This window comes from Adiantum capillus-veneris, chromosome 7 (genome assembly GCF_014529385.1).
Source record: "Adiantum capillus-veneris isolate H3 chromosome 7, ASM1452938v2, whole genome shotgun sequence".
NCBI classification, from domain to species: Eukaryota; Viridiplantae; Streptophyta; class Polypodiopsida; order Polypodiales; family Pteridaceae; genus Adiantum; species Adiantum capillus-veneris.
The window spans coordinates 105936022-106008110 of NC_140937.1; the positions used below are offsets into that span (position 1 = coordinate 105936022).

A 72089-nucleotide genomic window follows, 5' to 3' on the forward strand; every position below is an offset into this window, starting at 1 on the left:
GAAAAGCCAGGCAAATAGCCATAATGAGAAAGTATTTCCATTCCTCTTTTTGACATATGTCCCAACCTACGATGCCACAGTGACACACTTGGCTGCTCAATCACATTAATTACATGGTTTTTAACCTCTGAAACATGTAAAGTGTACAGAGTTCCTGACTTGCTGCCATGTGCTACAGTCATCGAACCTTTGGAGATCTTCCAAGCGCTGTTCCCAAAAACTGTCACATAACCCGCATCATCCAACTTCCCTGTACTAATCAAGCACTTTCGGATTGCTGGAACATGTCTGACATTCTTGAGCCATAAAGAAGAGCCATTCTGAAACTTCAACTGCACATCTCCCACTCCAAGTATGTCACAAACCTGCTCATTGCCAAGTCTGACATAATCTTTAGTAGCCACATATGATGTAAACCACTCTTTGTGCGGAGAAACATGTAAAGATGCCCCTGAGTCGATAATCCAATCACTCATAGCATGTCCATCCTCTGCAGTCAAGAAAACAGAATCAAGATTGCTTGTAAGGAAGATGTCACCAGCTGCTATACCAGAATCACTGTCTGAACCAGATCCTGTGACATTCACCTCTTCAATCTTCACTGAACTCTTCTTTTCATCTTGCTCAGAACTCTTTGTTTTTCCTTTTTCTTGTTTCCATTTCGTACAGTCTCGCTTCATGTGACCCTTCTTGCCACAATGGTAGCATTCTATGTCATCCTTTGACTTCGAATCACGAAACTTACTTCGGTTTTGTGCCTTCTTACCCTTCTTCTCTTTAAACTGTTGTCTCCCTCGAACGACCAAAGCACTATTGCCTTTGCCTTTGTCAATGTTCTTCCTGTTCACTTCCTCTGTGAGCAAGCTGCCTTCTACATTGGCACTTGTAAGACCTTCTGGCGCGACAGAATTACTTAACGCTGTACGAAAGTATCCCAACTGTCTGGCAAAGGATTAAGAGAAACATAGCCTTCACTGAATCTGGAAAGACTATCTCCTGTGCTGTTAACTGGCTGAAAATTGTGTGAAATTCATTCAGATGATTTGACATGGCTGTCCCTTCCTTCATCTTCAAATCCACCAATTTCTTGAGCTAGTAAATCTGAGAAGTAGCACTTTGTTTCTCGTACATACCACATAGCTTTTGCCATACGCCATACGCTGTAGTCTCTTCTGCTACGTTGAAGTAAACATTTTCTACCAGTGTCAGCATGATTGTGGAACAAGCTAACTCGTCAAGCTCTTCCCACTCATCTTCAGCCATACCTTCTGGTCTCTCCCCTTTGAGCTTCAGTGGCTTCACTTGTTTTTTCTGCACCAAAACCTGCCAAATCTGCTTCTTCCAGAATGGAAAGTTTGTGCCATCCAGCTTCTTCAGTTGTAAAGAGTCTCACTTTGAGAAGATGCCATATCTGCCAAACTGATTACTCCTGAGAAAAATCCGGCAGAGTTTCCCCTGTAAACTGGCCTCTGTACACAGTAAACAAGCTGTAATCAACAAGCTGAACACCTCTCCTCAGGAACTGTCAGTATTTTGAAAATTTTTGACAGAGTCTCCCCTGTAAACTGAGCTCTGGGAACCAAAAGATAGCTCAAAAAACAATCATAAATAGCTGACCAGTGACAAATCTAAAAAATCTCTGTAATATGCTGTCCTGTAAGCATACACTGTCTCCTCTCTGGGCGATGACAGAACCTGTATCTGTCTCAAGACTGAACCGTGAACAATGCCTCAACGGCCTGACGCATAAGATGCAATCCAGTGTCTACACAAAGTCATACATCCTAAGGGATAAAAGTCGCCGAAGAGGATGCGTGTAGAGGGGAACTCCAACAACCTAATCCACCTCACACTGGGTAACCCAGCCCCCAGTGCTTGGCTTCAAAAAACCTCACACACGACCCTCTCAGATGGCTCAGCAAACTGCCCAGAACTAGCATACATCCTATAATAGACCAATCACTGTCCTATGACCGCTGCGGCAGTCTGTCTGCTAGAGTGACTCACAACTAGCAGACCCACAATCACAGTACATCAATCTGCAATACATGCCAGTGGTGTCAAGCCGTCGTATGGCCACACCTCCCCTGGAACCTGGCAAACACAAGAAGTAACAATGCAGACTGCAATATATATATCTGATGATATATATGTGTACCTGGTCTATAGATGATGCTCTGAAGACTAATGAGTGATGTATGTCGATGCCGATATTGATGTCGGCCACCTCCTGCTTGCCAATCTACACAAGACGGATTTCTTTGCGGCTGAAATCTATCTTCTGCTGTAGTGCTCAGAACGAAATTCTGAGGGCATAAACGGCTTCGAAAGGGGGGTAAAACCCCAAATCGCCTGGTGGAAACGCTCCCGGAACGCCGAGTGTGAATTTTCGAACTCCGGATCCAGAATCTGCCGGAAAAGTGCGCGCGCGCGATTGTGCAAATCCGCACTGAACCAAGGCTCTGATACCAATTGAAGTCGCGGAGCGGAGCGTGGGTCGACTCTCTCTCTCACACACACACACACACACAGTGAGCTTACACAGTACAGTACGCAGAGAACTGTTAGAAGGGTTATCTCCCAATACCTTAGTATTCACAAAGTATATGTGAGTATATACAAAGAGTTAGAGGTAAGTGAGTTAGGCGGGCGGCCAGCCATATCCGCATAAGAGGCCACTTGGGCTTTAATCCCAACAAATAATTTAAGAATCTAAGGAATATTCTTTCTCTTGGAAAGATAAAAATGCCACCTGTGTGGGGCACTAGTGTTTGAAATCACGACCTTGAGGTTGTTAGACTAATGCCTTTCCATTAAGCTATTCCACTCGACTTAAGAGGTGACATTTTAAACAAATCTTGGGTTTTGACATTTCCACGGATCACACAGAGATCATGTCGTATAGCGCACATGACGATCACATTGGGATTGTAGCAAGATCACATGTAAGAGTGTTCAAGAAAAATCTATTTCACAAACATACAAAATTCTTTTTAAGGAAGTTTCAAAGAGGAACTTTTTCAAAATAACTGGCATTTTTTGCAATTTAACTCTATTTTCCAAAAAAATTTCAAGCGAATTTTCTCCCTTCCCCCCTCCCATCAATCAGTTGTTTTGATTTTTCAACCGGCCCAAGGCTAACCTGAGGCTTACTTTTCCCGAACATTGAGGTCCACATCAAAAGACGTTGACATTGTGAACACAAACGTGCACATTCGCGATCTAACGGTGCAAATAAACACCATCCACACCTTTTGAGAGGGACCATTGAGCGCCATTGGGTCCGCGGAGGTCTATGTCAATTAGTTTGTTTTTTTCTCCCTTATAATAATCTCACTTAATGGTGAAATTTATTTGCAAAGACTATATATGGTCACGCGAGGCTTAGTTTTCCGTAAGCTAGGCCGACAAAATCTGACGCTGCACAGCTTTTTGCAGTAGGCCACCGGCTTCGTACGCTTACTATTCTATTTTCAACATAGTTGAGAAAAACTATGCCTGTTGCTTGCTGGTGTGCCGCTTGTTTCTCTCTCCTCGCTGCGCCTCAACCTCTCTCTCACTACTTCCGCTTCCCTGTCACCTTTTGAGTTGTCGTACTTGCCATCGTCAAGCCTGTCGAGGCTTATAGATAACTAAGCCTCGCGTGACCATGCCCAAAATCGTTGAGACATATCTACTCTAGTTTCTGAATATTATTCCATCATTTTGAAAGTTGATTCGTGGATGCATTTTGTTGTTGTGCCGAGCTTTTCAGAGCTCATTTTCAATGCCGTCGATGACCGGGTCTTCAACGCAGCAGTGAGTTTGAATGTTACGTTGGAAGGCAAACTCAAAAGTCTTGGCAAAAAGAAGGCGGGCGCCGGGCGGGGTCAGAATTTATAGAATATGACTTATGGGATAATGGATTTCCTTCTTTTCAAACTGTTTTGCTCTGCAAAAAGTTCTGTAGATAGATGCGTACAAAAGGAAGAAAGCGCGCAATATATATGCTTGCGCTCCACTGTGCAATGCCAGTGACTCAAAAAGAGAGAGAGAGAGAGTCGTAAAGTCAAGAGACCAGAGTCATCAGTCATGTCCAGGACCAAGGTAGCGGTACACCTCCGCTCTGACGCAGAGAGAGAGAGAGAGAGAGAGAGAGAGAGAGTCCCTACGTCCCTGCCTTTCTGCGTGTATGGCTTGTATCGTCGATTCGTCATGCCGTAGCTTTACTCCTCCTCATGTTCACAGCAATCTGGCCCAAGATGTAACTGCGTCTAATCGATTCATCTTTGATCCATAACAGCGGCAGTAATCATATTACTGCAGCATTACATGCAAAATATGCTCATTACACTCCTCATCCTCTGCTTGCCAAATATCTTCTCCGCAAACTCCCAGCTTGCCACCTCTCCTGCTTCTCCCCCCTCAGACATAAGCACCATTGATGGATCTAGCAGCTACATATGGATAGTGCAAGGGAACTCCACAGGTAAACAAGCCCCCAATTGCTCTGATCTGTGCGTCACCGAGTTCAACAACGAGTCGAATTTCTTAGTTGTTTTGCAGCCTTGCGAAGGCCTCACTGCAAGCGAACAGTGGCTTTATGACTCCCAATCTCTGTCTATCTATAGTAGAATTGGGGTATATAGCAATGTCAAGCTTTGCATAGATGCAAGTGACCCTTCCCAATTACAACTAGTTTCTTGCAATGGATCATCACCTAGCCAAATGTGGACTTATGATAGCCAAACTATGCGATTTCAAGGCGGAAATTCATCAGCAGATGGCCCCTCTTTGTACTTAATGGGCCAAATTAGGCACCCATCAGATTGGGGGAGTGGTAAAAACAACTACAGCCTCCTACTTGCTGCAGAAAACGAAGAATTTACGTCTGTGTTTACCATTCTTCCCTTAATCAATCCTTTACTAATAAAGCCTACGTCACTGTATACAAGTGGATCAGTTGGCCAAAATCTAGTGCAAAATGGCGGTTTCGAAGAATGCAATGACGATCCAGGAAAGGGTTTTGTCACCATAGACAATACACAGCCACTATACTTGTGCTCATGGTATGTGGTGAGCAATGAGGTCGAATACTCAGGCACAAATCTTTGGCAACCTGTGGAAGGCACACATAGCCTTCACTTAAACTCTGCTAAAATTGCAAAGCCAGCCTCTGTAGCTCAAACATTGCCCACAAAAATGGGCTCCAATTACACATTGGGCTTCTATATGGCCGGTAATCCGGACATTAATTGCGGGGATACAAACAAAACAATGACAGTGCAGGCAATTCCATCATCATTAGCGGAGCAGAAGCTTTGGTTTGATGTATCACACGCAGGATCAGCAGGAAAAATGGATTACATGTATGTGTACCCAATGGGGTTTACTGCACTTGCAGATTATGTAAACCTCACGTTTACGAGCCTCTCTGTGGGCAGCTGCGGACCTGTGATTGATAACATATCTGTGCAAGAGATAAAAGGCCCCCTTCCGCCACTAATCGACCCACATGGATCGCTGCTAATCTCGATTAGTGGTGCATCATCCGGGATGCCCGTATATGGTAAGGTCCTTCTAGGCCTTACAGTAGCAGTGCTTGTCGCCGCCATCGCCAGCCTGTTCATCATCAGCATTAAAAAGAAGAAGGCGGTCATTAAGAAACGTGCCATCAGTCTGGGAAGTAGGAGACATAACAATAGTAGTAAGACGGCGCATGCAAGGTGGTGGTCATCTTTCAATTTAGAAGAGGAGATTCGCGGTTTTGGCGAAACCACTAGCGGTATTATGGAGCTCTCGTGGAAGCAGATAGAAAAGGCAACCAAAAACTTTACCACAATTGTGGGTGAGGGCGGGTTTAGCACGGTGTACCGAGCAGAAATGGCAGACGGCCGAGTGGGTGCCGTTAAAATGGAGAAAACAAGGGACCGTTCTCGCCAAATGTTCAAACAAGAGCTCTCGATTCTCTGCCGTCTCCATCACGCCAACCTTGTTAATCTCATCGGCTTTTGTAATGAACGAGGTACGTGTGCATCCCTCTCTCTTGAACACATGTTTTGAGGTTTTGAGATTTGAGTTTTTTTCTTTTTGGGGAGAGAGAGAGAGAGAGGGAAGAGAGGGCAGGGGGCACCAGTAAGTGATAGAGAACACCTTAGCGCTATGTGGGCAATACTCCCAAGGGACCAATTTGATTATATGAGAGAGAGAGAGAGAGAGAGAGAGAGAGAGAGAGATTGAGAGAGGTAAGGCCTTTGTCCTAGTTGTAGCTCACCTAGTCTTTATGTTGTGAGCATTTGTCTAGATTAGTAATAACTAGTTAGGCCGCTCTCCCACCCTTTCTTCTGGTCATCGATTCTACCTCCTTTTCAATTCGTATCTCAATTTCGTATTCATTCTAAGAAGCTTCTCCATTGGTTAGGATTTGATCTCCTTCTGATAGTGATTGACCAACACCGTTTTGGGTTTGACCATTCTAATGCTTGGACTCTGTGTCAGCACTATCTGGTCTCAAGTTTTGATTTACAAAATACAATGGATTATAAATGCTAAGCATTGATTGCTAACAAGAGATCTAAGAGCAACTGATCAAGGGATTCAACTTTCAAGAGAGCTAGAACGGATTTAACATGTCCTATTTATAGTTGTCGGCATTGGGTTTTGACTACGATGTATAGTAGTACGATATGGAGCTATTCCTCTATGCTCCACATGGCACCTGCCGTTGTGGTAACTTTGAAGGGCCTCAACTTGGAGTCTTCGGGGAGGACCAGTGAGATGCATCTCTCTAAAGGACGGTTCCCCCCTTCTATATTATTCTTCAGAGAAGACTGGTGGGAGGCATCTTTGTAAGGAACGGTTCCAACTTTCTACAAGCCACATGAACTCAAACATACTTTTGATGCCAAGATTTATGCACTCGTCATCATGTGCATTACGAAGCATTAGTAAAGTGGAAAGATAGACCTAAAGAAGGTGCCAATTGGGAAAACATTAGTCTTGTAAGAAGAAAATATTTCACTTTTGTTTTTGACACCAAAAACACTTCTCCAAGGGGGTGGTAATGTGAGACCAAGGCTAGTGGAAAACCGGCATGAGGGCCTGCCTATAAGTATAGGCAGAGATGGTTGAGTGGAGCATGGGTTTCTTGTCCCTTGAACCTTTTATTTGTGGTGTTGTTTTTTGGGTGTTTTGTTCCCTTGTTCTCGTTTGTTGGAGATTATAAGATAGTTTAGAGTAGTGTTGTGGGACATGTACAATATTAAGCACACCCACTTCGTGCAGTTGGGATCCAATCATGAAACTGGGGACTCTAGATATGTCCAAATAACTCCTTGCGTAGCGTAGAATCATGAAGCTCTATATTTCGACGCATGTCTCCATTCCATAACTCGACAAATTATTTGGCAAGGGAAAAGTGAGAAAAAAATCTCCCCTCATGTATAACTCAAATGAGTTACATGGCGTCATCGTGTAACTCACCTAGGACTTCTCCTCTTGCCAACGTGGACACTTTGCCCCAACATTCCAATATGGTTTGCAAGTGGCAATTGCCATAGCTTTGGATTGATTCTAAAGATACTCGAGGAATCTACTTAAAACTATCATATAGTAACATGTGAGTATAATGGAGGGAGGCTTGTCCAAGGGAGAAGAGGTACAATTTATAAAGAATGGTACCATTTATATATATATATATATATATATATATATATATATATATAGAGAGAGAGAGAGAGAGAGAGAGAGAGAGAGAGAGAGAGAGAGATAGCTATAAGTACCTATAATGTGTCAGCACTCTCAATACTTGTTGCAACTGAGGTTAGTATTATCCCACCTTGAAGCATTTTTATGTCATTTTCTTTGAGTATACTTGTTCAATTTTAGAGAAACTCTCAATACTTGTTGCAATTGAGGTTAGTATTATCCCACCTTGAGTATACTTGTTCAATTTTAAAGAAAATCAGGCTTGAGGGAAATCAGTAAGGATGCTTCATGAGAGTGTTGCCAAGTGGATGTACACATGCGTTTCCCTCTTTCTCACTCAAAATAGAAGCGGCTCTCTTTGGCCACACGTCAAGGCCTCTCTCTGTGTGTGTGTGTGTGTGTGTGTGTGTGTGTGTGTGTGTGTGTGTGTGTGTAGGTCGTGAGGCAACATGTGCAACAAAGGCTTCTTCTTCTTCTGTTCTCTTTCTATGCCACTATCTATGCCTAGGTTCTGGAGGTCGCTAGGCAGCATGTGCAGCAAAGGCTGCTGCTTCTTCTTCTTCTCGGTCTCTCAATGTCAATGTTTGTGCCTAGGTAGGCAATTAGACAATCTTGTGTGCCGATAGAGCTACCGAAAGAGGAGGGGGGAAGATGAGAGGCATGTGTGACAGGAGCAACGGTGGAATGGAGGTAGGGAAAACGAAGGGAGGCAGGTTGGGGAAAGGCCATAGGTGCATCATCATGTCTTTTCCTTTTTGGGAGTGGGGAGGGGTGTATATTTCTGCCTATTGATTTTCTTTTAAGATGAGCCAATATGTGATTAGTATGATGTTCTTTGAGAAAAGTGATTGGTTTTGCAAGGATTTTAAATATCATTTCAAATTGTAAGTGATGAACATTGTCATAAGGCAACCTCCCCTCCCCCAAAACCAAAAACAAAAGCCCAAGATATGAGCAAACTAAAATTGGCAACTGTATCAGAATATAGTGGCTTGAACTTTAACAGTTCGAGAATCTACACACCCAAGCACTACACTAACCACATGACAACAATGATCATTGCAAAAACACCAATACAAAACTAATGTTCATCAATGTGTGTGTGTGTGGAGGCAGATCCTCAAGACTAAGTAACACCTATATTTAAGAGGGGGAGGCAATGGGATCAAAGGCGAAGAAGCCCACGTGCGAAAGCCGAGAAGATCACAACCCCAAAAATCAAATAAAAAACTAAACATGGACACGCCCTAAATCTGGACAACCTGAGAAATGCATTTTATTTTATAATATAATATTGTAAAAAGGGGTGTAAGTACACAATGCGTGCGCGGGTGAAGTGGTTAGCCTATGTGACCCTTAACTCGGACAGCTAGGTCTTGGGTTCAAATCGCTCCGTCGCGCTTCGTTTTTTCCACTGGCCATGTTTAATGCACCTCGCCTTTTTGATGGCACACCTCGTTTTTCTCGTTGGCCGAGTTTAGTGCATCTCGAGATTCCGCCCAACAATCCCGACCATCGATCCCATTACTCCATCGTGCATTTAATATGGGTGTCATTTAGTCCCAAGGGAGGCCGATGGGTTTCAATTATGAAACCTTGTAAACTCCTTTGAGGCAAAGAGTTTTGACTACACAAATCTACTTGTACTTTGGGGTGAAAGCATGTATTAGTGGTATTTTTTGACACTTTTTGATAGTACCGTTCACAAAAAGTATTAGTGGTATTTTTTGACACTTTTTTGATAGTACCCTTCACAAAAAGTGGAGACCAATGAAATTTCTACTAGCAATTTCAAACCAGTAGACCTTGTACTTTAGATTCTAGTTCAAAAAAGTTGTCCATTGAATATAACCAATATATAACATGCTAGTCATTTTTTTTTTTCTTGAGAGGGGGGTTTGTAAAGTGCCACCAAAAGACTACCAAAGGACTCTCTTATAAGCCATCACTTTTTGGTACACCAAAACGTGCTTTTAAACCAGTAGGCCTTGTACTTTAGATTCTAGTTAAAAGAAATTTACATTGAATATAACCAATATATACCATGCTTGTCTTTTTCTTTTTCTTAATTAGATATAAATTATGAAAAGGGGGTTTGTAAAATGCCATCAAAAGACTATCAAAGGACTCTATAAGTCATCACTTTTTGGTACCACCAAAACATGTTTTGAAGTTTGGCCCTTTTGATAGTGCTTATCAATGTCATTGCCACCAAATAAAACAACTACACTATCCTACATTATTTTGTTAGTTTAAAAAGAATCTTGATTTTTTAAACTAACAATATATATATATATATATATATATATATATATATATATATTATCACATCTAGAATATGGATCTACATGTGAACAATTTATTTATTTTTGCTGACATCAACATTATTTTACAAATATGTCACCATTGTGTGCTTTGTTTTTGGCTTGTATAAGGCCATAGTGTTGTGGTGGAAAAATGGTGTAGTTTTTTGACCGTTGATGGCGAGGTTGTCGATCGTGGACGCATGTCTTTTGTTGAAAATAAAGATTTTATAAACATTATACCTTTCTCCAAAAAAATTAGAGTCGATCCCATCGTCCCTTTTGGGATGGAAATGGAGGCTGAAATCTGTGGCGGTCTTTGCTCGAGAATCAGGTGGGGTGTGGCAGACTATGACTCCGGTCCAGCCCTACTTTGTATAGGCTTGGCTCCCCTCAACAGCTTGGGTATTCTTACGATGGGGCATGGCTCCCCTTCCCAAAGCCTGGTTCGTTGGGTGGTGGCGTCCTGTTGGTGATGAAGCTCTCTTTTAGACATTTGGTGGCTTTGCTCGATTGGACCAGGATCATACTTGTAAATTTTTTGAGTTTCTATTTAATTTAACATTCACTGTCTGTGAGTTTTGCCAATAATATAATCTTTCTTTTATAATGTAAACGGGTCTTTTTATCATTATATTTTGGTCCCTTCTTTTAATGCTCACTTGGCTTCCTTGGGTTACATCCCAGCTTAGTTACAAGTACCTAGTAGCTTACTATTGCAAACAATCCAATCCTCTACAAAGCAGGGCTAGAGCAGATGGCGAGGTCCTAAGCTAATCATCCGAGCTATGCCTTTTACTTACTACATATATCATCGCCTTGCTTTCTTGAACAATCTCTAGGAAGCTAGCCACAGAGAGGTCTCTTTCAAAGACACGATAGTTCTTGGCCTTCCAGATATTATTGAAGAAATAGTATTTAACAATTTGAGTACAAATTAGAAGTGGAGAGTTTCAAACCTTTTTTACTTTCTTTTCAACTTTTTGATTGAAAAGATACTTTTTTATTGTAATTTTTTTTCATTTAGAGATAATTTATAACAAAAAAATTGGTAAATTGTCCTTAAAAGAAAAAATTTCTTCATAACTAAGATTTTTTTTTCAACTTTTGGTTTTATATGCAAATGTCACAATGTTACTTTAGTGCAACATGTATTATTATTAGCGATGAGGCTTGGACATTCCCAACATTAATAAAATACATTTCAAAGAAAAAGTAACACTCAATCAAGAGAATGTTCCAAATAGAAAAATGCAATTAATTAGTGTCACTTTTATTAAATATTATCATAATTATCAATTTAATTTTTCACACAAAATTACTTAGGTAATTCCTCATTTCTCAGAAGTGTTTCTATGTTATTTGATCATACTTCAATGTTATTTAATGTCGATATTAACTCTAAAATCCTACCTATATTGAAATAATCACATTGGTTTAACATTTATTTAAAAAAGAAACAAACTAAACTTCCAAATTCGGCTAAATTTGATTAACGACTAACTTCTCTATGTTTACCACTAAAATAACTTTTCTTTTTAGTCACCTTTTTCCATATATCTATAACTCCCTTTTATGATATACCCTCTCTACAACCTTGCAAAATGTTTATTGTAAAAAGAAAAAAATTCTACAAACACAATCCTTGTCTACTTTTGCATTACCGTAACTCTTCACCTTGTTTAAATTTGCAATTTATGTTTTTTAATTCTACATATTTTATCATTCGTCGTATTATTTTGTGTGTGTGTGTGTGTGTGTGTGTGTGTGTGAGAGAGAGAGAGAGAGAGAGAGAGAGAGAGAGAGAGAGAGAGAAAACAACATTCACTTAGGATAATACACAACTAGTAACAAGGTGAAAAGTCATAATGGCATACATGGGAGGCTGATGAGAAATAAATAGTGTGTGTGACCTAGTCAAAAGCGTACGTCCTAGAATGAAAAAAGCCCGCAAGGAGCATACAAAGTATCTTGAAGATGAAGTGGCTCTCCTGATTAAAAAAAAACGAAAGGTTCGGCTTCTGAAGAGGAGCACAAGAGGTGGTCGAAAGCTAAAGCTAACCTGGTAAATCATCAGCTGGAGGAGGTCAGGAGGGCTAGAGTGCTTTTTAGAGAAACCTTCCTTCAGCCTGAGGCCTCCAACAAAGCACACTTTTTTCGGGCCATGGAAATCAAGAGGAGTAGGGACCGTATCCATTTTCTCTTGGATGGGAATGGGAATGCTATACAAGACCAATATAAAATGTCGAAGATGATGCTTGAGCATTTAAGCCAAGTTATTGGCCGACCTAAGGCCCACTCTCAAGAAGTGGATGAAGCCAGAGCCGCTTTGCTTTGCTTGCAAGTGTCGACAAGACGATATCCCATCTGAAGCCAATATTTTGGAGTCTAGAAGACTGCTTGATTGCATTGTATGCTATATGCAAGGAGAAGTCTTCTAGTTGGGAGAAATTAACTACTGAGTTCTTTAGAGAATTTTGGGATGATCTCAAGCTCCCTATCAGGAGAATGGCTAACCAAGCCTTGGTCAAAGGGACTTTGGACTCTAGCATGAAGAAAGGGCTCATAAAACCTATCCCAAATCTATTATGCTGTTCTCAATTGAAGCACTGGTGTCCCATGTCCATGATGTTTATGGCATATAAAATCATTGCCAGGGCTATTGCCCTTAGAATCTCCCCACTGCTCGATAAAGCCATCTCCCCCCCATCAACAAGGACTTATAAAAGAAAGGTCAATATATGCCAATGTTTTGGCATCAATGGTTGGCATTGAATATGCATCCCTCACTAAGCAAGAGTGCATTCTATTGCAGCTTGAATTTATGACAAGATTATGTGGTCATTCATAGAAGATATCATGAAATCATTGGGCTTTGAGTCTCGGATATGTAGTATGGTTCATACTCTAGGAGCTGGTAGTCACTTTGAGCTTTTGTTCAATGATAGGATTGTGGGCTCTTTCAAATTCAAAAGATCAATCAAATAGTCTTGTGCCCTTTCTGTTTGCCATCCGTTCACATCCTCTAGTTACTATGCTCGAAGCTTGTGCTACGAGAGGGAAGATCCAAGGGTTGGCGTTGCTTGGAAACAACTAGCTCCTGGTGAATTTATTTGCGGATGACTCACTCCTCTTCTTGAAAGCTTACCCCTACGTCTAGAAGGCTCTGGAGATTGTGTAAACTTTTTTGTTGCCTCAGGACTGAAGTGCAATATTGAAAAATCAAGGCTGATCTCTCTCTCTGAGCATGACTCATTCGACCCATCTTTTTGGACAGGAAAGATTGTCACAAAAGATAAGATTTTTGTCATCTAGGAGCTCCCTTTGGGGTGGACATAACATATAGGCAAAGATTCCAATGGATCTCAGAAAAGGTCAGGAGAAAAATGAGAAAGTGGGAGCATGTGCTGCTACCCTTCCCTAGCCGGGTTAAAGTGATGGACTCCTTTATGGTCCCATACATTTCCTTCACTAGCCTGCTCCTCAAAATAGCCAAATGTAACTAGAAAGAGTTCTTGAAACTAATAAAAATGTTTTTATGGAAAAATAACACCAAAGCCTTAATTAACGCCTTGGTAGTGCGTGAAATGGGATGTAGTCGCTAGACTAGTGGAACAAGGTGGGGTAGGGATCCTCAACCCTATTGTTTATGCTCAGGCCCTCAGTGCCAAGTTTGTGGTCTCGATTGCGCAACAAGATCATGCGTGGGCTATTATGAGTCATGACCTACGATAAGATGGACTAGGCAAAGCTCTACTCTGAAGGTGGGTGATGGAAAGGGATTGATTTCATGACAAATTGCTAGCCCCTCAGCGGACCCACATGAGAATGGGTGTCACAATGGGTGAGCTAATGGCAAGTGCAAACAGAGAAATGGAGGCTTTGAAGTGGGGGGAGTTAACCAAATACTTCGAGAACTCCATTAAATTCTAGTCCCTAAGATTTCCAGAAAGGTGAATAAAAAAGGACTCCATCGTTTGACCGACATGTGGGACGTCAATAGCCTAAACTGGAAACAGGCTGACCTAGTGGCTTCCGAGTTTCACCTTAATGGCACTGAAAGACTGTTGATTAATAGAGCTATGGAAAGGCTAGGTGAAAGGAGGGGAGTAATGTCGTGTGCTAGAGTCAGACAAGGGGAACTAGAACCTAGGAGTCCACCTCCCAACCACCCACTATATAGAATAGCCCCTGGCCCTTTTCCCTAGTTGGACTCCCTTTCCACACTGCCTAGCCCGGCCTTGCCCTTGTCTAGTCCGGCCTTGCCGGTGTCCTGACATTACTCCCCCCTTAAATAAGAGTTTTTGTCCTCGAAAATAAAAGTGGGGAACTTCTTCTTAAGAACACTAATGTTTTCCCAAGTGGCATCCTTCATGGATCCAGCTGTTTGGTTGACCGGAACACGGTTCCGTAGGAGGTTCAATGAAACCAAGAGTAACATCTTGATTTTCCACATTTTTGTCCATTTGCAACCAGATTGTGTTATCGATTCCTATCCTATCATTGTGTGTAGATTCCATTTAGAACACACATGAGTATTCAAAACGAGTTATCACACAAAGATGTACCCTAAAGAGTACCCTAAAGAGTACCTCTTTTCACTTCCATGAAAGTAACTTGCTAACACAATTAATTTGGCAAGTTTAAGTCCTTGACTTGTTTTCCAATTCCAGCAATAAACAACCCCAACATAACTAGTGTTCAAGGTTGAGAACTTGATTTATACATGAAGAGACTACACCTAGTCGCCAACATGCTTTAAGTTATGGTAAGCAAAATCCAAGTAGAGCAATAAATGCTTACTGATTGGGTTGCTTGGTGCTAACGTACGCACTTTGCATATCCATCAGCATAAGATTACACTTTGTAATCTGCCTATCCCCTTGGATAATTGACAGTACTGAGGTGTGTTCCCAGATGGTTGGTAAATGGGACTCACAATATCGTGTAACACTGTTGAGGAATCAACAATGTCCGGAATAACCATCGTGGTTAACTTGAAAAATCCACAAACACCCAAACCGAGCCATGACCTCTATTGGTGATTAGTAGACCCAAAAGTGATCTCATAGAGATACTGCACATAAGAGTGCAAAATGCTTCATAAGCAACAACTTGAGGAATATGCATGCCATTCCAAATCAGCCTTTGCTAAACACTAGGGTCCATAACACCTAGTGTGCATGCATTTAGCAAAAAACAGATCCGAACCTGTATATCCATGGTGATCCTTGCCAATATTTATGGCAAATGTGATGCGCCTAGCACACACTAAAAAGGAATGTAAATAGTTCTTAAAAGAAACTAAATACTTTCAGTTGCAATCTTTTGCAAGTCTTGCTGAAACGTCTGAACCATAATAGAAGGTGAAACTTTGATCACTTCTAGGTACAAACAATGATTTTTTTTTTCGTTAACAACTTAGAGCCTTGCTATATGCAAAAACAACCATTTGTAATGTTGTTTAGCAAGACTTATACCTGAACAATTCATTCTAAGTATCGGACAATTTTTGGCCATGAAATTGCTCCTAGTACGTCGTGCTAAAAATGGTCTAGAAAACAGATGTGACGAGCACCTAGGGACTTTGTCGTGACACATATTTGAAATAGTGGGTACCAGTGTCAGTCCTAGAGACTTATATTCGCCACATGTGGAATATGTCTCAACTAAGGATGTCTGAAAAAAGAACATCCTACAAGTACAAGATGTACTTGTGTGTGGAGGTAACTCTAAACACTCTGCGACAAGAGTGAGAGGGTCCCTCATTCATTGCTCCACACTGGCTAAACCGAACTCCTTGAGTGCCTAGACCATGTTGTATCCCATGTGACAACATGTGCCAAATTGAATCCTACAAGTGGATTCATAACAACATAATGGCATTGGACATTACGACCCAAAATACTTGTTTTGACATGCCCTTGGCAGCGGCCCTGGGGATTGAACTGAAAGTTCAGTTACCTGTATTCAAATTCACAGGAGCATGTCTCCCACCTATGAAAAAAAAACAAGCAACATTGCACTGGAAATCCTGGGTGTTGCCCTCGCAATCCAAACCCGTTGGGTAGAATCTACATAGTGAATTCCTTGGTAAGACCCTTTGTAGAAACTGCTCAACTAGCAGGTAACGGTAACCAACATAGTTTACCATGTACAGAATGATTGGAATCAACTTAAAAAGTTGAATTGGTCCGCTACCCCATGGTAGATTACTGGCTTTCTTCCTTGAAAGTAGAACTGGGATAGATCAAACTATGATCCTCTATGCCTATGGGGAGATGTAGCAATCACCCGCGCCGGGTCTTACCCCAAAACAGTATGTCCATAGACAATCCGTAGTGCTATAGAGGGAGCCGGAGATACAAGTGAAATGCCTAGATCTTATGGACAGCCATGCTGTCTCAACCTATTGCTGCATCTATAATCGGTGGTAGAGATCAGTTGATGGGAGTTTAAGGTTATCAAAAACTCAACTCAAGCGTCGCACTGAAAACATGTAGTGCAAAATGACACTCTAAACATCCGTAATGACAAGACTCTTGCTTGTCAATTAACGTCAATGTGTACTCCACTAGGTAGGATTGTTCGATCTTGAGAACAATCATCCAAGGAATACCCACAACTGGGTCTTACCCTAGATTTAACAATGGCTCTTAGCCAGCATGTGTGGCTCATAGCCCTCATGGCAATTAGTGTTCAATCGTCGAACCGATGAAGACTAATGTGGATGGCATCTTGCCCAATTTCTAGCTGAGAGTTAGAGCACCTTGGCTCAGGAGGACTCACCAGCAAAAACATGCAGCAAAAGCTTCGTAGAAAGTGTGGATTATTCTTGGAGAGAAATAAGAAAGAGAGAGAAAGAGAGCATGCTGGGCTGAGGAACTTTCCTTAAGTGACGAGTTTGTATATGTTGTGCCCAATCTGTGTGCTCTGCCACATCTGATGCCTGACTTGCAACTTATCTTGTAAGCATGCATCAATTTACCTGTATAACTCTCTCATCAAGAGAGGGAACAGAAAACACAAGCCACAACTTGACCCACTTACCATGTATGGGGTCGTGACTTGACAAAAATGACTTAATATGGCACTTTGCCTATGAAATAAGTCCTAGATTTTGGTTCCATTTAGTGGTAGTGTGTGTTGATAGCAACCATAAATTTAAACAATCCAGAATTTACTTTGTCTGTGACAGAGTGTCTGGTGTGATAGCGGAAGCGTAATCTCTGAAGCGGTGGAATTCATGCCACCTGGTGAGCATGCTTTGCATACCAATTTTTAAGCCCTTGGCGAGAGTGATGGCCTCAAACATGAGAGCCCAAACCATTAGTGCCTTGCACAGTCTAAACTGTAGGGATTTTGTGAGGTGATATTCCCTATTTTACCAGTTTTTCAAACGTGTGTGGGTAGTACCTTGGCACAAGGGAGAAGCCTTGCTTCATGTAAAATTGTCTAAGAACTTTGCTTTGTAGAAAAGCATTAGTTTCCAATGTAAATGTATAAACATGAAAAAATAAACAATACTGAACATGGTCTAACCTAGTCATCCCACTTTAACTAGTTGTCTTGAGATGTCGGAAGAAAACTCGCTCAAATGTAGATCATATTCATATCATATTCATATCTGTTGCGATCAAATTTGGCCTGAAATATCCTGCAGGTATATGGAGAAATTCCCCAAAAGCGTGTGCTCATAGCATACCCCAAACGGGAAACATCTCAATTTAAGAGTCGTAGATTGAAGCCTTGCTTAACATAAATATCTTTGTTCTGAAACCAGTGCTGTGTGGTAAGCATCCTCCGTCAGCGTGTAAAAACCGTGACAAAGAGTCGGCCATGCCGAGGAACTTGCTTCCTTCTTCAAGTCTAGTAAGAGGCCATGCATGTCTCCTTGGGATATTTAAAAAAATAAGCCCTTTCCATTAATGTATGCAACAAAATTTGACTGCTTATGTGATGTCAGAGGCCGTGCCTATGCTTGGAATGGAGAAAAGTGCATTACCTTTGATACATGTTAGATATATGCAATAGAGGTGATGCATGTTCCATCTAGGTCAAATGCTTCATAATCAATTGACAGCCCTGCTGTTGTTACATCAGTTCGTGGTTGATGATCAAAAGATTTATGGTAAGTGCATCACGCCATTCTCATAGATTACCTTATGTAGAGATACGACCAGAATTGTGTAACCAGTTATGCAGATGACAATAAACCCAAAATCAACTGAGTACCTCATTAAGCACTCCTACCGACCAATCTTGTCGACCCTAAAATCGAATGTGTTACCGAGGGGAAACTGCAAATAGTACGAAAGTAGTAACCCAACATTGTACTACACCGGCCGTGCTCATTAGCACCCTTGCATGGAGTCTTGCTCATGGCAATACCAATCATAGCCTTATTGAACATTGCCACCCTGCATAAACCATGAGGGTGATCAACTTGATTAAAAGAAAATTGAAAGAGGTTACCTTGTTTTTGTTCTTGTATTTGAATACGGTGTATTCAAAGCCGTGTGTCGCCAATCATGTGCTGATGTTGTATTCGAATACGGTGTATTCAAAGCTGTGTGTCGCCAATCATGTGCTGATGCTAATTCATACCGAGGGCCCTGGATGGCTTTCAATTGTCGGATAAACCGAGGTGTAAGCCCCTCAAAACCTTTGAAGTTCTGTCGTACTGCAACGTCGATAAACCGAGGACATAATGTATTGACCATGGTCATAGTTGAGCTATAGGTAAGATCTCTTATATGATCCTAGTCGTTGCTGTAGGTATAAGGGTCGCAAAAGCATCCTCTATGCCTACCATGCCATGCATAGCGCTAACATGTGGTTGATGCTCAATTTCTTATCATACCATTGTCGAGACGGTCCTTTTGTACCACGAGTGTGTGCGGGCCTAAAGACCGTCACCATCCGTGTTTGACTTCGTGCATGAGTCGAGACGTAAATTAAAAGTGTATGCACATTCTACGTAAGAACTGCATGCAAAAGGTAATGCTCGTCTGTAGATGATGAAGATGAAGTCCCATGATGAAGCTGGAGCAATATGATGCTTCGTATGCCCACAACCGGTTGCTCCCAGCACTCCGCATGGAGCTTGCCTCTTAGCATGGAGTGGATACCCTAAAAAAAAATAACGAAATAATTTCTTATTGTGAGCGATGGAAAAAAATGATGCGCCGTCTACATGGAGGAGGGAATCGCGCCCCCTGTAATACTCGCCCAGTCCCGGTCCTGTGTCGAAAGTTCACTGGGATGGCGGCGTGCACCTGTCAAGCACGCCCTCATGTGGTTGATGCCAGGATCAAATTCTTCCCCCCCTCGCTGCAAGTGGCTGTGCACACAGGCTGGGTCTCGGTTTTGACCTCCTTGCCTCTTAAGGAGCCATGCCCACGGCAATCAAGATCTCTTGCTTAGGGCACCTGCCCACTGCAGCCCGCATCTCCCTTGTCAGAGGGTTTGTCCACGACCCCAGAGAGAGAGAGAGAGAGTGAGAGAGATATAGCACATGCAACGTCATGCAAAGCCTTCCTCCATCTCCTGCTTAGGGCACCTGCCCACGGCAGTCCATATCTCCCTTGTCAAAGGGTTTGTCCACGACCCCAGAGAAAGAGAGAGAGTGAGAGAGATATAGCACATGCAACGTCATGCAAAGCATTCCTCCCTCCTCCATAGCTCTTTCCTCCCCTGAGCTCTGATACCAGTGTCAGACAAGGGGAACTAGAACCTAGGAGTCCACCTCCCAACCACCCACTATATAGCATGTCCCCTGGCCCTTTGCCCTAGTTGGACTCCCTTTCCACACTGCCTAGCCCGGCCTTGCCCTTGTCTAGTCTGGCCTTGTTGGTGTCCTGACAGCTAGTCTCCACCCAACCATGTTATCTTATAGCCTCCCACTAGCATACACATTGTCCGGGCGTGCTAGTGGCCTTACCCATAGGACCCGTGTCCTTACATTACTCCCCTCTTGGAGAATTTCTTTTCGTCCTCGAAAGAAAACGTAGGAAAATGTTTCTTAAGTGCAGTAACATTCTCCCATGTAGAACCTTCTTCAAGTCTATCTAGCCATTTTACCAACACTTGTCGTTTGACATGATGTCTAATGCGAAGCTCAGGAGAATCCAAAATATTTTTGGGTCAACTAACACACATGTCTCAATGACATTATCATTCTATCCTAGCTGTTTTTGTAGACGGCTAACATGAAAAACAGGATGAACTCGTGAGTGCTTGGGAAGAGCTAAGTTATATGCCACTTGACCTATATCTTTGAGAACGGTAAATGGTCCACAATATTGTGGTGAAATTTTAACAAATTTTCTCGTCTTCAGACTCTCTGAATGCTCCGGAACCTTCAGGAAAACATTGTCTCCTTGGAAAGTAGCAAGACGGCGATGTTAATATGCGTACTTCTTATATCGATCTTAAGCTTGCTTAACATTCTTTTGAGAAACTCGAAGTAGATCAAAATGGTCTTGGATCCTTCACATTTTGTATCTTCTTCGTAGCCAACCCCACCGTAACGGGTGATTTAGGTTGAAAACCATATAAAAGCGTAAATGGACTAAACCTTGTAGTCACATGCTTTGAACTATTATAAGCAAATTCCAATATATGCAAGTAGTCTTCCCAATTGGTTTGCTTCTTGCTAACGTACACTCGTAGCATATTCTCTAGCACTTGATTAACCCTTTCGGTTTGACCATCTGTTTGTGGATGATGAGCCGTACTAAGATTAAGTGTAGTTTCCAACTTTTGGAACACAGCTCTCCAAAAGTGATTATCGAACTTTCGATCTCTGCCGAAAATGATACTAACTGGAAGACCATAGAGTCTATATATATGCTCTATAGATAGCCGTGCTAATTTCTGTAACATAATCTTAGTGGGAATGAATTGACACATCTTTGTTAGACAGTCTACAATTACCGAGATCGCATCATGGCCACGATTTGTATTAGGTAGTCCTACTACAACATCCATAGAGATACTCTCCCACTTACTTTGTGGAATATCTAAAGGATGTAAAAGGCCACCTACTTGAGGCGCTCTACCTTATTAACTTGGCAATGTTGGCAGTTTAGCACGTACTCTTGAACATCATGATGTAAGCTTGGCCAATAAAATTGCCGTCAAACTAAGACATACGTCTTACGAATACTTGGATGATGAGCACTTGGACTATCATGACACTCAAAGCATATTTGGTGCCTAGTGTTTGAGTCCTTTGCCACACATACTCTACCCTTGTGGAGTAACTAGCCATCGTTAATGGAAAAATTCTTCCATCGGTTAAGCTCGTCCTAAGTAGGGGTGGAGCTCTGTGTGTTGGAGTTTTTATCTATGTGTGCAGAGACATGTGAGTGTGAGGGATCCCTTCTTAAAACTGCACTCCACACTTTAGCATATGATTGATCTTGTGCACACTTGCCACGTAATGACTCCAAAAATTCACTCTTTATTTCCGTGAAAGCAAGTGAATTAATTTGAGGCATCCGACTTAGTGCATCCACCGCTACTACATTATATCGCCCCTTGCGATATCATAGCTTACAATCATAATCTTGAAGGATCTCCGCCCATCTAGCTTTTCAACCCTTCAAGTCTGTTTGAGTAGTAAACCATTTTATACTCTCATGGTAAAAAACCACTTCAAACTCAACACCATGTCGCCACTTTTGGCATAGAGCTCTTTCTCAAAGATAGAATAATTTTGTTGAGCTCTATCCAACCTTTTACTTTCAAAGGCTATAGGTCTTCCCTCCTTGAGAAGTACCACACCAATTGCTTTATCACTAGCATCAGCCTCTACCACAAACGGCTTAAGTGGGTCAATGATTGCTAGGATGGGAGCAGTGGCTACATCTACCTTGAGTTGTTCAAAATTGGGTTGTTGGATTTATTCCCTAAGAAAAGGTATTACCTTTTTCTTTAAGTTGATTCGTCAGAGGAATATCAATTTTGGCATAATCACGGATATATTGTCAATAATGTCCAGCCATGCCTAAGAAGATTTGAAGCTCCTCAATTGTGTTGGGATGTGTCCATCAAAGAATGACAGTGACCTTGCCAGTGTCCATCTTGATGCCAGAATAAGAGATCATATGACCGATGTAATGTATCTCTGTTTTAAAGAAATCACACTCCCTTGGCTTAGCATACAAGACGTGTCTTTGTAGCTGATCGAACACTAATGGTAAATGTTCTATGTGTTCATCTTCAATCTTACTATAAATGAGAATGTCAACAAGGAAACCAACAACACATTTTCCAAGATAGGGACGTAAGACACTATCCATGAGTGTCATAAATGTAGCTGGAGCATTGGTTAAACCAAAAGGCATAACCAAAAACTCATAATGTCCAAACCGTGGGCTAAAGGAAATCTTAGAGATATCTTTCAAAAGGATACGCACCTGGTGGTATCGTGAACGAAGATCTATCTTTGTATAGTATCTTGCCCCATGGAGTTGATCAAACAACTCATACACTCAAGGAAAAGGATACTGGTTCTTGATGGTTATTGCGTTTAATCCGTGATAATCTACACACATGCGCATAGTACCATCTTTCTTTTTTACCAATAGAATAGGCGATGCCCAAGGTGAAGTGCTAGGTTTGATGAAACCACGGGCGGGGTAGTCATCCACCAATTGATGCTCAACCTCCTTGGCCTCACTAGCACTCATATGATGAGGTGGTTTACTCACCAGTTTGGTGCTCGACAGGATAGCTGTGCCATGCTACACATCACATGTAGGGGGTAAATTCGGCGATAAATCACTTGAGAATACGTCATTATACTCCGTGAGCAAGTGAGTCAGCTTTTGCCGTGCAAAAGGAGAAAGTAAACTAGAGCTATGCTGGGATGGAGAATCTTGTAATTCCTTTAATATTTGTTTTACAACAATTGCATGTTGCTCAATATAATTAGAATTGAGAGCAATTTGCTCTTTAAAATTATCAGCACTTTGCTTTTTATTAAAATTCATTGCACTTTTCATACTATAATTAGAATCCACAACACTTTGCTCTTTAAAATTCACAAGACTTGGAGACAAGCAGTAACACAAAAAGAATTCATCTATTAAATCTGGTTTCGATAAAATAGAAAGCTCTGTTGTACATATAAGAGGTATAGATGGTATATTTTTCTCACCAAGCAAGAGAACATGTTTATCATTGGCCATAAATGATAAAGAGTTGTGTTCGTAACCAGTGTGCAATGTGTTTCCTAAACCATGCAGCCACTCCCGTCCTAAAACTACATCAACACGGTCCATGTTGACAACTTGAAAGTCAAGGGTCATCGTATGATCTTGAACAATAAGTTCAACCCCTTGAACTACTGTGTCCCATACTTATTTATCATTTCCAGACATTTGTTCTACCACATACTTGTGGGAGCAGGGAGTCTGTGTAAGCTTCTATTTCTTGACTAGCTTATAGTTCAAGAAGTTACGAGCTACACCATCATCCACTAATATACGAACATGTTGATCCTTAATAGTGACATGCATGCGAATCAACTCATGAGGGCCAAAGGTGGGCTACTAGATTGAAGCAGGCACACAACACTTTGTGATTTTCTTCCATATGAAGAACCTCTACATCACAATATTTAGGAGATGAAGGTGTTGCACCGTGTGCATGGCCTTTTCTTTGCGTTGCAAAAGAGGACAATCCTTCTTGTTATGCTGGTCCAAAAGACATTTGAAACACAAATTGTGTTTCTTTGCACGCTCAAAATTGGTAATGCTCAGAGACTCACGTGGAGTATCTTGTGATTGCTTAGGCTTCTTAGCCTTTTGAGGGTGTGGAGAGGTAGATTGTCTCTTGTTCCTCTTGAAATGTGTGGGAGATCTACCTCACCATTGGCTCTTAGCCGAATTTCTCTTAGCAAAAGGGTGGAGTGTACGATGAGGAAGGAGAGTTGATGGACTGCCACGCTACAAGTGTGCTACAAGAAGAAGCCAAAGGGTAAGAGGAAGAGGACATGCTGCCTGAAGGAGAAATATCTTTTACCAAGGGAAATGTAGCTGTCATGAGAGCAATCGGAGGATGGGGAGCTACAAGGAGAATCATGCGACAATTTGTTAGATAGCTTAGCCAGAGGAAGGGGGGGTGGGGGGAGATTGATTAATAACACTATTTGTGCGTGATGGTGGGAGAGAAAGCAAGACACGACAACAATGTAATAATGGATATCATCTAGGTTCTTAATGGAGTGTTGGTTGTACACTGCAAACAGTAAGGGCATAGATCTCCCCATGTCGCCACTTGGGCCGAGGCTGCCAATTGGGGGTCATTGTCATGGTGCAAATTTCGGTGCCTACACTTGCAGCTTGAAGGCTTGTGGCAGTTCAATCAAAAATCAAAGCTCATGGGTACTTTTCTCTTTTGTGTAATCTGGAGTTAGGTTCTTAGGGTTGTTTCAACAATTGCAAAGTGAGAATTCAGTCTCTAGGTGCAATTACCCATGCTTGCAACTTGAAGGCATGTTGCATTATGCAAGATAGTGATAGTGGTGAACATTTACATAGTGTAATGTTGTTTGTCATGAGCTCTTTGCAATGCTTTGGTCGAGATGTACGTCAAATGGGGTGTTCTTTAAAAGGTTTATGATGAGCTATTTGTAGGTCTCTTTGAATGTATTGATTGCAAGGCATGCACAACATATATATAGCAATTCAAGCAACATTGTGTTGCTTTTAGTAGATGCATAGTGAGGATTTCTCCCCAAATGTTGTTGTAACATTTAATGCACTAGTAACTTGTTTGTAGCAGAAATTGATATACTTTCTCACATAGTGAGTTAGTAATGCATAGTCTATTGCCATAGAGAAGATAACCATTTTGTAGGGTAAGTGGTTCTTCCTTCTTCCCTAGTGCAAGGGCTGAAATCACATCTCTAAAATTGGGACCGATATCGTACTCATCTATCATAGAAGATAGATCATTGTGAGTTACTATGGATACCGCATTCACTCTCAGTCATCTTGAGAGTGCATCAACCACTTGATTATTCTTACCATCAATGTGAGCAATATGAAAATGAAATTGCGAAAGAAAATTTTCCCACCTCATTTGTTTGTCGGAGAGCTTGGTCTGTGTTATGTAGTACTTAAGACTTTGGTGATCCGTTCGCAGAATGAAAGGAGTCCCCAATAAATAGTGTTTCCATGACTCTAGAGCATGTAGAACTGCTAACAGTTCTTTTTCATATATGTCTAGATCTTTCTCAACAGGGTCGAGCCTTCGAATTTCATAGGCTATGGTGTGCCCTTCTTGGAGCAAAACAACTCCAAGGAAATCACCACAAGCGTAGCACTGGACCTCAAATGGCTTTGAGAGATCCGGTAATGTAAGCACAGGTTGAGAGATAAGCTTCTCTTTAAGCTTTTCGAAAGCATTTTTCTCCTTGGTGGACCATATATGGTCCCACGATTTGTGCGAAATTTTCTATGAAGCATCTATAGTATGCACACATACCTAAAAAGCTTCTTAGCTCGTGCAGATTCCTTGGATTAGGCCATCCTTTTATTACCTCTAGCTTTGATGGATCCATTTGGATGCCATCTTGAAGGATAATGTGACCTAAATACTGAATCTCTTGTAAGAAAAATTCTTTTTTATTTTGATTAATATATAGCTTATTCTCTCATAAAACTTGAAATATTACCTGGAGGTGTTGCTTGTGTTCGTCTAATGAATTAGAGTAGATGATTATATCATCAAAGAACACTTCAGTAAAGGTTCGATGAGGCATGAATAGCTTCTCCATCAAGCGGTTAAATGTGGCTGGTGCATTGGTCAAGCCAAAAGGCATGACAATGTCTTTACAATGTCTTGATCAACTATCCTTATTTGATGGTAGCCACTTTTTAGGTCAATTACAATCCTGATGAACTAGGTCAACCTCTGTAGCTTATCGAATAGGTCTTCTACCCGTGGAACGGGAAACGTATTTTTGATAGTGATCCTATTTAGTGTTCTATAGTCGACACACATACGATATGTGCCGTCTTTCTTTTGCACCAAACAATGGTGAATAAAACGGAGATGAGCTAGGCCTAACCATGCCTTTGTCAACTAACTCGGGAAATTGCCACATAATCTCCTCTTGTTGAGCTTGGGAAACTCTATAAGGAGGTTTATTAGGCGGTGAGCTTCCTGGAAGAAGCTCAATTGCATGGTTGTCATCCCCTCGTTTGGGAGGTAGATCACAAGTGTAACATTTAGTGGCCTAGTAACTTGTGTGTAGTGGAAAATAGCATGAACATAGTGAGCATTTCATTAGAATAGATTCGTAATGAGATTAACAAGAGTGCTTGGGTGGAGAGAGCAACAAAAAGCATAACACCTCGTTAGATAGCATGAACAATACTTCAAAAGAGAGAAAAATTAAGCAATTGACAACAGTTGAGGACCAGATTTGCATGGAGCCGGGCCGCCCTCCAAAAGCCTTTGTATTATGTTTTCTCCCATCAAGAGAGACATTTTACAATACAATTTCTTGTGTTCATCCAATACTAGCTAGTGCAATGAAGATGGAAACTTCATGCACTATGCAAAACACTTATCCAAACACAACATCAATTCCCTCACGGTCTCAGATCCAAGACCTCACACACCTTCAAAGATGGTGAGATCTAGCGGGGTATGAGAGTAGATTGAGAGGAAGAAGGAGTATTCTTACGAGAAAGATGTACATCTCCTCACATAATCACTCATATTAGCATAGCTTATCTTAGTAATTAGCATGGTAGAGGAGATGAGCATGCATTGAAGCTTAGCTCTTGGTTGGATTTGCATCACAAAGCCAAGAGTTGTTGGTGTAGGCTTTCCTTCTCACAAGATTGGAGTAGGTGATAAGCTTTCCATTAGAGCTTGAGAAGGAGAGAGAGTCTTCTTTACTTCACACATGAGATTGTGTGAGTGTGTGTGTGATAATGCCTTGCAATAATCAGCCCCCTCTCTCTCTTGGTCGACCCCTCTTGCTATTTGCTCTTGCTAGCATCCTATTGGACCTCCCCAAGCTTAGCCAATGGTAATTAAGCAGCATAAGTGATAGCCTTCTGACATGTGTCCCCATTTCCCCTTTTGTGAGAGCTTTAGGTAATTATTTAATTCAACTAAACTCTCATTGGACCCCTTTGCCTCCTGGCCAATAGGATCAGGTAAGCCTTTGGGCTGTTGATAGCTCATTGGTCCCCTTGGGAGACTGTCCAATAGTCTTCTAGAGAGCTGAATTCTTATTGGTTCTTTTATTAAGTGTTTTTAAATTAATTAAACTAGATTTACTCTAGCCTAATTCTTATTGGTCCACCTCCAAGGCTATCCAATAGGAATCGGGTACACCTTGTGGGCACTTGGGCTAGGGAGCTCACATGTGTCTCTCATTCCATTTGTGTAAAGGGAGCTTGTGTGTGTGTGTGTGTGAGTTTCTCTCTCATCCCCTACTTGCAAGGCTCGCCCCCTCCTATGTAGGGATTGTTAAAGGCTTTTGGGACACACACAAAGCATCCAATTCCCCCAATGTTTGACCTTTGGACACAACCTTTGAATTTTGGAACCTTAGCATTTTGGAAGTCTTAATGGGCTGAACCTTAGGGTCTTTTAAGCCCATTGTTGCACATGTCTCTTTTACAAATGCCCCCCTTTGGATCTCTATTTTCCCTCCTTTGGATCCCTACTATGGCCGGTCTGCTAGCTTAACCAATATTCTAGCTTTTTCTCCCTTGGCACTTCCCCATATTAAATGATCAGTTTAACATGAGAAAATCATTTAGGAGAATTAGAGATTGATTATTATGACAACAAGGGACTTAGCCAATAAAAACATCTTGAAATCCCTTGAGGAACTTGGATAACTCTAATTCCTTTTGATTAGTTACATCTTCTTTTGCTAAAAAATTAGGTTCATTTTGAGAATATGTTAAAAAAAAATTCATGTACACAGAAATAGAGCTCTTTATTGACTTATTGAAAGCTTGCTTATGTACAAGGGGTATATGGTACTACCCAACTCCTTAGCCTCTATGTACATATCTTTTTTTTCCTTGAACCTAAAGTATATTTTCCTTTTAGGGAATTTAACATTGGCAGCCATGCAATCAAACCATGGTGCCCTAGGATTACATCCTCATGCTTGAGAGGAGAGATAAAGTAATCCTCCTTGTCCACATAACTTTGGACATGGAGTCTCAATTTCCCAATTAAGGGAGTGAATGAGTCTTCTCGCCCCTTGAAAGCACCATCGGCAGGTCGGACATCTCCCATCTCATAGGCTTGGATGCCTAGCTTGGTGACCAACTCCGTGGATATGAAATTGTGACTAGAACTAGGGTCAAAGAGAATGAAAGCATCATGTTCTCTTACCTTTCCCCAAGCATGGCATAGAGGAGATCCTTTGTGATGAGCACCTTTTCTTGAGTTTGAACCAAGGTAGCTCTAGGAGACTCATTACGTGTATTTTTGTGGGGACAAGCACGATAGGCATGCCCTTGCTCCCCACACTTGAAACAACGGTAATCCTTTCGATAACGCTCTAGCTCTTCAGGAGAGAGTTTATTTTTGTGTTTATAAACTCCCTTCTCCTTAGCTTTGTTGTTGTTGGCGTTGCCTTTGGGAGACATTTGGACGTTGTCCTTCCCCTTAGGCTCGTTATAATCCTTGTTTTGCGTGGGCTTAAGATTTCTCTTAGCCCCTTGTTGGAAGTTGATTCTGGAAGCCACCATGGTATGGTGTATGCCCGCAGATATGGTGCGTGGCCTTTGGGAGTTAACATACTCCGCCATATCCTCAATTAAACCCGCACAAAATTGTTGTTTTTGCTCTCCAAAATCCATCTTTTTGAAGACAGTGGTTTTGAGAGGTATCCCAAAACTTGTCTACATATTTGTGAATAGATTCATAGGGAGAGAGCTTTAAGCTTCGCCATTTGGTGAGTACTTTGTCTTTGGCATCGGTAGCCAAAAACTGCTTCATGATGGAAGCTCTTAAAATCCATGTTCGTGGAGCTTCACCGTTTGCTCGTAGGCGAGACCAAATCGGCCCTACCTCCCCCGCTCTCCCTTCCACACTATGATGCTCCTCCTCTCCCCTCCCACTGACGCTTCCCTGCCCCTCCTCCCTGTCTCTCTCTCCATCCTTTCAATGGGCGGATCCACACATGGGCATTCAAAAAACATGCCACCATTCTTCCCTTCGTAATTTCTCCATAGAGATAGAGAGAGAGAGAGAGAGAGAGAGAGAGAGAGAGAGAGAGAGAGTACGGGGGCAAAAGTAAACACGGACCAAAAAAATAAACAAGGAAAAATTGAACGGCATTCGTGCTTCACAAGAAATGTGCTTCACTTCAACGCCCTAGATCCCACCGCTTATACTTCATTCAATACCCCCTGCTAGATAGTGTTGACGGGAGTATATAGGGGTATCCACGCAAAACAAACCTTTAGTGCATTTTTCAACGCCTAAAATCTCAAAATTCTACAAAGGTGTCAAGTTGTTTTGAGAAAAATGTAAACTTATTTTTATATTTTTTGTGTGCAAACTCGAAAATCCTTTGTATGTTAACCAAAAAATTTGATTTCTTTCTTATGTAAACTTATTTTTAAATGTTTCGTGAGCAAAATGGCAAATCCTTTGTACGTTTGATTTTATTTGATTTTTGGGTGAAAAAAGCACTTGGAAACATCTATTATGTGTGTATGCAAAATAACACTTGAACTTGAAGTACAATTTTTGCTACAGAGTGAGAAAATGGTGTTCTGATGCACAAGAAGTTTTGGACAAATTCTCAGAATAATTCCCACATTGTGACTTACCTCAACATCATGAGTTTCTGTGAGGGAGGCACCGCATACCTAGCTAGGTACGATTGGGGGCAGGGGCCGGTTGGGGGGGGGGGGCGGCGGTCCCCTGCCCCCAATTGTACCTAGCTAGGTATGTGGTGCTTCTCGAGCATAAGCTTATGATGTTATGCATTGTATGAAAAACTCTGAAAAAGACTCCGCTTTCCTACATGAGAAAATTTCTAAATCTTCTTGTGATCGGGATGTGGGGGGATGGCTATGCATGCACCAATAGAGGAGGGCATATTGGTATTTGAGTACATGGCCCATGGCAGCCTTCATCACAGGTTGCATCCACCGGCCCATCAAATGTACATGGCCCTGGGATGGAAGAAGCGAGTAGAGGTGGCACTCCAAGTGGCACATGGCTTGCAATATTTGCATGACGCGGCAAGGCCAGCAGTGGTGCATGGGGACATCAAGTCAGCAAATGTGCTTTTGGATGAGGATGACAATGCCAAGCTCTGCGACTTTGGATTTTCCACAAAAGCAGGCAAGTTTAACTAATTTGAGAACCCTTGCAAAATACATTTTTAAGCTTCTTTCTCGAGATACTGACCTGTGAGGTTCTTTTAAAAAATAAAAATAAAAATGAAACCAGGGCCTAATAGTAGTATTTTCCACTCCACTGTGGCTTCTGTGAAAGGGTCCTTGGGATACCTGGACCCTCAATACCTCAAAAATGGACGCCTCTCTAGCAAAAGTGATGTGTATAGCTTTGGTGTGCTCCTCATCGAGATCGTGACGGGACTCCATGCCTTCGACATGCATCGAGCTGAAGCCTTGACCTCCTTCACGGCTCCTTATGTGCAAGTACAACTTTCACTTTGTGTGTGTGTGTGTGTGTGTGTGTGTGTGTGAGAGAGAGAGAGAGAGAGAGAGAGAGAGAGAGAGAGAGAGAGGATCAAGAGACTTGAGAGAGGCTAGAGGCTAGACTCAACCAAAGCCATTTCCTTAAATAGAACCCCCTTGCCTTTGGACTTTGGACTTCACCCTTGCCTCCAAAAATCCCCACACTTTGACCCCTAAACTCCCACCTCTTCATTGCTGCCTTGGCCACCAAGCTAAGCATTGTTGTCCCAGTGTTAGGAAAAAACCGGGGTCTACCGTATTTTAACCGGCTGAAATTATAAAATCCCGGTTAGTTTTTGAGCTTGCCTTTAAGAAAAGCGACAAATTTACACAAGTTTTAGTGTAATTACCGGCAAAAGCTTCAAATTTTGACCTTAAAACCGGGAGAATTTCAAATTTCCCCTTATTTGTTCAGTTAGGCACTTTCAAACATAGAGACATTTTCTAGTATTATGAGACAAAATCCCCCCTTTTGGCTATCCTTTGAGAACACTCCTACAGGCAAGACACACTGTTTAATGCTTCGTTGAGACTATAAAATCATGCCGCTAATCCAAAATAAATTCCATATTCATTGTTGAGGGCAACACCATTTTTTTAAATACTCATAGGCCATGAATGCACCTTTCTATCATCTTTGTAATGCTTGTTCCAATGACTCAGCTTCTTAGTCTGTCTCTAGAATGGCCAATCTAGTGGGAGGTCAGGTTAAGTAGACCAAGAATTAGAATTGGTGATGTAAGCTCCTCTTGCTACTATCATTGTTTTGAGAATTTTGCCCAAATTGTGAGTTAAGATACTCCTCCTAATGACTCATTCCTAACATAAGATTCAAGGGGACAATGCCATATCTTTGAAATGGATACTTCCAAACATAGAGAAAACACTAGAATGTGATCCGTGCTCTAATGTATCTAATAAGTACTTTTTAGGTGCACCCTTTTCTGGAATATTCTTGTTCGGATATAACTGGCCAACTACCGATATATAAATAGAGCAGCCCCTATCTATCATAGTTTATGAAGAATATGAGCAAGGGAAAAAAATTACAACACTTTTTAAGTAAATACTTTGTATCTAGACTTACAGCATTATTTCCTTACTCTTCTTGTCGATTGCCTCTTAAACAAAAGTGATTTAGGGTTAAGTTTTGATATTGAGGATCTTAATACAACAGAAAGTAGATATTCATGTCACAAGCTAAGCCACTCTGCAAGTTGAAGTCCAAGGCAAGTTGATCAATCATGTTGCTTTGTAATTATTCAAAGATACATCTTTGATTCAATCTTGTAAATTGTATTAAGCGAGAGTTTGTGCTTCTTTTAATTTTTGAATATATTTTTCATTGTATATTATGTGCATGTGTGAGTTTTACACAAACAACTATGGTCATTTTCATAGCTAAGATGCATTTTTCCTATCTATATGTTAGGACATGGATATGATGGAGTTGATTGTCGATGCTCGGCTTTCTGGAGAGTTTGATAGAGGTGAACTTAAAGTAATGTGCAATGTAGCACGTTTGTGTGTGCAAGAAGACAGTGCCTCAAGACCCACAATGTCCGAAGTGGTGTTCCAATTGTCATCTTCAAGCACGGGGCTCTCATCTACAACAACTACAACTGATTATGCACATGATGAAGACAACACTGCGTCATCATCAATTAGCGAGAACTTAGAGCAATGTTTGTACAACTCCTTGGATAGTGATGTTGTCAGTATGAGCATGCAGAGCTCAAGGGCCACTTAATGATTCATAAATTTGCAAGGGCAATACTCAAATGAGGTGTTGTCTTTCTTCTCAGTTTTTGGCTCTTTCTATTAGTGGACTATGCTGAATATGGATAGAAGAACCTGTACCTTTGAACCAATCACTACAAATCCTAGGGCCCTTGATATACCTTATTGCTTAAACATCTCATTCAATCCAAATTGTAAAGTAATTCAAGACTTCTTCAAAGAAAAAGTTGCACTGTTCTATACTAACCACTTTACCTCAGGCAACATTAGTCTCCATTGTTTGTTAAGTGGTGAGAATCGATTTGCTTTCTAACTAAGCTTGAAGTATCTTCTCTTTGTTTTGTGGTAAAGAAAAATTCATGTTTTAGCGCCATTGCCAGACTTCCCTACCAAATTATGGCTCACAAATAGGCGACAAAACATTACTCAGACCTTCAAACAATCTGTTGACTTGTAGTCTTTCATTCCCATTGAGGTCGTAGCCAACTGATCACCTTCTTTCTGTTTTGGTTGCTTCTATCCTAGAGTTGAGTTATATGTATTAATCCTTTGTTGCTGATGTTTTCTTTTTTGCTATTTTGCTCCAAAATGGCCTTAGTGAATCACCTCCACTCTTAATGAGCTAGGGATGATGTAGTTCATGAAGTATCTGGATGTCTCCTCCTATTCTAGTACTTTTGATGCTTTGGCTTACACGCTAGCTTGCTTGTGTTTCCGCCTAGCTTTACATTTGCCCAGGGTGGTGCTAGTAGTTGTCATGAACTCTTACCTCTCTCTGTCCCCCCCCCCCCACCCATTGAGGAGTCGAAATCAAGTTCTAGTTCCAGTTCATCAAACAACGACTCAAATGAGTAGGGTAAAGGAAAAACATAATGGTCTTGGACAAGAAAGATTGAGCAAATGTCAAAGAAAATAGCCAAAATGTCGAAGATTAGACCTCAATTGGAGACCTGGTGTTCAAAGATTTGATCTAAGATCATAGGTCTGATGAATGTAGTCAATGTAGATATTGCAAGGCATTTGGCTATGTCTGGAACAATTGCAAGATCAAAATCCATCACTTCAAGAAGGGAAAAGATATGTCTATGATTGCATTAACAAATTCAGAGGTGAAGAAAACGGAGCATCTGGCTCCAAGGAGAATGAGGCCAGTATAAGTTCTAGACTTGGCATAGGTAGATGTCAAGGGGGCAATGGTCGAGGGCAAGACAAGGCTAATTTTGGGAAGAGAAACTTGAGTTGCTATACTTGCAAGAATATTGGTCATTTTGCAGCCTAGTGCCTTGATAATGTGAAACCAAAAGGAGATGAACCAAAGCCAGAAGAACTAGTCCCAGTTTGTGTCATCATTGAAACTCGGGGGGTCACTATATAGAACCCCCTATTCTACAATTTTTTAAGGTATATGGAGACCCTTATGTGCTACTTTTCTCAATAAAAAGACCCCTTATGTACCAAAAAAATCAATTTTTAAATTTAAAACGCCCTTATGTATATTTTTTCTAAGTTACAAAATAGATTAACCCCTTCTGTTTGAACTCACATGATATTCTACATGTTTTTGAGTGATCCCCCCAAGCACCAAAAGTAGAGAAGTGATGATTGGAAACGAGTTTGAGAAGGAAGTGAAGCAAATCAAAGAAGCAAAGATATGGGAATAGTGCAGAGCTACCTAGAAGGTAAAGGTGGTCAATGAATGGCACGAGTAAAGGACTCTGGCATCAAAGATTACAGAAAATTTTGGCAAAGAAGATGCCAAAGGAGCCTAAGGGCTCAGAGGCTAGGACCATCCCGAGATTTCCACCGCATTCTTCAGTAGCTCAGGAGGATAAGCTCATCATAGTGACTAGTGAGGAAGGGATGGGTGAGACGGTAGCAAGAATTGTAGAGAATCTGGTTGCAAAAGTGAGACAAGCTAGAATAGACTTAGTTGGAGCTAGGAACACTGACCTCTAGACAAAAAATATTGAGTTCAATTTGAATCCTCATCCAAGGGTCAACCACCCACTAGACATGGAATACCAGTGGAGTGGCATTGCAAAGGTAGCCAAATGGAAGAACAGTTTCAAATTGCAGTTCTTGTAATGAGCAAGACAAAATTTATGTTAAGGTGTGTGAGCGGATTTGGAAGCTCGCAATTGAATTGGATGATATCAGAAGAACTTTACCAAAATCTGTGACGTTCATTAAGAAGAAGAGAAAACAAGTAGTAGAAGCCATGGCAATGAATCTATTAACCATCAAAGATGACGGGCTACCTATTTTTCAAGTTGATTATAAGATCAAAAAGCAATGGAAACCCTTGTCATGAGCAATACTAGATGGTGGGGCAAGAGTGAATATCTTGGGAGAGCATCTTCAATGATAGAAACTAGGTATCCAAGATCTCAAACTCTTACCTTTCAAAATACGAATGGCTGATCACAGAGATGTGTAGGCTACTGGTCTAATAGAGAATATGCACATTAGAGTGGAAAAAGAAAAGTTTCAAACCAACTTTCTAGTATTGGATGTACAAGCCGCACATGGGATGCTATTGGGCAGACCTTGGCTCATAGCAATTGGAGCTATACACGATTATGCAAGTCAAACACTAACTATCCAAGGGCCCATTAGGCTTATTCAGGTAAAGAGTGATAATAATAGAAGTTGGAAAAAGGCCATGCAACCATAAGAACTCTACAAAAAATATGGAACGAAGAAGATCAAGAGTAGGCTCGCATCTATGAATATCTTTCCTATTGCAAAGATCCATTTGAATGTTGTTTTTATGAATAAAGAGTAGACTAAGAGATAAAGATGGAAATACCTTGACCACTTTATTGAATCCAAATCTGGTGAGAGGATAGTTCAGCTTGATGGGAGATCACCAAAATAGTGAGACCAAGATAAGGAAGAGTACAAATCAAAAGCAGGTCACGACTAGAATACTGCAAAGAATCCAAACTGAGCTGCTAAGCAAGTAAAGATAGAACCAAGACCTGCTGAGTTAGGAAACCCATTGAATGAATGTGCGGCTATTATTTAGAATAACGAGTCACTGGCCAAGAAAAAAGGAGGTGGTCCAAATTGGCTACTTTTGAAAGCATAACCATAACCAAAAAAATGATCCACGAGCCACACTGGCCTCCATAATCATAATAACAACCATAATCCATGAGGAATTTCATCCCTTTACCATAAACCATATTCCTTTTTGAACCAGCTCCCACACTTGGCGTTTTGACTATACACACTACAACCAAACCAAGACAACACACATGGCCCTTTAAGAGTAAACTTTTTACGTGTAAATTAAGTTTGACTAGCAACTAAACATAACTTCAAAATCCCATTTTCATAATGTTTAACCATGCCTAATTGGTATACTATGATCGAACCTCACCCTCCTTTACCATAGAGCTAGCTTTGTCCTAGAAGGGTGGAAATACACACATGCACATGAGAATGGTTTTGGGGTGTTATGTCCTAGTTTGTATCAATCACCCACTAGATCTATGGTTTTCGGCTCGATCATGTATTTTAATAGCAAATTATTTATAGTTTTGCACTTAGCAATGTTTGTTGTAGTTGTTGGCACGATTTCCTCCTACTTTTGTGTTGAGGTACATGGATCATGATCCATGTATCATAACCCTTTCCAAACTTTGATCATACTAGCATGTAGGTGCTTTCATTGTGAGCATAATGTGGTATTCTTTTGTAGGTTGGATTACCCAAATTCCTTTATGAAATAGATACAAACAGTGGGATTTTTCCATCATTCACTTGATTTGTGTGCACACTACTACAACTCTAGGTCACAAAGGCTCGCTCCCCCCCCCCCCCCCCCCCCCCCCCTCTCTCTCTCTCTCTCTCTCTCTCTCCTCTCTCTCTCTCTCTCTCTCTCTCTCTCTCTCTCTCTCTCGCATGCGCTCACCAAAGGCTAAACGTGCAAATGAGCTACCTTGTGCCTATTTTTTCTATATGTTGTTGACTTATCTAGTTGGTGATTTGTGTTGTCTATTTTACTAGCTTCATTACCCTGCTCACATTACTTGCAGGTGAGACAACTCGTGATTTTGTTTATTGACGGCTAGATACCATGATTTTGACTTTGTGCCAAATTAAGCTAGGCCCAAAATTTGACGTCTCCCAAATTTTTATGTATTTGACATGCTTGAAGTACTCATTTTAAAGATTCATCTTTTGCTTCTAGAATGGAATTCCAACCTTCTTGGTAATATTTGTTAATTTTTACTAATTTTCATTATTATTAGCTAAAATTTTAGAAAATTAAGATAAAAACTATTATTTTTGGCCCAAAAATTAGCCAAAGTTATTCTTTGACACGTAAATACTTAAGTTATCATTAGGTCTCGTGATGATTGAGATCTTGCTTGTTCGGCTCATTATTATGCAAAATTAAGAGAAAATTTGCAAAAAGCTCATTAAAAACACATATCTTACTACATATTACATGTTTAATCACTCATTCCTCTCTCATATGTGTTGGAATTAGGGTTGCAGAGAAACACACACAACTTGGAGAAGACGAAGGAAGCTCAAGGCACACAATAGAGAGTGTATAACTTAGTGTGCAATGGAAAGATAGGTAGCCCTAGAGTGATGGGCGTATATACAATGCTCGGGGGAAAAAACCTCCTAAAGAGGGAAAAAATGCCCCGGCGGTCCTAGTGTGTTCACACACATCACTACCACATGTATATGGTAACAAATCCCCCCTGGAGTGATGCAGTGAACGAGAGCTGGCACATGAGTAAAGGGAAATGCCATGCCCTAAGGACATGATCAGTCCACAAAGGGGAGTAAGCCCAAAGCTTTGCAGAAAGCTTCAAGCTTCTCACGAGACAATGCCTTTGTGAAAAGATCTGCAAGGTTTTCCTGTGTTGGCACATAAGCCAAGCTGATCTCTCCTGCTGAGAGCCTCTCTCTGACATAGTGGTAATGCACCTCAATGTGCTTTGTGCGAGCATGAAAAACTAGGTTCCTCACAACTGCCGATGTGCTCTGACGGTCAGTGTAGATAGTGTTGGCAGTGTCCTGTCCAACATCCAAATCAGCCATAAGGCGTCTGAGCCATACACACTCAACCGTAGCTGTGAAGACTGCCCTGTACTCAACCTCACAACTCGAAGTGGCCACAGTAGGTTGCTTCTTGCTCAACCATGATATACATGAATTGCCAAGCATGAAACAAAAACCACTTGTGGACACTCGCGTGTCAAAACCACCAGCCCAATCTGAGTCCGAAAAAGCATGTAAGTCTGGCGGCAATGATCCCCCCTTGGGATAAAACAAGCCAAGATTTAAAGTGCCACTAAGGTAGCAGAAAATCCTCTTGACAGCCTACCAATGCTTGGACCCTGGGCTATGCATAAATCTGCTGACGTGTGAGACTGCAAACTGAATATCCGGCCTGGTGTTGCATACATAAATGAGGCAGCCAATAGCAGTTTGATAAAGAGTGACATCAGTAGGATTGCCAACATCATGTAGACTCAACTTCAAACCTGTTTCCATAGGAGTGGCAATAGGTTTGCAATCCTCAAGTCCAAACTTATATAGCAATGTCTCTATGTAACTTTTCTGACACAAGGCAATACCACCATCACACTGTTTAAACTGTATACCCAAGTAATGATGCAACAGCCCCAAATCTTTCATCTTGAAAGTAGCATTCAAATCAGCCTTAAATTCAACAATATGTCTCTCATTTGGTCCAACGATCAGCAAATCATCAACATAAAGAACCACAATGAGAAGTACATCACCCTCATGCTTTACATACAATGTGCTTTCTGTTGGACTGTTACGAAAGCCTTGTTTGACCAAATGAGTGTCAGCTTTCTCATACCAAGCACGAGTGGATTGCTTCAACCCATACAAAGCCTTGTTACATTTGCACACTTTGTCCTCTTGTCCTTTTATGACAAAACCGCGAGGCTGCGTTACATAAACTTCCTCAAATATGTCACCATTCAAGAAAGCAGTAACAATGTCTGATTGACGTACATCCCAACCAAAATGAGCTGCCAATGCACATAGAAAACGCACAGTAGTCATACGACAAGTGGGAGCAAAAGTATCTTCATAATCTATGCCTTTTTGCTGTGCATAACCCTTTGCAACAAGTCGAGCCTTATGGCGATCAATCTCACCATCTGGCTTGCGTTTCAACTTGTAAACCCACTTCGTACCAATGGCCTTTTTGCAAGGAGGCAAATCACATAAAGTCCATGTGTCATTTTCTATAAGTGCATCATATTCTGATTGCATGGCAGCCATCCAATTTTCTCAATTCTGTGCTTCATCAAAAGACAGAGGCTCCTCAACATCATGTAAGCTAGACACAGCCAAAGCATAACAATCTGATGCATAAGATGCATGGCAAGAGCATGAACGAGTACGACTAGACAAAGGTGCATCCAATTTACTGTCTTGCAAAGTGTGCACCAGTCATTTTGGCATACCTCTAGCCTGCTCATTTTCAGCCCTTTCCTCATCAAGTACATCATGTACATCTGCATTAGTAATATGCTAATCTGTTACATTTTCAAAAACCCCTATAGGCTATACATTTGCCTCATTGGAAATTACATTCGTATTTCCACCACTGAAAAGAGGCAACAAAGTGTCATAAATGTCTTGTGAGCTTAAATTACTGTCTCTAGTACATGACAGCAAGGGCTGAACAGAATCTTCCACAAACACTACATCCCGTGAAACCAGAATACGTTTTGTTTGCGGATGATACAACCTGTAACCTTTGCTTTCGCCACTATAACCAACAAAAATACATTTGACAGCCTTATCATCCAATTTTCTTTGCTGCACTTGTGGCACCAAAGCATATGCCAAACAACCAAAAACACGCATGTGCTCAATAGAAGGCTTTCTATCATGCCATGATTCATATGGAGTAATAGACTGCAAAGATTTCGTAGGACACCTGTTAAGTACATAAATGGCACACATGATGGCCTCAAGCCAAAAAGAATGCGGCAAAGCTTGACTTTTGACCATACATCGTGCCATTTCCTCTCAGCAACACCATTTTGCTGAGGTGTATAAGGCACTGTACATTGGTGTTTTATCCCACAACTATCCAGAAATGCAGTAAATTCATGAGACATATACTCCCCCCCTCGATCGGAACAGAGGGTGCCCATAGTACATTTCGAGACATTTTCAGCCATAGCCAGAAATTGTTTCAAGCACATAAAACCTTTGGACTTCGCTTTAAGCGGGAATACCCATGCATGCATGGAGTAATCATCGATGAAAGTCACGAAGTATAGGTAATTGCTCAAGGACGGAGTTTGCATGGGCCCACAAACATCACTATGCACAAGCTGCAACCTGCATGTGGCCCGAACTGAACCATCCTTTGGAAACTTAGAACGCTGCATCTTACCCAACATACGGCCTTCACAAACATGTTTGACAGGTGCTTCAAGAGGCGGCAAAGAAGCAACCATATAAGATTTCTGCAACACAGCAATCTGGCAAAATTCAGATGACCAAAACGTGCATGCCAAAGTTTTGCATTTGAAATAGCCCTTGAATCTGCAGTAGCATTTGCAAAATGTTGTCCACACTTGTCATACAAAGTGAGCTTATACAACCCACGGCACAAAAGGCAAGATGCAACAATTTCATCACCAAAACTGAAATCATGAACTGTACATCTGTTAGCCACAAATTTGACTACAAGTCCAAGTCTAGCAAGTGCGGATACAGACAAGAGATTCTTCTTGATCCCAGGTACATAAAGTGCATTAACAAGTGTGAAAGAACTACCATTAGCATTAGTAAGCACAATCTTTCCAACTCCCTGAACTGGATAAGAGGCATTGTTGGCACAAGTGTTTGAATTCCCATGAGGGACAGACTCGAGAGAGGTAAACAATTCACGATGTGAGGTAATGTAGCACCACTGTCAAAATACCACACATGTGAATCTGCTGCAAAAACTGACAAGCATGCATCATGGACAACAGGATTGTAAGTGCACTCTGCACTAAAAGCCCATTCTGCATCAACATCAACATTACAATCTCCTTTTACAGAAGACTCAACAATGGCTGCATTTGTAGTGGAACCAGCATTTGTAGTGGAACCACCCACTTTCTTCTTAGCCTCTTTTGCCTTCAACTTAGGACACTGCTTGATCAAGTGATCATTAGCTTTACAATAATGGCAACGCATCTTCTTTTTGCCCTTATCACCAGAATTGCCAGACGAAGTGTTGCCAGCAGAACCATTAGGAATAGTATTTTTGCCGCTCGCAGCAGAACGATAAGAAGTGGCTGCATTGCTGTTACCACCCTTTCTTTGAGAAGCAATAAAAGCCTGTTCAACTGCACGCTGCCTAGTCCAGTTTTTTCTCGAAAGTGACTCTTGCAACAGCAATGTGCATAATGCATCAAACTCGACAACTTCAGGATTTCCTTGGGTCATAAGTCTCCAAGTACTAGCAAAAGTCTGGTAAGAATCTAGTAAGGCATCAAGAACAGTCTGCACAAGGGAACTTTCTGAAAGGACTTCAGCTGCAGAAATAAGTTGCTCATTGATATCCTTGACACTAGCAAGGAAAGTGTCCATATCATCTTCCTCATGCATAATCTTCGACTCTAGCTCTTTACGCAACAAAGAAATTTTAGCCTCATTGCGACTTGCATAAAGACCTGCTAAAATATCCCAAGCCTGTTTTGCAGATTTTGCTGAACAGATGTGAGGAACAATGGTGCGCTTCACAGACAATGCAATCAATGCATGAGCCTGCGCATCCTTAACATCCCAACGAGCTTGTTCTGCCGTAGGCAAAACAACTCTAACAGCAGCAATCCTTGCAGCAAGACCTGCAACATCCTCAACATTGCCTACATCCTTGGAACCAGGACGTACATCAATGCCCTGCACAATGTTCCAGACGCCCTTTGACACAAGAACATGTTGCATCATATAAGCCCACATAGGGTAATTGTCCCTATCCAACCTGTCCTCAGCAACAAACATCTTGAACACATCTGTGTTGTTGTTGTCAGCCATGGTAATTGTTGCACCTGATGTGAAAACTGCCCGAAAATAGGAGAAACGGAACGGGAACAACACGTGCTATATCGCACAAACCGTAGGAGACTATAAGGCACATGTTATGCAAAAAACGGTACTGACAAAAATTTTGCACAAAATGACGAAATTGCCTGTGCAGACCTGCCTGTAGTGGAAACGGAGGCCGAAATGAGCCCAAATCGAAAATCTGAGCAGACCAAGCTCTAGGAGCTTGCTTGAAGTATTTGTCAACCTGCGAACGCACGCCAAAGCTCACGGAAATCGGAGAAAGTGAGCAGGCATGTACTGGAGCAGCTGGCGACTAAGCCCGGGAGGACGCAACCTGCTTTGATACCAATTGTTGGAATTAGGGTTGCAGAGAAACACACACAGCTTGGAGAAGACGAAGGAAGCTCAAGGCACACAATAGAGAGTGTATAACTTAGTGTGCAATGGAAAGATAGGTAGCCCTAGAGTGATGGGTGTATATACAATGCTCGGGGGAAAAAACCTCCTAAAGAGGGAAAAAATGCCCCGGCGGTCCTAGCGTGTTCACACACATCACTACCACATGTATATGGTAACAATATGCTTTGCTTATCCTGTGTGCCTCCCCACTTCTATTCAAAATCCTCTTTGACAACATTTGGCTATAGATGGGGTGCACGACAGAGGCTAAAAAGAGGTGTCTATGCAAGGCCGTGTAATGTGGCGCTATCAGGCTATAATGGCAGTTTAATTTACAAAAATACGATGTACAAGAAGCGGGTCTTGAGAAATGTGATGAGAGTTACTCAACATTCAATTTGAGGCTTTCTACTCAATGATTGTGTACTTAAAGAGAAAACATTGCAAGGGTAGTGCTCTTTCCTTGATAATAAGCCTGACTAGTGTTATAGTGGCAATACTAGGCTTGAGTTTCCATAGCTTGAGTGGGTGTGCCAATGAAGACTAAGTGGTAGAACTACGAATAGTTATGCAAGGCTCTTTTTCCCTCGATATCAGATGTACCAGGTGGCTTTAATGTTCATTATCTTGGCAGCCATATCCATTTTGCTTTGTTTTGTTGTGATGTTATCTTACAACATTTACCTGGCTTGGGAAGTGATTTTTGTCTTGGCTGATTTTGCATTGGTAGGGCTCTTGGTTGAGATTTGGTCTTTGATCATTGGAAATCGGTGAGGGCAAAGTCAATGTTGATCTCCCAAGGGATGTGGATCCGCTGGTGAGGACAAAGTCAATGTTTGGATTGAGCCAAGGCAAAGGGAAATTAATGTCTTCTCACCTTTCAAACAAAGAGAATTTTTTATTGGTCTTGTAATCTTGAGGTTCCATAGAGCAATGGCACCTTCAATAGGAACTAGAACACAAGGGAGTTTCCAAGTAAGAGGTGAGCCCCGTAAGTGCAAAGGAGAAACTATTTTTGTTCAGATTCTTTCAGGACAAGCTTAAAGGCATAATCCCACTTAGGCGAGTAAAAGATTGCAAACCTATAAAAAGGCAAAAGGGTTTCAATTTTAAACTTGTGAGCATTGAAGAAATACATCTTCAGGAAAGATAACACCCATAGGGATAATTTTTTTAAGTATAGGTAACACGGTAGCCAAGTTTTGAAAGCAAGTGACACTAGTGTGTGTGACACTAGTTTGTGTTTGTGTGTTTTTGTGTGTGTGTGTGTGTCTGTGTGTGTGAGAGAGAGAGAGAGAGAGAGAGAGAGAGAGAGAGAGGGGAAACTTCAAGTAAGGGGTAGAATCAAGTTGAACCTCTAGTCAAAAGAGATCCATGAAATTTATTATTATCAAAGATTTATTTAGTTAAGAAAACATAAAGGTATTTGGAACCAAAAGTCGAGATAATCTCATCTATGTGAACAAAGTGTAAAAATTCAACAACTTAAATAATTCAAAGTGGTTTTTGAAGCTATGCTTAAAGATAGTCCACTTCCAAACGGATAACCCCTGTTTTTAATATAATGTCAAGAATTTACCCTTTTCGCTCAAGTTTTGCAAGGAGTGCATCTTGAGCTTTGTGTGCATTCGGTAAAGTCTATATATTTCCATCATTGTGAAGGGAATGGGATCATGCTAGCTAGGGTGGATGAAAGATAAACATCATGCACACAATTGAGTGTGTGTATGCTAGGCTATCACTCGAGCAAATTAGGTTCCAAGATTAATTAACTTGAACTCATAGACACGATCTTGAGTTGTTGCTAAGCCATCACAAGCTCACCATAAACAAGGGAGATGTAATGCACAATAGACTTGTATTTGCTTATTCATGAGATGAGCTTTAAGTAGCTCTACAGCCTTGCACCACTGCATATGGGATAATTCCTCCTTTTCTCTCCTTGAATCATGCTTTAGTACTCTAGGACAAAGCTCACACCTACAATCCTCCCCTTGAGGTTTGGACTAGGAGGAATACATAGAAGATTCTTTATCCACTAAGGATGACACATGGTATCCACTAAGGATACCAAGCAGGAGACAAGATCCCACAAGGTAAGAAGAAGGTAAACAAAGGCAGGGAGCAGCCAGAAACTAGCAAAAGGAGAAGATGTTGCAAAATCAAACAAGCAGACTTCTAGCTAGGACAATGCTACTATAAATATGACCTGGTAAGTGATGTACAAAGCCAAAAAGCTAACATTATCTTTGGTCAGTTGTTGGCTTTGAATCCTAAGTGGAGGAGACAATGGTCTACGAGTTTGAGCACAAGACTATCAAAATCTAAGGTCAATGTGCATGCAGTGCAAAACATGGCATTAAGGATGGGTAGCCCGGAAGATGTTCTTCCTCTTGTGGACGTGGTCATTGAAAAGAGGATGCGGGCTGCAAGCCTATATAGATGGTGGAGCACAGGTTTGCATCATGACAGAGACTACAATGAGGAAAATAGGGGTTAAAGCAGTAGCTAAATCAAATGTGGCCATGAGGATGGATTACCATGCGAAAGCTAGGTGTTTAGGCGTGGCTCAAGACGTAAGAGCGAAGGTGATGGGCATTGAGTGCCTAATTCACTTCTTTGTTGATGAAATCAGGTGATAATGCATACCCTATCATCTTGGGCGGGCTGTGACTATTTGTAATAGGTGCTAAAGAGAATTGGTAGAGTAATGTGTTCACCTTGACTGATAATAAGGAGAGAGGAAGGCATGTGTTTCTTGATCTAAGTACCAAAGAGATCCATTTCCACCCTATGGTGGCAAGGGATGAAGATGATATGACAAGCTATGAGTACAAGACCAAGACAACTTATGATGAAGGCTACATTGATACTGGGGAAGAGAAAAGCAAGGATGATATGCTAAAGATCGATGACAATTTAGTTGGCGTCACTATAGAAGGCTCTCATGCAAAAGAAGAGGCACAACCGCAAGTTCATGGCATAGGTACGGAGAAGGTAGCCTCTATGTTAAGTGAATATTTGACCAAGCAGGAGAGAGAAGGCTATGTTGAGCTATGTGCCTCTTTTCCAAATCTGTTCGTGATGAAGTACAAGGATCTGCGAGGAACAAAGGGTGTTGAGCACAAGATAGTCCTTAAGGAAGGGTACAAGCCAAAAGCATCGAAGCTAAGGGAATTAGGGGAGATTCAAAAGAAAGCCCTTTGGTAGGAGATCATGCAGGTATCATATACCCTATGAAGGAGTCAGAGTGGGTTGCCCCGATGGTTATCAATCCTAAGAAGAATGGGAAATGGCGAGTGGGCAGTAGGGGTGCTCTATGGCAGATGAAGGAAATTTTGAGGTTGTGTTTGATCTTTCTAAAGAGGCATGTGACTCATGGTTGAGAAGTATGCTTGTAAATGCAGCAGTGCAGTGTGTTGAGTCTTACCATACAGCGAGCGAACCAAAATCCAAGCAAACATTTATATGGCATGGGCCCATGTTGTCCTATGTGGTGCGGTTTGGGCCCCATCCTTAACATCAAGGATGAAGCAGAGGGGGGCATGTCACCTAGGGACCACGTCTATAGTGTCATGCCAAGGGCAAAGCCCGGTGGTCAAGGACAAGGCCCAAGGGGGGGCTGCAAGTGTGGATAGGGAATGAGACCCGAGGAGCTATTTAAAGGGAGGTTGGGATGCTCATTCCAAGGCACTCCCACTAGGGCATTATATTGGTATCCGAGCTAGGGATAATATGGACCAAGGGGTCATGGACCTCATCTTTTGCATGTTTGCATGTGCATGCACCAAGGGAAGGCATGGAGAAGAGCTCTACTCAGGTGGGCATGTCGAAGATGAGCTTAGCTCGTGTGCAAGGCCGTTTCGGTGGGGGGAGAGAATAGAGACCACTGCCAAATACCGCGATGGTGGGCTCATCTTGAGAGCGAGGGACTGGGGGCATAGTTCACATCACAACAGCAACCTCCGGGCGGCACCACAACAGGCAGAGATTCTCTCTCTCTCTCTCTCTCTCTCTCTCTCTCTCTCTCTCTCTCTCTCTCTCTCTCGCGCGCGCGCGCGCGCGCACGCGCGGCACTCTTCAGTGCCATCACCATGCCTTGAGCTTGTTTTTTCACACTTAAGCGCCCAAAGGCTTTGGCCTTAGGGCAAAGGATCTTTTTTTCAATAAGGGCCAACGCCTGATGGACTTCTAGACTGTATCCTCGGACATGGGCGGTAGCCCACGTAATCTGCAATCGACAGTGACATGCAAGATTGGATGCAAGGTTCCATAAAAAGCTTGAATCCACAGATTCAACAGGGGTCATCGACTCCGGCCTTGTTCAACATGCGCACATGATTCAACATGGTTTGATGATCATCGACAATGGATATGGGCCAACACAGGTATGGCTTGTCTGCAAAATCATTGCCGATCTTTTTACGCTTTGAATATGATACCCTACCCTACACAATTGCACATAGATGGGGTAACTTTGTCTCGACTTTGAGTCTCGACACACGGTACTATATGGGTGTCTCGACAATGCACGGGGCATGAATTTGAAGTACAACTCCATCTGACTTGGTATATTGATGAAGTTTTGACTCAAGAGTACGACTCCATATGCGTCTCACCATGATGATTATAGCGTTCGATTTAGACTGTCAACGAGCACAACTTGTACTAATCTCTGGTGTAGACTACAAGGCTAGAGCAAGTCCATAATGTTTCGGTTTATTTGAATGATAATTTGCTCTAGACTCCATTTTGCAGAGACACAAATAGTGAAGGAGTACGAGCGGAAGTGCGACGTGAGAGAGTGCGATAAGAAGAGCACGACGATATGGTGAACTCGCTCTACTGTAATGTGTAGAGCATAGTGAGTTCTTATTAGGTTTTTACAAAAGAATATGTGTACATACCTGGTGGCCCACCCACTTACCTGGGCGACCACATTGGGCTTTATACCCCAACAAATAGGACTTGGGGTCTCATCCATGCTAGGCATGTTGTTATGTCCCGATTAAGGAGAAAGGCTTGCATTTTTTGATGGCCACAGATGGCTTCGTTAAACATTATCTCTTGCAGGGAAAAGCATGGCTTGAAGGAGAAAGGCTCCATATTGGTGTTTGCATTGGATGCATATACACTTCAAAGCTGTTGTCACTTGTCAATGTGCCAGTAAATAGGATTCTCTACAATGCTAGCTTGCCAAGCAAACACTACCTTGGTTGGGTAAAGTTTGACGTGTAAGATACATAAGTTACATGGTTTGGCAAGGCCTATCTCTCTGCCAGTTTGACAAGGTCGTTTCTCTTTTGCTTTGATATTTTTGTGTCAACCAAAGAACTTTCTAGCTATGAGCATTAAAGTTGTGTTATATCTCACCTTTCAATGAGAATGTGAAGCAAGGCTTCACCTCAGGACATATTACATGATCACTTCCAACGTTTGGAATATGCTCTTAGCATCCAAACATGGGAAACCTTGCCAAGCAGTTTGTAGTTTTTTTACATCCCACGGGGATGTATATGCTACATATGCTACCTAACTCATGCAGTACATATGGCTATGCGTCAGATTCAAGAAAACTACCAAAAACCTTCACAAGTGGGTGACAAGGTTAGTCAATTTTCAAGTTATGATTGTTCTTGTCTATGTTTTACTTTTCATTTGGAAACGATCTCTCTGTTGTGCAAAGCAACGTGCTTGGGCAGACTACATAAGAAGCTACTGTACAAAGCAAAGGAAGCACGACTTCTCTTATGTGCCAAGGTATTATTGATTGACTTGAAATCAATTATAATGGCACACATCTTTGGCATGTCTGGATATAAGCTCACAGTTTACGCAATGACGCACTCTGATGTCTCCATGCCAGTGTCATCATGCAAGGCACGTATACCAGTGGCTCACATGGTTGAGACTGTCATTGAAGCCAAGGTTTTATCATGCAATTTTTTGATATGTATGCATGGCATACCAGTATGATGGGCGTACGACACCCATCATTGCGTACGCTTCCGCCATAACACTCAATACTCTGTCAAGGACAAGGTACATAACTGATATCTTTGTCAAAAAAAAAACATTTTTTATGTTCTTCACAGGCAAAGTGCCATGTTTAAAGTTACCTTGCTACAGTCACGATCACAAACACGGTCAATGAGACAAGATGTAATTTCTAGTACCTTTCTCTACAAGTGTTGTGCGTGTGTGAGAGAGAGAGTGCTGGGTTGAGGAAAACCCCTTATTGGATTGGGTTGTATTCTCCTTGCATAGGATCCCGTACAGACCTTGTCTGTATCTTAAACTGGTACCACGCCCTTGTAGAGAAAGGGGTTTTCCTCAACCCAATAAGGGGTTTTCCTCAGCCTAGCACTCCTCAACCTGTGCAATACTACTTGCATTTCACTTTGTGTTCCTAAGCCTTTGCAGGCGGAAAAATTGGGCAGGTGCTCTTCACTCCAGAAATGTGAACACTATATTTAACCTATAGGTACGTATCTGTTTTTGGTTTTGACGTATCTGTTTTGGTTTTGTTTCTTTTGGTTTGCTTTTCTACGTACGATACATACATATATTTTCTCTTTCGAGAAATGACAAGGTCATGTACGAGCCAAGACTTTTGGGCCATTGTGTCCAAACTACCTTTTTTGCATTATGCATTTATAGACCCACTGGTAGGGTTTATTTGGCACATGTTTTCGCATGGGATGCAACATGGTATAGGAACTCAAGGAGTTTGGTTTAGCCAGTGTGGAGCAAGGCTGATGAGGGTCCCTCTCGCTCCTGTCCTAGAGTGTTTGCAGTTACCTCCACACACAAGTACATCTCGTACTTGAAGGATGTTCTTTTTTAGACACCCTTACATGAGACATATTCCACATGTGGAGAATATGAGTCTCTGGGACTGACAATGGCGCCCACTATTTCAAGTATGTGTCACGAGAAAGTCCCTAGGTGCTGGTCAAATCTATTTTCTAGACCATTTTCAGCACAACGTATCAGGAGCAATTTCAGTGGCCAAAATTTGTCGGATACTTAGAATGACTTGTTCAGATACAAGTGCTGTTAAACAACATTACGGATGGTTGTTTATATATATAGCAAGGCTATGAGTTGTTAACGAAAAAGTTTCATTGTTTGTACCTAGAAGTGATTAATGTTTCACCTTCTATTATGGTTCAAACTTTTTCGGAAGGCTTGCAAATCATTGCAGCATCAAGTATTTAGTTTCTTTTCCAAAACTATTTACACTCCTCTTTAATGTGTGCTCGGACATCACATTCGTCATCAGTATTGGCAAGGATGGTCATGAATATACAGGTTAGGATTTGTTTTTTGCTAAATGCATGCACACTAGGTGTTATGGGCCCTAGTGTTTAGCAAATGCTGATTTGGAGTGACATGCATATTCATTACGTTAGTGCTATGAAGCATTTTTTACTCTATGTGCAGTATCTCTCTGAGGTTACTTTTGGGTCTACTAATCACCAATAGAGGTCATGGCTCAGTTTGGGTGGATTTTCAAGTTACCCAAGATGGGTATTCATGACATTGTTGTTTGCTCAACAATGTTGTATGATATTGTGATCCCCGTTTACTAGTCCTATGAGATGACTGTCTGTAAATCGTGGGGAAAAAACACATCTCAATACTATCAGAATCCAAAGAGGATAGGTAGATTACAAGTAACAAGTGTACTCTTGTGCTGAAGGATATGCAAAGCGCGTACGTTAGCACCAACCAATCCAATTAGCAATAATGTATCGCTCTAGTTGGCATTGCTTACAATACGGTAAAGCATGTTTGTGACTCAGGTTGGTCCCTTCATGTTTAAGTATGGTCCTCAACTTGAACACTAGTTAAGGTGGGGTTGTTTATTGATGAAGTTTGAGAACAAGTCAAGAACTTAAACTTGGGTGATTAATTATGTCAGCAAGTTACGTTCATGGAAAGTGAAAAGAGTTACTCTTTTGGGTACATCTTTGTTGTGCTAACTCGTTTAGCATGCTCAGGTGCGTTCTAAATGGAGTCTTCACACTATGATTGGATAGAAACCAGTAACACAAGATGGTTGCAAATGGACAACAATGTGGAAAATCAAGATGTTACTCTTGGTTTCATTGAACCTCCTACTAAAAAGTGTTCCGGTCAAGGAAACAACTGGATCCCTGAAGGATGCCACTGTGGAAAATATTAGTGTATCATATTTCTTGTTTTCGAGGACAAAAACACTTCTCCAAGGTGGGAGTAATGTCATGCCAAGGGCAAAGCCCAGTGGTCAAGGACCAAGCCCAAGGGGTCGCCTGCGAGTGTGGATAGGGCATGAGGCCTAGGGGACTATTTAAAGGGAGGTTGGGAGCTCATTCCAAGGCAGTCCCACCAGGGGAATTATATATAGTTTTCTTTTACTCTCTCTCTTTCTCTCTCTCTCTCTAGCATATGTAGAACCACATTCAAAGCCTAATATAGCAATGATCTATGTGTGCCAATTCTTGTCTTCACATCATCATTCAAGAGACACATTTCACGACGCTTTGACTCCAAGAGCTGTAGAGAACATACATGCCGTAGGCTCTTGTCTCTCCTCTCGCATCCCCTCCCTCTTTCTCTCTTGTTGAAAATGCGTTTCCTTATCTCTTTGACCATAGCGCATAAGACATGGCTCCTGTCACATGCTCTCTCTCTCTCTCTCTCTCTCTCTCTCTCTCTCTCTCTCTCTCTCTCTCTCTCTCTCTCTCTCTTTCCCCTCATACTACACGTGTGCTCGCATGAAAGTAGGCTATGGTCTAAGCCAGAGGTTTAACCACCTAGAATACTCCCATTTGATGAGAAAAATGCACATCTTTTTTTTCCAAATCGAATGTGACAGCGACATTAACCACTATCTCTACAAAAGGAGGGTGGGGCAAGTGCTTTAGTGTGACAAGGGATGTGAATGGACCTTAAAAAGAAAAACTCTTTGATGTGTATAAAAATTGAAAAGAAAGAAGTGAGACTTTCCCTCAGGGTTAGAAAAAAACCGGGGTCCAGTGTATTATGACTGGCTAAAATTGTAGAATCCCAACTAGATACTGAGCTTGCCTTTAAGAAAATTGAGAAATTTACACAAGTTTTAGTGTCAAATTTTACCTAAAAACTGAGAGTACTCCAAGTTTGCCCTTATTTTCACTGATTAGGAAAAATGTATTTTTTTTATTTTTGCTCTCTCTCTCTCTCTCTCTCCCCCTTTTGTAGGACTATGCAGGGTGGGGCAACCCACTTGAGGATTGATGGAAGGAATAAGACATTATACATATGGTAGTAAGTTTTTTTTGTTTGCTCATGTGTTTGCTTACACTTTGCAATTTCTAGGGGAATAAAAATGGTTCTTGAACATGAATGTTCAATAAGGGGATTGGGCAATAATGGTGTAGCCAAAATGTGTTGACCATAGCAGAGGGCACAAGTAGTGGCATGGATGCTGACAAGTGTAGGGCAAAGTGCTAAATCAAGTATGGAATGCGTGGGCATAGTGGTTATGTATGTCTAATGTGGTTTTTTAGGCTGCAAGGGCTCCAAAATCGGCTAGATGGGATGGCAGTGAAGGTTTCCAAAGTGTTAGCATTTTGCTTTGAAATGTGGAGCTTGATATGCTCTGTGAGCTAGTCCACATGGCTCCTCAAATGGAGCTATGGTGCAAAAGATATGGTTTCTCAAAGTTGGAGTGGTTTGCAGATCCTAGACGAACAAGTTATGTGGAGATAGGTGGTCAAAGTTGGCACAGTGCATGGACTTGAAGTACTCATCATTTGATGCATGAAGATCTCTTTAGATTGACAATCAAAGTCCTTGTTGCCAAGATATTTCCAGCTAATATTTCATCAAGGGCCTGTTCTATCCCACTTTAGTTGCCTCAATCGATGTGCAATCTAAGGTTTTTGCAGCCTTGCCAAGGTTTGTATGCAAAGTGTGTAGTATGTGAAGACCATAGGATTTGATGGCATGTCAATCAAAATCTGCAAGGGCAAGATACTGAAGGTCAAAATCGACGGCAATTGCCAGCCAGGTGGTATCATAATATTTTTTTCCATTTTGGTGCACATTGTTCGTGGGTTTGGGTATCCCAAAGTTCCATGGGGTTTGTACAATTTGAAGCCGAAAAAGAGGGCTTTTGGTTGAAACTTGTGGCTCAATGATCGGAGCCTTGAGCACTAGATGGCAATGAGTTGAAGTTGGGGGGAAAGTTTCTTACTTGAGGGTTTTTTAAAAGGGGTTTTGAGCACCTGTGGGTCCAATGGCTCACAAAGTTCCACGTGGCATATTGGGTAGTCCCATATGCGTTTTCTTGAGGTCGAAGCTGGGAGTATATATATATCAAACATCGTCTTCATTTGGGCATCAAGGTGGGGAGAGAGATCCCTTTTGGAGCTTGGCCATGGTGCTCGTGTTGTGCATTTGACGTCTGCTAATGGTTCAAGTGGTATTCCTTTGCGAGATCAGCGGACAACGTTGATTCAATGTTCACGTGGTAGTTTGTAGAGCTATGTTCCCATGTCTCTAAGCGGACCCAAGTGTTTTGTATGAGGGGACGCTCCCACCAAGCAATGTCACGGTGCCGCCGTGAAAACAAGGATGGCCTCCCACATGCCTTGGAGCCCAAGTTACCGAGGATAGTTGTGGTGTACATAGAAAAGCAAGTTAAAAAAAGGGGATCGACAAAAATAGAGTGGAGCTCACATGCCCACTGAGGTACCAAGGGATGGAGTCCTTGGCTCCCATTGTGAGCTACATTTTGGAAGGTGAGTTTCCACAAGGCGTCACAAAGGATTAGAAGAGGTGGCTCATAAATAAGGCAAGTGTCTATCTCTTCCTAGAAGGCTCCCTCTATCAAAAAGGAAAGGATCAGGTGTTTAGATGAGTACCAACAGTGGAGGAAATTCCAGCCATTTTATAAGGTTTGCATGAGGAAGCATTTGGTGGTCATTTTTTCCAAGAGTTAACTGTGAAGACGATTTTGCTTGCAGGGTATGTTTGGCCAAGTTTGCATGTGGATGTTCAACATTGGTGTAGAAGCTGTCACAATTATCAAGTTAATGGAAACAAAAGATTGGTGCACGGTCCTAGGAAAATAGCGCTTGCAAGTGGACCCTTTGAAAAATGGAACATTGATGCTATGGTCCCTCTACCTAAACTAAAAATTAATAAACTCTACATTCTAGTGGCTGTAGATTACATGACTAGGTGGGTAGAGACTCAAAGTGTGGCAAGGGTGAATGGAAAAATAGTGACCAGGTTTGTCTACTCGGTTTGTCTACTCTAATATTTATTGTAGGTTTGACACACCTTTGGAGATTGTTTTTGATAATGGTCCAAGGTTCAAGAATTTTGTGAAGAGCTTTACATTCTACATCGTCATTGCACACCCTACTACCCACACTCAAATGGTTTGGTGGAGAAGGCTAATGGTGTCATTGCAAGCATCACCAGAAAGATGGTTAAAAACAAGACAAAGTTGTGGATAAATTCTTGGATGGAGCATTATGAGCATATCAAACCACATATAGGGAGGCCACAAAGTTCACTCCAATTCACTTGGTCTATGGTCAAGAGGCTTTCCAACCTATTGAGCTCAACATCTCAACAATGCGGCTCCACAACAGAGGGACGAGGGGAGATCAAGATACGTGGGTAGATTTCCTTCTTACATTAGTAGAGCTTGAGTAAGAGAGAAGCCTCTTATGAATGCTACAAGAGGAAAGCTACACAAGAAAAAGAGAAGCTCGACGAGAAATTGAAGGATAAAAGCATCAAGGAAGGCGATCTTGTGCTAAGGTATGACATTGACTTGATAATTGTTTTGATGCCAAGTTTGAGACTAGATGGTAGGGACCATATATTGTCAAAAAGACTTTCAATTCAAGTTACTACCAGCTCATGGACTTGAATGGTAAAGATCACTTCAAGAAGGTAAATGGATATCTGCTGAAGCCCTATTTGAGTCGCCTTCTACCAAAAGATCTACCAAAGCATTGTCAAAGATCTACTACCTCGTGTAAGTATCGTTGCATGATGCATGCGTATAACTCAAGCTGAAGTGACAAGGAGCCACATGATGATAATCTTGTCAAGATACCAACTATCTCGGAGGACTTAAAACCACTCTGTTTGGAAAGGCTGCCCTATGATGGTACATGAATGTACCATCATCCTAGGGGAGGGCTAATGATAGCCATTTTTTGGCTATCCGAAATTCCATAGTGAGCTACGTCACCCTATAAAAATCACTCAAACACAATGGCTATCTTCACCCTTACATTGTACATAAGCGTGTGTGAGTTAGGGGACTTCTCCCATATCGCCTTAAAACCCTAAGCTAGCTAGCCATTGAGCTAGTTGAGCCAAAAAATAAATATAAAAAAAAATAAAAAATCTTATGACCCATTTATGTGTAAATATTTTATTGTAATATAGGGTTTAAATATAAGGATTTTTTATTATAATTATTTTGTTATTTATTTAAAATTTCTACCTAGACGTGTGTTATTTGGCTAAGTATGTTATAATCACTTTATCACATTTTTTTCTTACCAGTGTGCATACTCTTTACTATATAGATATATATTTTCATGCAAGCCTCTCCAAATCTTGGTGTGAACCCGCTCCGAGAAATTTTTTAAAAAATACCATTTACCTAGTCACTCCCTTTTACTAAATCACTATTTTTTGACTAATATTTTTCCTTACTTCTTGTAAATAGTCATATATCAATAAAAACAAATGAGGGCCCCCTCATTCAATTCTCTATATTTTTATATATTTATTATTTTTATTTTATATTCATATACAACTGACACTATTGCAGATTTCATGAATTGTTTATATACTAACCTGTTTTTTCCCATCATATCCATATATCATATTTGTGAATAATCATAATCCATGCATATTTTCAAAACCCCAAAAATCTATTAAAAATCTATTATGTCATGGTGTCATGCAAGGAGGGGCCACTGAAGACTTTTGTAGGAGAAAAAACCAACATTTTGGTGGGATTTTTGGCGTGCACCTCCACTCCAAATTTGACAAAGTGATCTAAATAAATTTTTTATCTCACAAACAGAATAATTATCTCAAAATGTTTCATAATTTTAGGAGCTTCCACCATTGCAATATGATTTTTTTGGTGGACCCCAATCAACCCACTTTTTCTCACAAGTCACTCTAGTCTTCTCTCATCTCCATTCACTTCCACACACACACACACTCATTCCTCTCCATCCCTCACTCAGACTTGCAACTTCCATGCTTCCTCTCACCCTCTTCACCATTTATCTCCCCTCTCACTTCCATAGCTCTCATATGAACTCTACATGTACATACACCATCTCTATGCCTCTCTCTATTACCTCTAGATCACAATTCCTTTTACCTCTTCTCTATATACATATAATTCAGCATTTAAAACCTTGATTAATCTCTGTAAACTAAGGTAGTCTCATCATCTAACATTTTCACTTTCATCATGGTGTTTAACCTTTGCAACAACAATGTAAGAAGAGAAGAAGGAGGATCGGTAGTCATTTTTGAGAATCTACACAAGTAAGTCCAAAACTTCCTCAAAGCTTTAACATCACAAGGATCCCTCACTTCATTCACCCATATTTAATTAACTATCCACCCATTGCAGATATATCAGTAACTTTTTAGTGATTGTTAACACTAACTACTAACCTACTAACACCCATTGACCTAACTTTAGAAGACACCTGACCTCAAGACATGTACATAGTAAAAACTCTCTCTCTCTCTCTCTCTCTCTCTCTCTCTCTCTCTCCCCCCCCCCCCCCCCCCCCCCCCCCTTCCTCCCTTCCTTAACTCTATAATTTCACCCTATCTACCATCAATAATGCCTTTCACTTGAGCCCACATCCATGACTCAAGCAGACAAAGAAGGTCCACTATGTTTTGATACTTTAAAAAAATCATAATCTTGATTTGGTTAGATTGTAAATTAGGATTTCTAATAATCTTAATGAGTGGTCTCCAACCTATAAATAGGCCCTTCTTCCTCTTGTAAATCATCTCATATATCTCACAAAGCATCCCAACACTCTATACGCGAGGAGAGATTTATGTGTAGTGATCACCTTGTGAGCTTCACCCTTGGTGTGAGAGAAGCTTTGATGCTACACATCGCAAAGTGAGAGAGTATGAGTTTCCTATCTCAAACCACTATTGTAAATTCTCTTTCACTATCAGCAATTGAGGTTTTGGTGCTTCAAAGGCGTGCTTGGCTTCAAAATCTTCGCCATTTCACTTGTGTAGAGCTCTTTGGCAAATGCGAGGTGACTTGTATCTTTTAAGTTCTATCATTTGAGCTTGTTTGAGAAAGTGCTTAGTGTGTTTTCATTTCCAAGTTCTTGCTCATTGTAAGAGGGTATGGTGGTGAGAGGTATCCCACAACCCTAAGACTGTGTGTGTGTGATGGTGATGTTTAGCATTCACTAAGGATTGGGTTAGTTTTGTGCAAGCTCTACGATAGTGTCATAATAAACCTCTCCATTTGCAAGTTACAAACAAGGTATTACGAAAGTTCCATTCCTCTCTCTTTTTCTTTGCTTTAGCTCTCTCTTGATCCATTTGGTGTGAGATTATGTGTGTGTTTTGTTGCACGGTTGCACCTCCTCTTGGTCGTGACAAGATCTCTCTTGCATCCTAGTTTGCATCTCATAACTATGTGGTGCTCCTTCACTTGTTTGGCTGTGGGTTTGTTGTTGTTTTTTCTTGTTTGTGGTTGCCCTCGTCCCAATTGAGCAGCACAAGATCCTTGAGAAGTGTTTAGAAGTCGCCTCTCTTGCTGCCCCGGCCCTAGAGCGCCTCACTATCAAGATAGATTTTGTAAGCCTTCATAATGCTTTAGGATTGTGGTGAGGGCGTGTAGCATGTACTTCTCATCTAGCCTTTCATTGTCGTTGGGTCGGGCAATACTCGATAATTTAGCCAATTGTGGTGTCACCTTTGCATTGTGTCATACTAGCTCCAGGGTCTGACTCTAGGCACTAGGTAAAAGGTGACATCTTGCTAGTGTAAAGAGGGTGCTTGAATTACATGAATCAACCTTGGGATGCTCATTCAGCCATTCCTTCCTCTATTTTGGTTGTTGATCATTGTGGACTGAGCTTCAATCATTTCTTGCTCTATGATTGCTTTGCGACGAAGGCACTTGTATCTTATCAATGGGAGTCGAAGGGATTTGGTATACCAATCTTCATTGATCCTTGTGAGTCTGAGTAATTGTATGCTAAATAAATGCAACATCTATACCTCCCATTCCATTTCTCTTTCCCAATGCATTTCTTCTATTGTGATAATTTGTTCTTGCAGTTCCTTGATTGCCAGATCTATTAACTTGCGGGTCTTTTCCACAAGTGTCTCTTGAGTTGTAGACTCCCTTGTTGCTAAAAACCTTTTGGTGAACACAGCGCACGACAACAATCTCATCCTAGCTTTCTAGTAACGCCACACACTGCTAAGAGTTGGGTGGAAACACTTCCCGCCACCTACTCTAGAACCAAACCTAGAGAGAGAGAGAGAGAGAGAGAGAGAGAGAGAGAGAGAGAGAGAGAGAGAGAGAGAGAGAGAGAGAGAGAGAGAGAGAGAGAGAGACTCTCAAAAGTAAAAAAATTTATAGCCCTCGCACCCAGCAATCTTTTGCACTTGAGGATGAGCAATCTTTGCACTTGAGGATGGTGATGGCACGATTGGATGTGGATGTGGTGGTAAACAATTGTTGGGGGTTCCATCGTTGCAATAGCTCCAATGACCAACAAAATTATCAATCCGGAGGGATGAGCTACCCGGCTAGGGCATGGAAACACTCACATGGTTAGTGAGTTAATCGTGGAAACACAAATGGTTAACTATGCGAGGTGAGCTTCTCGGCCTATGGAGGAGCTAAGCCGCAATGAAGGGCAATCTCCATATCCACTTCTCTTCACCTCTAATCAACCCAATCACACACACTAGGATTGCAAGACGCACACAACAATAATCCTATCATGCAACACACTAATCGCAAGCACACACACATAGATCTATCGAGCACCACACTCCAATCAAACCTACATGCACACACAAGCAAAAGAGGACAATCACACAAGATTAGAGAGGGATTAACCACTAACTAGTTAAGATCTAGTTAATCTAAGCATCATAGCCAATCATAAGAAGTAAGAGAGAGGCATAGTGAGAGAGAATGAATCATAGTGAGAGAGGGATTAACCACTAACTAGTTAAGATCTAGTTAATCTAAGCATCATAGCCAATCATAAGAAGTAAGAGAGAGGCATAGTGAGAGAGAATGAATCATTGATTAGTGTTAATCAAGTCTCATGAGTAAGGAGAAGCTCAAGGACTCCATAGCCACACACCTCAAGAGCTCTCACCAAAGAGTGCTCTCTACAAATGACTTGAGAACCCTAATTTCTTTTACACACTGCCTTATATACCTAGGTTAAAAATACGCAATGTCCGGGCGCCCAAGGCCTTTAGGGCTCACCACTTACTGAATCTGCAACCTAGGCACAATAAGTGACCTATTCTTTACAACTTGGAACTCCCATTGAGCCCGTAACACATCAAAAATATTACAATGGCTTGAAATAAATAGAGGATTTACAATACGTGACCATTTTGGAAAAACGTGAAAAATGTGTACTTCCAATCTTTACTGCTTCTTTGTATTCATCCTCGATCTTTATTCGTACGTCTTCAGTCTTTAGCAGCTTTTGTTAACTGACGTTGACTGAGTTAGCATTCCCCCCTTCCTCTTTTAGTGCCCGTCCCCAGGCACTATTGAAAGGTGTACGTGGAGGCAAGCGAAGGTTTTTGATTGGTTGTTGATGGGCTGATCGTCTTCATTTTGTCATTGGATTTGTTGATGAGGTTCAATTTGTTGCAGCATCTCCATTGGTCTGAATAGTCTGATGTGAGAGATGATGTTGCATTTGTCGATGTAATCGCATAATGATGAGGCTGTTGTTTATTTATGAAAGTATGTACAAGGAATGTAGAATGATGAGGTTCTAAATTAGGGTCTAATACCTGGATGACCAAAGGGAAAAAAAACATTGGGAAAAAAGTGCCTTTGGGATACGTGCATTATTGGAGTATTGATTAGCATGGAAAATATTAATAAAGTACTCAAGGGATTATTTGCTGATAGATATGGAATTAGAACGTAGCAAATATGAGAGGCTAGCATGCTGGAACATTGGTTTGCCTGTTTTAGTCCACTCAAGGTGCATAGGTGGAAGCAAAAAAGAGTGCCTAATGCATATGTCCAATGATGGGACATCCTATTTATGCATACACAAAAATGCACGGAAAAAAATATGTTGTGCAAGAATGATTTTGAGGGGTAATTCAGAAAGATGGTGTAGTTATAAAAGCATATGACATAGCTTTGCAAGCTGGCACCCCTTTAAGAATGGTTTTTGACGACGAGGATATTTCCTCTCATCTCATTGTGCACTGTGCTTGAGTGTTGGACTCCATGACACTCCACCAATTGTGAGTTAATAGACTTCAAATTTTATGCTCATCTCATCCAGCATGAGCAACATGACTTTAAATATGCTCAACTCTTCCAGCTTGAGCATAAGCCTAATAACTACGACTCTTAGCACAGAGTTTAATATGACTTGAAGCTTTGGGACTGATGCTTTGCTCATTTTATGGCTTAGCAGCCCGACTCTGACTATGCCAAAGAGTGTTTTTTGCACCCTGGCGACTTGACTGTTACATTCTTGAGCTTACTACAAACATTTCTTCAGGTGAAAGTAATCTTAAATCCTCAAAAAGAGGATTACTGAAGGACCAAGTTGGCATTGAAGGTTTCTTTTGCCATACATGTTTTATCATCTTTGAATCTGCATTCACGTTGATTGGGTCGTCCTTCTTTGACTGTGAAGACTCCATTGTCTGTTTGATTCTCCGATTGGGCATGTTTATAGGAGTCTTTGATGTTGTTGAGGCCTTTGTTCACTTTTGGATCTGGCTTTTGACTAGGAGCATTGGAAGAATTAGGAATCCAAATCTCTCGATGACCTTTGTATCTCCTTTGTTGACTTTGCTTCGCTCTAGAACTTGTTGAGGTCTTGAGATCTTCATGCAGTTCTGATGTAGTTGCAGCTGGCTTTCGGTTGACTGGTAGCCAAATCTTTGTATAGCCTGTGTAGAATCCTTGTCCAAGGGGAAGATTCTTTGAGATCCGTCTTTTTTCTGTATCCTCTTGCAGGTTGTGGTAGACTTCAGAATCTTTTGATGTTGTTCTATTGTATACCTGCTTCTTAGGTATCCTAGGATATTGTTGAGGTTGATACCTTGTGGGCCTTCTTTCTTGGGAGGGACTTGAAGTTACTTCATATGCTCTAACCTACAGTTTTGGCACCCATACCTGCCCGTTACCTCCATAGTACTCTTGTTCCTTTAAGCTCCATTGTGATGCTATCCATCCCATGTGTTTGTCTTTCTATGTTGATTTCCTATCTTTAATCCAAACCGGATCATTGACTTTGACTAAACTACTCATAACAAACACTTGCTCGACTTTCCTTGCTTTCTTAAGTACTTTGGCTGAAATATCTTTGCGTTTTTGGGTGTCTCCTTAGAGGTTTCAATTGGGTCAGCAATTGACTTGAAGTTTTGAAAGCCTGACTTGTTTGAAAAAGCTAATCCATGAGGGTTCTTTGATGTAGAGACATATGCTGTCACACCTTCTTTGCCAATCGGTGGAAGTTCCACTTTAGCTTTACCTTTGTCTGCAAGATTTGGCTTCGATCCTTATGACTTCTGCAACTCTAAATCTGAAATTTTTTGTTCTATTGAAGACCTTTGTCCAGATTTTTCCATGGTCTCATCTTGATCTAATTGTGTCTCGTTGGAGGGTAACTTGAGACTATGATTTCCAATCTGACTTTCATCAGCTGATTCTGCTGGCAATGAGTGATTGAGCTTTGGACTTCTTGTTGCTTCTTGGTTGTCTGCAACCCCGTCCTTCTTCATTTCTAGCTTTGATGGCATTCTCTGCTCAATAGCTTTCGCGGTTGCTCTTTGCTCTGTTTGATCTGCACTTGCTATTGCTTGATTTGCTTGAAGCTCTTTTGAAGTTCTGATTGAGGGAGATGAATCATCTTCAATAAGCTTTGCTTTGGCATCGGTCACCATTATAACTGTGCTTGAGGACCTTGTGCTATCGTCCGCGGGTGACCAGTATTGGTCCTCATTCTTTGTTGTCTATGATGACTCCATCATGTTTGAACTTTGTATCTCTAGTATCTCCTGGGCCATTGGCATTCCCATTATGATGTCATCTGCATCCTTTGTTGTGATCACATAGAATTGGGATGTGACGATATGTGAACTTACTTCAATGGTAGTGGAGATGATTCCCCAGCATTTTGCTCGTTTGTTTCCTGATATGCTCACAAATTCAGGAACATCTTTTCCGGCTGTGGTTGGCCACATCTTTTCCATGTGCGAAAAGACATAAGGTTCTTGTCTAACTTGAAATCTAGCCTTACTAGTTTTGAGAGCTTTTCTTCGTTTTCACCAACAATGTTGCATTTGATCGTCTTAGGATTTCTTTCTGTATTGAGTGCTTTTGTGGTGGCAGTGTCCGCGGGTTGAACTTTTTTTACATTGTCTTTGTCTTGATCACCTGCTTCCGTTGATGTCGACTCGTATGACTGTGATACTTCACTTTTTTGCAATTGTTGAGCATTGTCCTCCTGCATTTGAGTAACCTTTGACCTTAAAAGGCCCATTGTACTTTTTGGAAGAATCTGTCTCTTCGAAGGTGACCTTTGTGTAGCTTTCTGGACTATAGCTTTCATTGATTTTGACTTTTCTATCACCTGTTGTGCCAGCTTGAGGCTTTGCATCATCTTCAAATAGTCTTTAACTTTAGTCGCGCCATCCATATGGGTTTGTACAAGATCATGATCTTGCTGGTATTCATTACCATGTGCATCTTGATATGCGTATGTGAGCTTGATCACATGTAACTGTTTGAACACTATGGGATTTGTCAGCTTTTGACTTTGACTTGTGAAGATCACTTGAAACTTTTGTCCCTGATGATCTTCATAGAAGCATTTGTTTGTAGATTCTGATGGAATCTGGGTCAATTGGAAACTTCCAACAACCATATGATCTTTCAATGGTTTCTGCTTTGAAGAGGTCTGTTGGCTAGAAGCTCTAGGGCTTCTAACTGAGATTGCGGTTCCTGGTACAAGAGTTGAGCTTGGTGAATTTACAGCTCCCCCCTTCCTAGGGTGATCACTATAGCCTGCTTCATTGTAGAAGTTCAAAATTGTTTGGCTCTGGTTTAGTCTCACCTTTTGGGATTGTGAAGGTACAATTTGGATAGCAGTGTTGAAATTTGGCATCTGTAAACCTTCTGCATAGTTTCCTATGTATCTCCTTGGAACATGACAAATTATTCCCCAAGTCAAGCTATAGATAGCATTATCTTTGCCCTGATATTTTCTATCCCATGGGTCTCCTATGATATGAGATTCTGTGGTTTCAGGACCCAAGGCATCATAGATGCTAGACTCTTGGCTATATCTACGACTGTTTTGATCAAAGTATATGTTCGTTTGGTCACAACATCGAAGCTTGATTTCAGTTCACTCAGGTAATATCCTTCAACTCTAGAGAGGATGGGCTATAATAAATTCTTTCCTCTCAAATGAACCATCCTTTCTGATCTATCACTGGACGCACTTCTATGAGCTGGTATGTGGGTCGTTCAAACACCTGTTGATCCTTTTTGTATAGTTGCCCTTTTTGGTCTACATAGTGTGCATATGAATGATGTGTACCATACAATGCTAACATCATTCTGTTTGATGTGTCCCTTAGACTCGTGAATGATTGCACACTTGTGGCAGTGGATGCAAAATCATTTGCAAATTTAATAGTCTTTTCAACCTTTGGTGATATCTCGCCACCTTGACTAAATTCATGCAAGAATTTGTTGTTCAAAGAATCAATTTTAAGCTTTTCAGGTGCCTGTGCATTCTTATGCTGATTTTGAATTTGCAATGTTTTTAATGGTGCTTCTAATGATAATGCAGAATTATCTGATTGCATTAGAAGTGACGAGTTAGATGCACTTACATCGAGATTTGCATTTCCAATTTGCTATGTACCTTGCTTGTTGGCAGTTGATGTGTCTCTGTTGTCTGGATTCCTTGGACAATCTTTAGCAAAATGTCCACCTTTTTGTCCACAATCTGAGCAATACTCCATGAATGGTGGTATTTCATTTGGTTCTGTCATGTCAAGCTCTTAAAGAGGAGCTTCTGTTTCTGTACTTGCCAGGTTGTCGGCATCTTTTTTCAAAACACTGAGCATCAAGCTGTAGATTGCATTATCTAAACCTTTGTTCCGTCTTTGACTCGATTCTCCAATTAGACTTGCTTCTATTGTTGGATTTTTTGGATCTTACATTATTGGCTCTCGACTATAGATCTGACCACTGTAATCCATGTACAATGACCCTGATTGCATATGCACCAACTGGATGTGCTGTTGGCTTGTGCAGATTTTTGGATAATCACTTGGGTCAGTTTTTTGAACTTCTATTCGCACCTCATCTTTGAGCTTGCAATACTTGGCTCCACTGAAGTCTATGAACATCTGGGAGTTCTCTGAATCTGGCTTTACTCTGATCAACAGGATCTTGGCTCTTGTGCTGCTTTTACTGCTCATTAGGTATCTATGGCCTTCTGAATCTTTGTACAATAATTTGTCTCCATTGTAGCCATATAGCTGCAAAATTTGCTCTGTTGCAGTTGTGCATGTGTTGCCACTGGTATTGGCTTGTCCTACTGTACTTGAACTCTCGGATCGATTTGAGTCCATGTCGAAGAGTTCTGTAAAAACTGTCTCCTAGCAGATTGTAGTATTGATTAGAAGAATTTATGCTGCTCGTACTAGCCTAATCTGCAATCGCATGTGAGTTGTGGACCTGTTCATTCGCTTGGAAGCTAATTTGCACTGCTACACTTGCACCTGCTCGGTTCTCGCATGCAAAATTTTGAAAATTTGAATGTCGCTTAATCGGCTGTGAGTTGGTCGATTTCTCGCTTTTTTCGACTTTTTGCTTGATTTTTTCCTGGCCGCTTTCTCGATTTGTGCTCGCTTTGCGGTGCACTTCTCCGGCTTTGCTTTTCGGCTTTTGATTTGCTCGTTTTGGTGTTGTTTGCTCGGCGTGTGATTTTTTTGCTTTTCTGGCTTTTCGTGGCTTTTTCTGGCACTTCCGGCGAGTTCCCCTTTAGTTTTCCTAATTATTTGTGAAATTTTGAATTTTCTAAAATTTTTGGTATTTTTACGATTTTTTACAAAAAATTTTGAAAAACTTTTGATTTTTAGGGAATATCCTTTGAATTTTCTAGATTTTTTGTGATTTATTTGTGAGTTTTTGAAATTTTTATGATTTTTCTTTCTGCTTTTTTTTTTGAAATATTCTGATTTTTGTGAATTTTAAAATTTTTAATGGATTTTTTTGGAGATTTTTTACTTGTTTTGTGGTTTTTTCGTGAATTCTTATTATTATTATTTTTAAATTTTTTTAGAATTTCTGTGTTATTGGGATTTTTCCCGATCCATTTTTGAAGTTTTAATCTTTTTGTGATTTTTCCGTGGAATTTTTGAAATTTTTATGATTTTCTATGTGTTTTGTAAAATTTTTGTGAATTTTTATTATTTTTCTCTGAATTTTTTTAATTTATTTGTGAGTTTTTTTAATGTATTTTTAGTTTTTGGTAATTTTTCTATTTCATTTTGTATTTTCTATTTTTTTGGTAATTTCTCTTTTTTTTTAATTTTTATTGGATTTATTGGATTTTTTATGTTTTTGTTTTTTATTTTTTATTTTCTTTTTATGGTTTTTAGGATTTTTTAAATTTATCTTTTTAATTGATTATTGTAATGTTTTACTTGATTTACTTACCTTAGCACCAGTTGGCGGGGTCAAGCGGCCTCGTCACTAAATGACACCTCCTCAGGGAGGTGGGATCAATGGCCCACAGTAGGCGTCGCGAGGCGGGTGCAATCCGGGCCGTCCGATCGACATTTAAACTAGGTGTGAACTAAGCGTGAATGTGCACCACACCAAATTTGGTGTGAACTTAGTGTGAACTCGACATGAACACGGTGTGAACTTGGGAGAGCCTGCACACCACACCAAATATGGTGTGAACTCAGTGCGAACTCGGTGTGAACTAGGTGTAAACTTGTCCGCGACGCCGTGATCTATAAACTTATCCCACACACACCTTCCAATGAGCGCGCGTTAGCCTAGTGGTTAGAGTCAATCCCGTGGGGGAGAGGGTAGTGGGTTCAAGTCTCGGATCCGAGAAAGTGGGAATCTTTTGCATTCTGTAGGCAATCCAACGGTCACGATCAACCGGTGATTGTGAGCCATTGATCCCACCTCCAAATGGAGGTGTCAATTAGTAACGAGGGTCAAGCAGCGTCGAACCTGCTGCGATGATGATTGGCGAGAAGGACAGCGGGGACGCGCCGACTTGGCTGACTCTGGTAGGGCAGAAGCCGCAGGACAAGGACGTGAGGGGCCTGGGGGATTCTGGCGCTACGTTGAGGACAGAATGCGAGGCGGGCTCACGCAAGTGGAGAGACGCTTTCGACGGAGAGAGAACACGAGGGAGAGAGGGGGTTCTCGCGGGGGGTAGAAGTAGAGAGGAGAGAGAGAGAGGGGTTACCTGAATAAGACAAGGGAGGGAGAGAGGGGTTTCCCGCGGGTTAGGGAGAGATGGATGTTGGGCTAGAAAAATACAGTTTCTAACCAAAGAAAATAAGGTGAAGCTTGAAATTCTTGTGGTTTTTTGGTCAAACTTTAAAGCTTTTGTAGGTATTTAAGGCAAGCTCCAAATCTAACCGGGATTTTTAGGATTTCAACTGGTTAAAATACATTTGACCCCGTTTTTTTAATATTAATTTTTAAACTTAGGTTCACGCATTGCACACACACACACACACACACACACACACACACACACACACACACACACACACACACACACAGAGAGAGAGAGAGCTAAAGAAGAAAGTGAGAGGAGAGAGAGTGTGAGTGTGAGGTGGATTCACCCAGAGCGGTAAAAATAATGTCGGCGAGAATTATTCCAGTGGACCGTAAAGGTCTAGTTGATGATTTTTTTAATGCGCCGCAAGGCATGGTGTCGAGTTCGAAACCCGCTTTCTTTCTTTTTTTTTTTTCCAAAAATGCCAAAAATTAGTTGAAACTCCAAAAAATCACTAGAAAATCCCAAAATGTTCTAGAAAAGTCCAAAAAATTCTCGAAAAATTCTAGGAATCTTAGAAAATCGCCAATATTTACAACCGAACATTTTCGATACACAAAACCACACTGAAAATAGCAGATTTTATCGTAAACGCAATTTACGACACAAATATCAACCCGGCCCCTGGAAATAGCAAAACGCTCAAAACTCGACCGCAGAAGGAAAATGATGCCGTAAATATGCACACACAAAATAGCTCGTAAAGATCAATTTTTTATGGAATTTCCAAAATAAAATTTCCAAAATCACATCAATTCAATTGCCAACTATTTTATCAATAAATTCAAAAATAGACAATTAAACCGGCAAAATTACCGACAAAAATAGGTCAAAAATTGACGCAATTAGAGTGTGTAAATCACTGTTTTGAGCACAAAAACGCATCATTTCATCATTACACACATCAATTATGCAATCAAAACATTGAATTAACCATACAAATTTAAAGACTTTTTAGAGACACACACACTTAAAAATTGGCATTTTTACCAATCTTTAGGTGTGCACACAAAAGGGTTAAATTTGTCGGATATGCAATGTGATTTCACAAATCAATAGTTAGGCATGAGCACAACACCAATCAATCATCACAATTTACAAATCATAATGCACACATTGATTTCTAAGTGCTCAAACATGGGCAAAATAGTGCACACACACCTAAAATTAGCATACACACACGCAATTAGAATGCACACACACTTGATTTTAGTGCACACACACCTAAAATTGACCATCCAGGCATGCAATTAACTCAATTAGGCACCCAATTAGCAACACACAATCATCAATTAGCAATTGAAACTTATCAAATTCATGTGCTGCCAATTCTTAAAAATTTCAGCATTATGACGTCGTGAAAACAAAAAATCATAAAATTTTCAATCCACAACATCAACATTGCATTGCATCAACATAGCATAGCATTACATTACATCACATTACATTGCATCATGGTGGGATATCTACACTATTCTACACATCTCTAGATTCTAGGGAGGTTGAAAATACCACCTTAATTACCTTTCCGTTGAAGATCAATTGGATGGTCGATTGCTCCAATCCTTCATAGCATCTTAGTAAGTTAGCAAGAATTAGTCAAATTAGCAAAGGGTTAGTGAGAAATTAATGTGTGTAAACACACAATTGGCAAGATATGGTCACACATTAGGGAATTATGAACACACTACTTCATGCACACACATTCAAAATCCACAAAAACATAAACACACAAGTGAAATTAGTAGTGAAATTAGTGAGGAAACACATTCGTTTATGCCACAATTACATTAGCATAGGCCATCGTCCCCGGCAACGGCGCCAAATGTTGGGGTCCCCATCGTTGCAATAGCTCCAATGACCAACAAAATTATCAATCTGGAGGGATTAACTACCCGGCTAGGTCATGGAAACACTCACACGTTTAGTGAGCTAATCGTGGCAACACAAATGGTTAACTCTATGAGGTGAGCTTTTCGGCCTATGGAGGAGCTAAGCCACAATGAAGGGCAATCTCCATATCCACTTTTCTTCACCTCTAATCAATCCAATCACACACACTACGATTGCAAGACGCACACAACACTAATCCTATCATGCAACACACTAATCGCAAGCACACACACATAGATCTATCGAGCACCACACTCCAATCAAACCTACATGCACACACAAGCAAAAGAGGTCAATCACACAAGATTAGAGAGGGATTAACCACTAACTAGTTAAGATCTAGTTAATCTAAGCATCATAGGTAATCATAAGAAGCAAGAGAGAGGCATAGTGAGAGAGAATGAATCATTGATTAGTGTTAATCAAGTCTCATGAGCAAGGAGAAGCTCAAGGACTCCATAGCCACACACCTCAAGAGATCTCACCAGAGAGTGCTCTCCACAAATGACTTGAGAACCCTAATTTCTTTTACACACTGTCTTATATACCTAGGTTAAAAATATGCAATGTTCCGGCGCCCAAGGCCTTTAGGGCTCACCACTTACTGAATCTACAACTTAGGCACAATAAGTGACCTATTCTTTACAACTTGGAACTCGCATTGAACCCGTAACACATCAAAAATATTACAATGACTTGAAATAAATCCAGAATTTACAATACATGACGATTTTGGGAAAACTTGAAAAATGTGTACTTCCAATCTTTACTGCTTCTTCGTATTCATCCTCGATCTGCATTCGTACGTCTTCAGTCTTTAGCAGCTTCTATTAGCTAACCTTGACTCAGTTAACAACAATCTTGCTAAAGAGGAGCAGGATCTTTTTGTGTGTAGGCTACATCACATGAATTGCCATAGAGTCATCAAAGATGTGTTGCACGGTGAGAGAAAGAGAGAGAGAGAGAGAGAGAGAGAGAGAGAGAGAGAGAGAGAGAGAGAGAGAGAGGGAGGTATTTTGGATGCAAACAGAGGGTTTGGACTTTAGAGTCTTTGGTTTTATTGAATGCCCGATGAGAAAGAGAGAGAGAGAGAAAGAGAGAGAGAGAGAGAGAGAGAGAGAGGGGGGGGGGGGGGGGGGGGGACGATTAGAAAAAGTGGGAAACAAACTCTTAATGTATTTTATTAATATTCTCCTTTTGAAGAAAGGTGAGGAGACAAGCATGCAATAGTCGAGATGCGACACAAACTTCTTGGTTGCAGTCGACCTTCAATTTTGTCTTTTGGGATCTTGGTAGATTCCTCATAAAAGCTAAGTAAAACTCAAGAGGATGTTGATACATATCAACAAATAGCAACAAATAGGTGACGGTCTCAATTTGCAGCACCCTAAAATATTCACGATAGTCACAAGTTATAAGGTTGCCCCATGAGCAAAGAGTTCAAAAATACTCAAATATAGTGTAAAATTGGGGGCGGGGGAAGGGGGGGGGGGGGGGGGGGGGGGGGGGGGTTCGAGAGTTGAAGCACAAGAAAGCCAACAGACATCATGTCAACAATGTTAAACTAGTGATCGAGAAAAATTATTTTCACAAACTTACAAAATTCCTTTGGGCAATGGAAAATCTACGAGGTTTCTTGTAGTTGCTAGAAAAAAACACAAGAAATAACAATCTCAAGAGTTATCCAATGTCCCGCTTGCTAGCGCTTACTTCTTGCTTAGCATATCCACTCTTAAATTTAACCACCAATTTATTTAGTCTCTCAAGTGAAGAAATAAGTGACTTATATAAATGAATGACTTACAAGAACTCTTGGTATGTGTGTTTTTGATAAAGTGCCTCTCATTAACGCGCTCAATTTTATCATCGCTAGAAAACGTTCGCTCGAAATTTGGGATTCCTCCGACGTGTTATCCATCAAATACAGGGTTCCCTTGCAAGGAGCTCCACTTTATATGGTTGGAGGGATGGTCAGACGCATTTTTTGGATCAGATAATGTGTTGTAGAGTCAAGTACATTAAAGAGGTAGGCTAGTGCTCGAAGAGGTGCAAAAGTGCTATGGGCTTATTGTGTGCATGGATGGCTACATGCTTGGATAAAGCACTATTGAAGGTTCATGCAGATAGACAAAAGAGAGAAAAGCCAAGTGTTTGATCGAGAAGGTCGGACTATGCAAGGTGGGGCCACCCACTTGAGGATTGATGGAAGGAATAAGACATTATACATATGGTAGTAAGTTTTTTTTGTTTGCTCATGTGTTTGCTTACTCTTTGCAATTTCTAGGTAAATAAAAATGGTGCTTGAACATGAATGTTCAACAAGGGGATTGGGCAATGATGCTGCAGCCAAAATGTGTTGACCATAGCAGAGGGCACAAGTAGTGGCATGAATGCTGACAAGTGCAGGGCAAAGTGCTAAAGCAAGTATGAAATGCGTGGACAGGCAGGTGATAGTGGTTATGTATGTCTAATGTGGTTTTTTAGGCTGAAAGGGCTCCAAAATGGGCCAGATGGGATGGCAGTGAAGGTCTCCAAAATGTTGGATTTTTGCTTTGAAATGTGGAGCTTGAGATGCTCTGTGAGCCAGTCCAGACTCGCTCCTCAAATGTAGCTATGGTGCAAAAGATATGGTTGCTCAAAGTTGGAGTGGTTCGCAGATCCTAGACGAACATGTTATGTGGAGATAGGTGGTTATAGTTGGCATTAGTGAATGGGCTTGAAGTGCATCATATGATGCATGTAGATCTTTTTAGATCGACAATCAAAGTCCTTGTTGCCAAGATATTGCCAGCTAAAATTTCACCAAGGGCCTGTTCTATCCCACTTTAGTTGCCTTAATGGATGTGCCATCTAAGGTTTTTGCAGCCTTGCCAGGGTTTGTATGCAAAGTGTGCAGTGTGTGAAGACCATAGGATTTGATGGCATGTCAATCAAAATCCACACGGGCAAGATACTGAAGGTCAAAATTGGTGGAAGTTGCCAGCTAGGTGGTATCATAATATTTTTTTCCATTTTGGTGCACATTGTTCGTGGGTTTGGGAATCCCAAAGTTCCATGGGGTTTGTACAATTTGAAGCCAAAAAAGAGGGCTTTTGGTTGAAACTTCTGCTCAATGATCAGATCCTTGAGCAATAGATGGCAATGAGTTGAAGTTGGGGGGAAAGTTTCTTACTTGAGGGATTTTTAAAAGGGGTTTTGAGCATTTTTGGGTCCAATGGCTCACAAAGTTCCACGTGGCATATTGGGTAGTCCCATATGTGTTTTCTTGAGGTCGAAGTTGGGAGTATATATATCAAACAACGTCTTCATTTGGGCATCAAGGTGGGGAGAGAACTCCCTTGTGGAGCTTGGCCATGGCGCTTGTGTGTGCATTTGACGTCCGCTAATGGTGCAAGTGGTATCCCTTTGCGAGATCGGCGGACTTCGTTGATTCAATGTTCACGTGGTAGTTTGTAGGGCTATGTTCTCATGTCTCTAAGCGGCCCAAAGTGTTTTGTATGAGGGGAGGCTCCCACCAAGCAATGTCATGGCACCCCCGTGAAAACAAGGATGGCCTCCCACATGCCTTGGGGCCCAAGGTACCGAGAATAGTTGTGGTGTACATGCAAAAGCAAGTAAAAGAAAGGGGGTCGACAAAAATAGAGTGCAACTCACATGCCCATCTAGGCGATGTTTTTTGTAATTGCAGGAGGAGGTCTTTTTTTGGAGAAGGAAAGCATGAGAGCTCCATGGAGAAGAAGATGAAGGCTACCATAGGGCTTCTTTGGCTCGTCGAGGTCGTGCTCACGGAGTCGGGTGGTGACCCATAGTACATTGTTTTTTCTTATCGTATATGAAGAACTTCATTGCCAGATTTTGTGTTGTTTCTTCCTTCTTTCCCCGCTTCTCGTCTTTGCTCTTGTTGGCGGATACGCCGCGACGGACGTCAGCACAGCGAGAACTCACCTAACAAGAATTGTCAGCTAAGGACAAAGCTCAAACCGTAGGCACGTGGAAGCAAGCATAGGGTGTGTGTTCACCAGCCTTCAGTTGAGAGTGGTCGCTAGTCTTCAGGTAACACTCCCCCCCTCCTAGCTCATGTCGTCCCCGACATGATAGTAGAGCCATTGCTTCAATGGAGGATGTCGCACATCTTCAAAACAGACTCATATTGTGTATGCTGGGCCACTAATGTTGGGCTGAATATATCTGTGTCGATGGTGAAGAAGCCGGTGTAGAAGGCTTCTTCAAAGGCTTGGAGATGGTACGAGGGCACGAACATTATTCTTTGGTAGAGAGCATGTATCACCTCATGGGAAGGTTGAGCAGAAAGCTCATAAGCACATCTATAAGTGTCCTGGAAGAAGAATATGATGTATGTGGCTTGTCCAGGTTTGAAGACCTCAAAGACTTCCATAAGTGTTTTACATATCTTTCTG

General features: G+C 41.2%; 1 protein-coding gene across 1 annotated transcript; it reads left to right on the forward strand.

Annotated features, from left to right (window-relative positions):
- Positions 1-4037: 4037 nt before the first annotated feature.
- LOC147454375 (uncharacterized) lies at positions 4038-32705 on the forward strand. Its single transcript, XM_086516365.1, has 4 exons — positions 4038-6004; positions 30090-30347; positions 30456-30667; positions 32139-32705. The coding sequence occupies exons 1-4, from the start codon at positions 4312-4314 to the stop codon at positions 32454-32456; spliced, it is 2481 nt and encodes an 826-aa protein (XP_086372491.1). The 5' UTR covers positions 4038-4311; the 3' UTR covers positions 32457-32705.
- The last annotated feature ends 39384 nt before the right edge of the window (positions 32706-72089 follow it).

Bases quoted from the DNA above. Each gene is read 5' to 3' on its own strand.
- LOC147454375 (XM_086516365.1), top strand. From the start codon at position 4,312: ATGCAAAATATGCTCATTACACTCCTCATCCTCTGCTTGCCAAATATC. The intron at 6,005-30,089 runs GTACGTGTGCAT...ATGCACCAATAG, and splicing joins CGGCTTTTGTAATGAACGAG to AGGAGGGCATATTGGTATTT. The intron at 30,348-30,455 runs GCAAGTTTAACT...AAATGAAACCAG, and splicing joins TGGATTTTCCACAAAAGCAG to GGCCTAATAGTAGTATTTTC.